The sequence below is a fragment of the Mytilus edulis genome, chromosome 3, assembly GCF_963676685.1.
Source record: "Mytilus edulis chromosome 3, xbMytEdul2.2, whole genome shotgun sequence".
Classification (NCBI taxonomy): Eukaryota; Metazoa; Mollusca; class Bivalvia; order Mytilida; family Mytilidae; genus Mytilus; species Mytilus edulis.
In genome coordinates this window covers 71,462,945-71,535,033 of record NC_092346.1, presented here as the reverse complement: position 1 = coordinate 71,535,033, position 72,089 = coordinate 71,462,945, and the positions used below count along the sequence as shown (strand labels likewise).

General features: G+C 33.0%; 3 protein-coding genes across 9 annotated transcripts; 2 read left to right on the top strand and 1 right to left on the bottom strand.

Annotated features, from left to right (window-relative positions):
* The first annotated feature begins 1,464 nt into the window (after positions 1 to 1,464).
* LOC139514940 (uncharacterized) lies at positions 1,465 to 18,164 on the top strand. 6 transcript variants are annotated; one of them, XM_071304526.1, is made up of 4 exons: positions 1,465 to 1,597; positions 13,659 to 13,974; positions 14,188 to 14,292; positions 17,990 to 18,164. In XM_071304526.1, the coding sequence occupies exons 2-4, from the start codon at positions 13,673 to 13,675 to the stop codon at positions 18,141 to 18,143; spliced, it is 561 nt and encodes a 186-aa protein (XP_071160627.1). In that variant the 5' UTR covers positions 1,465 to 1,597; positions 13,659 to 13,672; the 3' UTR covers positions 18,144 to 18,164. The 6 variants fall into 6 exon arrangements, with proteins under 6 accessions (XP_071160627.1, XP_071160626.1, XP_071160624.1 ...); XM_071304525.1 differs by having other exon boundaries at positions 1,466 to 1,597; positions 13,650 to 13,974; XM_071304523.1 differs by lacking the exon at positions 1,465 to 1,597 and adding an exon at positions 13,365 to 13,491.
* A 23,066-nt stretch (positions 18,165 to 41,230) lies between these two features.
* Positions 41,231 to 54,251, top strand: LOC139517327 (uncharacterized). Its single transcript, XM_071308260.1, has 4 exons — positions 41,231 to 41,410; positions 45,899 to 46,244; positions 49,818 to 49,922; positions 52,659 to 54,251. The coding sequence occupies exons 2-4, from the start codon at positions 45,928 to 45,930 to the stop codon at positions 52,810 to 52,812; spliced, it is 576 nt and encodes a 191-aa protein (XP_071164361.1). The 5' UTR covers positions 41,231 to 41,410; positions 45,899 to 45,927; the 3' UTR covers positions 52,813 to 54,251.
* Positions 54,252 to 54,253: 2 nt separating this feature from the next.
* On the bottom strand, positions 54,254 to 70,321 carry LOC139517326 (collagen alpha-6(VI) chain-like). Of its 2 annotated transcripts, XM_071308258.1 has the most exons (13): positions 70,190 to 70,321; positions 68,136 to 68,705; positions 66,006 to 66,572; positions 65,244 to 65,804; positions 64,303 to 64,320; positions 63,494 to 64,057; positions 62,777 to 62,806; positions 61,773 to 62,330; positions 59,941 to 60,504; positions 58,998 to 59,054; positions 57,982 to 58,215; positions 55,986 to 56,035; positions 54,254 to 54,308 (listed from the first exon to the last, which is right to left on the bottom strand). In XM_071308258.1, the coding sequence occupies exons 1-13, from the start codon at positions 70,263 to 70,265 to the stop codon at positions 54,270 to 54,272; spliced, it is 3,888 nt and encodes a 1,295-aa protein (XP_071164359.1). In that variant the 5' UTR covers positions 70,266 to 70,321; the 3' UTR covers positions 54,254 to 54,269. The 2 variants fall into 2 exon arrangements, with proteins under 2 accessions (XP_071164359.1, XP_071164360.1); XM_071308259.1 differs by lacking the exon at positions 55,986 to 56,035.
* Between the last annotated feature and the right edge of the window lie 1,768 nt (positions 70,322 to 72,089).

The window sequence follows — 72,089 nt, the reverse complement described above, 5'->3', positions numbered from 1 at the left end:
AACTCATCTGTAAGACTTTAGATGACTACTGCATATATGATACGATGTTAACTAAAACTTATCAACATAAACAAGCGATTTCTTATGTTTTAAATTCTGTGGGGAAAGCAGACTAATGAATCTATCGAGATTTCAAAGACTCCCATTTCTTCACTTCCTAACATCTCTACTTATTGTCTGATTTTTATTTTTTTTTGTCTTGAAAATATCTGTTGAGAAAAACGTTAACAAAGGTTATTATGTCTTTACAAGACTCGGTGACTTTTGTGTAAAGACAATCACTGCCTTGAGGGCCATAGTTGTCTCAGTACAACACAATTACAAGGTAATCAAATCGATTGTATTAAAACTGTTCCAAAAATGATAAGATTATTACTGTGTAATTTTATTGTACTTAAAAACCCATGAACATCGTATGCAATCAATTGACCAATTAAGACACAATGTCTGCAAGACTTTATTTTAAAAGAAACAGGAGGCGTATATGTGTACCGTTCGTTGAAATATATCAGGAATTGACAAACAGATTTATAGTGATCTGTTCCTTAGTACAATGACTTGGACAAGGAAAAAGCTGATGTATATGCACGAACAATTTTGTTTTAATCGGGTCTGAGGTATGAATCTGACGATCCTTATGCAGAGCCAACAATGATTACTATAGTAAAACAATATGTTTACCACTGGTCTTCACCCGTAGAACCCTCGCCTAAGTGGGGCGTCCATATGGCTTTGTGGGATGTATCAAGTACGCCACCACGTCCGGTCAGAATGTCTCGTGTAGAGTGGGTGATACGCTCTTTGGACGTTAAGAATCCTTGCAACAACTGTGTGAGGGGTGGGTAGGTGGCCTTTTTCAAAGGCTAACTTATGTCCCTTTCCAATATATCCCCATTTGCCCGTGGCAGTTTAAATTTTCCCTACCTTCATTCTGTATAGCGTCTATTGTAAGACCTTTCTTTTGTATTTGTTGTTAACTTGTTCTTGTCCTGGAAACACATAAACTATTTGCCACTGGACGTTAAGCAACCAACAATCAATCAATCGTATGTAAACATACATGTACATGTCACGCGCGTCAGATATATTAACTAAAGGCAATCATGGTATTTAATACAAGTTTTTACATATATTTGTCTAGCGATCCGAAAACAATTTAAGATATTTTCTCATACATTGTTAAAATGTATATGACGCAGTCATTTCAACTATAAATTGTCATGATTGGTCAATCGTTGCTAAAACAAACAAATCTGTTAGTACCCTGGGTCATCCTTTTTTACTGTCTTATTTCCGTGTTTACTACATGTGATACTTGAAATGTATTTAAATTTCATCATCGAAAGCTTTAATTTTAGATCAAGTAATTGTTACGAAAGTAAAGTTTTATGACCAAAATAAAAATAGTGATTATTGTAAATTATTTTTTTTGTAACTAATATTTACGATTTAAACAAAAAACCGGAAACTATAAAATCATATTTCATTAGGTTTATATATTCTCAGCGATGATCATTTGCCTTAGGACTTAAGATACGACTTATAAATACGTAGTGTTTTTGGTTATCAGATCATTATTTGTGATCAAGCAAAAGAGGTAAGATGTAAACACGAAGTATTGATGAATTTTAAATATTTTATTTTTATACATTCACATTAAATAAAATTTTATGTTTACCTTTATGATTTTTGTCCTTCATAAATGGTTCATTAAATACTTGATCTAATAATTTTATTTTATGAATGTATTTATTTTAGCATAACCATCTGATTAGACTTAAAATATATTTTAAGTGAGATGAATTTCAATATTTAAAAATATATTAGACCGTTGGTTTTCCCGTTTGAATGGTTTTATACTAGTAATTTTGGGGCCCTTTATAGCTTGTTGTTCGGTGTGAGCCAAGGCTCCGTGTTGAAGGCCGTACTTTAACCTATAATGGTTTACTTTTTTAAATTGTTATTTGGATGGAGAGTTGTCTCATTGGCACTCACACCACATCTGCCTTTATCTAATTATTCTTCATATGTGTTCGATATCAATCAACATTTGAATATAGTTATAGGAAGATGTGGGGTTCCTTTTTCTTACAAATAACATTTGATTTTTTATTTGTAATAGATCATGTGATTTTATTTTGTATTCACAATGACAGTTGACAGTACCTCTTATATCCGGAATGCTAACAGATTCGATCTCAGTGATTTGGAAAGATGTTTTAGAGCATTTGCCAGACTGACAAATACTATTAACGTAATTGCGATGATGAAGCAGTTTATTTTCCGCTTATGAGTTTTCTAGTCCCTTTGGTATCTTTTACCCTTCTTTTACGTTTGTATTATATGGGTATTGATGATAGTATTACAATTCTTCATATTTTCAAATATACATAGTAATAAGCTTCACAGTCAAATGGTAGGGCATAATGTCTTCACCACAGGGTTTCCATACGAAAACGATATTGGTATGATATTGTATGCTGTGACAACATATGTTTCATAGAGGTTGTTACAGTGTCTCACAACCTTCATATCTTAAAGGATAGATGCGACACGAGTGCACATACAACTCTGAATGTTTTCAGTACAAAATTGTACCGAATTGTTTTTCTTGAAATGTTCAAAACAATTTTAAAATTGAAATTTCTAATTAAAAAGGGAATAATATAGACATTGTCACATTTCTTTTTTTCAAATCGAAATCGGCTTGCATATACTGCTGGTGTAAACTGCTGGCAGATATAGCCCTTTTCCGTTCCTTATCAATTTCGTAAGAGTTGAAGAAAGAAACATAAGATAAAAACATCCCTTAAATTGAATTTCAGAATTTAATCATAATGTAGTAAAATTGACGGTACTAATTTTCTTGCACCAGATGCGCATTTCGACAATACATGTCTCTTCAGTGATGCTCGTGGCCAAAATATTTGAAATCCAAAGCTTATATAAAAGATGAAGAGCTATAATCCAAAAGGTCCAAAAAGTATAGCCAAATCCGTGAAAGGAATCAGAGCTTTGCATGAGGGAGATTCATTCCTTAATTTATAATAATTTCTAATATTTTGTAACGGGAAATTTTAATAACACAAAAAATCCGTATCTTCATGCCAGTACCGAAGTACTGGCTACTGGGCTGGTGATACCCTCGGGGACTTATAGTCCACCAGCAGAGGCATCGACCCAGTGGTAGTAATAAAATTGACGGTACTAATTTTCTTGCACCAGATGCGCATTTCGACAATACATGTCTCTTCAGTGATGCTCGTGGCCAAAATATTTGAAATCCAAAGCTTATATAAAAGATGAAGAGCTATAATCCAAAAGGTCCAAAAAGTATAGCCAAATCCGTGAAAGGAATCAGAGCTTTGCATGAGGGAGATTCATTCCTTAATTTATAATAATTTCTAATATTTTGTAACGGGAAATTTTAATAACACAAAAAATCCGTATCTTCATGCCAGTACCGAAGTACTGGCTACTGGGCTGGTGATACCCTCGGGGACTAATAGTCCACCAGCAGAGGCATCGACCCAGTGGTAGTAATAAAATTGACGGTACTAATTTTCTTGCACCAGATGCGCATTTCGACAATACATGTCTCTTCAGTGATGCTCGTGGCCAAAATATTTGAAATCCAAAGCTTATATAAAAGATGAAGAGCTATAATCCAAAAGGTCCAAAAAGTATAGCCAAATCCGTGAAAGGAATCAGAGCTTTGCATGAGGGAGATTCATTCCTTAATTTATAATAATTTCTAATATTTTGTAACGGGAAATTTTAATAACACAAAAAATCCGTATCTTCATGCCAGTACCGAAGTACTGGCTACTGGGCTGGTGATACCCTCGGGGACTAATAGTCCACCAGCAGAGGCATCGACCCAGTGGTAGTAATAAAATTGACGGTACTAATTTTCTTGCACCAGATGCGCATTTCGACAATACATGTCTCTTCAGTGATGCTCGTGGCCAAAATATTTGAAATCCAAAGCTTATATAAAAGATGAAGAGCTATAATCGATGTGCCTCTCTTTTCAAAGATGTTGATACTATATTTTACAGGTACACTGACATTGATAATTTTGTTATTATTCCTGATAAGTATAATCAGTTGATTTTCTTTTTAGTTGTTTTTAGTTATATAGCAGTTTATAAAAAAAATTAAAAAAAATAATTGCATCTTTCTATGGAGATAAATATATTGTGGTAACTGTAACATGCATATATTTGGAATTTGTCGCATTAAGTTACTGTCAACAGTAATGCATGTTCATTCAGTCATTTGAGGAATGTCGTTTAAGTTTACGTTTTCAAAAGATAGCATTTTCTTATGTTGAAATATTTTTATTTATGAACGCATACAGAGTGTACATTTTTGGACGTGAAACAAATTAAATATTTTTCAATTATCAAAAACGAATATTAGTAATCGAATTATGACTATTGAACAGCAGTATACTTCTGTTGCCTTTTTAAATAAGACGAAGAAAATTAAATGAGCCAATAAACCGCATTTCCTAAGACTTGTATCTTTCGTGTAATATGAAAGACCACCACTCCAATTAATGACGTTTTATTGACAACAAACATGGAGATTGTGTCTGCACAGTATTAAAACATTTGACCTTTCTACACTTTACACAAGTATTCCAAATTCCAATCTAAAAGACAAATTGCAAGATTTGGTTTTGCTTTGCTTGATAAAAAAGAACAGCCAACGTAGATACAAGTATCTTGTCTTAGAGAGGGATAAATCCTACTTTGTAAAGAATCACACTAATTCAAACAAAAAACTCTGAAACCGACATTATCAAGGTGCTTGATTTCTTGATTGACAACATATCTGTTACGTTTGGAGGTGACTTATTCAAAGGCATTCTCAAGGGAACCAATTGTGTTCCTCTTCTTTCCGACATCTTTCTTTATTCTTATGAGGCTGACTTCATAAAGGAATTTCTTAGGAAGAAAGACAAGAAGTTAGTAATATTCTTTAACTTTACTTTCCGCTATATAGATGATGTTCTATCACTAAATAGTTCAAAATTTGGTGACAATGTTGAACGCATCTATCGCATCGAACTAGAGATAAAGGATACAACAGATACTGTTAAGTCTGTCCCATATCTTGACTTACATCTTACAGACTAACCTGTATAGCAAGTTAACTTGATAACTAGTCATTTGGACTGGTCAAAGTTAACCTGTGACCGGATTTAGGACTGCTCTGACCAGTCCTAAGACCAAAATCTAGTTAACTTGAAAAGCGGACTTGGTCCTAGGACTGTTTTTATGTCTGCCAAAAAGTTAACTTGGCAACAGGTCCGCTATTGATATAAGGTAATTTCGAAACCAGCTCTGCCGTAAAGTTAAAATATGTTAACTTCGAAACCAGTCCTGCCACAAAGTTAACTTAAGTTAACTTTTGCTTTGACAAATCCGATCAAAACCTATGGAAGCTTATAATAGTCACGAGTTGATCAGTTCTCAGTTCAATTCGTTGACATAAATAAGTGGTAAAGTTGCATTATATCCAACCTTGTGAACTTGATAGTGTGTACTTGTTTAGTTTTTTTCTAAACTTTCCGACTTCCAGAAAGTATACTTTTTAACTTCTTCTGAACAAGTTTACTTTGACAAAGTGAACAAAAAGTATAGACTCGCCTTGTGTACATGGTCTTTGTTCACTTGTAACATACAATTAGTCTGATAGTAGCATTGAAACACATCTTGTATACTTCATTTTGTGTACTTGTTTAGTTGTTTTCTAAACTTTCCGACTTTCCGAAAGTGCACTTGTTAACTTCTTCTGAACAAGTTTATATCAACAAAGTGAACAAAATGTTTATTCTCATCTAGTGGTGTTGTTTTTGTTGACTTTTCTTGATAAGAAGGTTTACTTGTCGAGTTGTTTCTCACCTTTCTCCTTTACTGAAAGTATACTTGTATTGTTTGTATGTAACTAAGTGTGCTTTTCACAAATGCATGGCAAATAATTAAATTTTAAATTTCAGGCAATAACTTAATGCTTAGGCGTTAGCCTATAGCCTAGGATATGTAAACAAGTCTAAATTGAAGACAACGTTCAAATTTACGAGGGCGTTGTATAAAAACTCTCAGTTTTTATAAGTGTGCATGCAAAACATATTTCTTGGGAGAGGGTCTAAATACAAAACAAACAACATTTTCCAAAAGACTAAACAGTGAAAGAATATATTTTAACAAAACGCATTTGACTAGCAGTTCGAACAACTGATGTTCTTTAACACGGCCAACTGTCATGGTTATTGCAAAATAAACAGATCATCCAACGGAACAAAGACGATCTTAATAATTAATTTAATACCAAACAGAAAACAATAACGTGCGGAAAATATGGTATATTCCGCAAATATAATGTGCAAAAGTTTGGTACACCATATCCGGATATCGACAAATAATGTCTCTTCAGTGATGTTAGGAATCAAAACGGTTATTGGAAGGCAATTAATTCGGGGTCGAAATAGGATGAACATATATATATATATATGTATAGTATGTTTTTGGATAGAAATTTAAGTGACAGTATACTCATTTTAAAATAAGATGTGGCACATTGCCAATGAGACAACTCTCCATCCAAGACCCTCGATAGTACGAATGTAGGACAAAAAGTTAGACAAAAAGTCACAATTCAGTGTTGAGATATTTTTCTTTGAACAAGAAAACAAATAATGTTCTTGAACTATTATATATAAAGCAATTTAGTTATTGAAATGTATTCAATAAATATTATCAATTATCAAATAGTATGAAAACGAAATGTTAAAGTGGCTTGGTATTTAATTCTGTCGCACCTTTTATAACTTGCTTAAATGTATGGTTTTGCTTATTGTCGAAGGCTTTATGGTGACATCTACGTCGTTTGATCTCGGGTGGATAGTTGTCTCATTGGCAATCATTACAGTTGTCTGCATCTACTTATAACATATTGCTACATTGTAAGTGCGTTCATATGTCCTTTTGTGTTTCAAAAGAAACTACAGTGTGGGAACGGAACTGTACGGTTTTCTAATATTTTGGTCATTCGTGAGACTGTCAAGCGGGGCTCCGACATTTAAAAAATAACAAGTTGCTTGATGAAAACTTTGATGAACTCTAATGTTACTATTTAACGTTTCTGCTTGAAGTTTTTGGTAGCTAAAACATTCTATATGGAAATATGAACCAAATAAATAATACAAAAATATATATGCATCCAAACGTTTTCCGTAGAATGGAGGAGCTCTGAGTAAAATGATCAAAACTGTCACAGAGCAGCGATCAAAAATGTCAAATAACCATCGGCAAACCAATCATTGCTACCAGAATTTACACATGTACATTCTGATATATAGTTTTACCTGTCTGAAAGTTTCAAAGCCATTGTCTTAGTAGAAATTTAACAATTTAACGTTTTCTCAATGTCGAATATTTAAGTTGACTGAACAAACGCTTGCGCATTTACTGTACAATCACTTGGAGCTTTCCTGTGCAATTGATAGGCCCGTTTTTACTGTAACACCACTGTCCAAGGTTAGGAGAGGGTTTGGATCCCGTCCACATGTTTAACCCAGCCACATTCTGTATGTGTGTGCCTGTCTTAAGTCATGAGCCTGTAATTCAGTGGTTGTCGTTTAATGTTGTATTTGTTTTTCGTTATTTTTTTTACATGAAATAATCCGTTTATTTTCTTGTTTAAAATTTTTTACTAGTTTCATTTTGGGGCCTTTTACAGCTGACTATAAAATATGGGCTTTGCTTATTGTTGAAGGCCTACGGTGACCTATATTTGTTAAGTTCTGTGTCATTTGGTTTCTTGTGGAGAGTTGGCTCATGGGCAATCATAACATATCATCTTTTTTTATATTGATCATGCATTTCATTAGTTATTTCTTGACTGTTTTGTAATATTCATCTATGGTATTTGAAATCAAAATGAGCACAAACTCAGTCATTTTGCCAAATATGATTATATAAAGGTGTCTATATTAGATACAAAAACAAAATTCGTACAATAAGTATACAAGACAAAATAAAAGGACAGTGCAAATGTAAAACAATCATTAAATGGGTCATTTTCAAAAAATGTCGAATTTTGAAATTGAAAAATTTATTAAAAGTTACTTATTCAAATAACCCTCTACATAAGCAAATCAAAACAAACAGTACTTTTAGAACAACATATTAAAAGATGCAATCTTAATGATGTCATATATATCTTGAAACATTTTTTGATCGGTGGTACAATATCTTGTCTATCCTGTTACCATTTTCAAAAGAAACTTTGGGTTATTAAGAAAAGGTTTAGATAAAATGTTAAGCTTGTTTTACGTAGCCAATTAGATGGTTTGCAAGAGAATAAACTTCTATATATTTTCATTCTGTAAAATAATTGACTGTTTGCCAATTTTCTACGTTGTACTGAAAAATGCCTCTAAAAATTGGTTTTCAAAGGTTGTAAAAATTACCACCACTAATGCAAGTCTAAGATCGCAATTTATATTGTTCGGCATATTTTCACCCATTCAAATCAACCACAACATCAATTAAATCCCTCATAAGTTAGTTTACTTTTCTCTTTATTTCGTTGGTAACAGGAACGTACGTTTCTGATATATCACTATATAAAAGTCTATCCTGTTACCTTTTTGTCTATCCTGTTACCGATATCAGTATTGCACCTGCAAATGCTTAATCATGTTAATTGGGAAGATTAAACGTTATAACCTTAAGATGAGTTCAAACAATGAAATATTTCATTCGTATTGCACCTATATTTTAAGATAAAAATTGTAACGACGTTTTTGTTTACAATTGTCTATCCTGCTACTGTAACCATAGCAACCACAGTAACAGGATAGACATAACAGGATAGACAAATTTCTTCGTTTTTGATTGCTGTTGTGAAATAACTTCTCCCTTTGGTGAAGTGATTATGGTTTTCTATTGGGAATTTGGTTTCCAACACGTTATTGCACTTTTCACAAGCATACTGTTGGTGTAATTAATTAAAACTGTTAGTAACAACATAGACATGAAAAGTACGCTCTATTTTTTCACTAAATGTGTTGAGATTTCTTTTCTTTATACACTGTTGTTCAAGAAACGGGGCATTTTAAATGTAAAGATTACTTTGCACTTTTGAAATAATTTGACTGATTCAATATTCATAGGGAGAATAATTTAACGACTGATTTAAGTAGTGGTAACAGGATAGACATGAACCTCCCGTACGCTGATTGAATTTAGTTTGTAGATAACATGTTACATACAATGATAAAGAAGCTACGATTTTTCGTTAGAGTAATAATTAACGTTCTAAGAAAGTTCCTTTTGCAGATATCAAGGCGATCAGAAAATCAGAAAAAAATCATTTGAAATGTGTTTTTCTGACACTGTACGCACACATATACCCCAAAAATCGGACTTAAATGCACTTTAATCTTATCAAAAAGATGTAAGGTGTGTTTATTATTAATGTTCTGAATCACAAATCCGACAAGCTTTCATTTAAACCATTACAACTGAAATTTCCATTAGAAATAAAAAAAAAAAAAAAAATAGCATGGGTGTACTGAAAATTCGACATTTTTTTTTAAATGATCCAAATGAGAATAATCCTTGTACAAAATAAATATTTATATATACCGAAAAGGTGACTAGAGGTTCTGAAAGGTCAAGCATATTTGAAGTTAACATAAATTATAATTATTTACCAGCATTGTTTTTAATATATACGTATTTGATCAATACAACAAAGAATGTTTCAGAACGGGATCGGGATATTCTTTCTTGGTGAAGGAATTCGTGGAAGTTATTCACGGAACAAAAAAAAAGACACGTATAGATCAATACACATGATATTAAAATATAAAGATGTGGTATAATTGTAAATGAGATATCTGTTTATTACAAGCTATATCTACTGATGGAAAAAAGCTCCCGTAAAAATAATTGTTTTATGTACGCTCATTCCTCCCCGAAACTGGGACTGGTATAACAGCACAACACAACTCACAAGACCAAACTATAAAAATCAGTTGAATGATCGGGTCATCTTCTAAAACTATCATGGACAATATCAGAAGAGGTGTTTAACTGCCATTTTGACATATGTTGCATTGGATTGTAGTAGTATTATTAAATATTTATATGACAGAAGTCTCATTGAAAATATAAGATGATCATGAATGTGGTAAAAGAGAAAGCAGTAAGAATTTCCTACTTGAGTGTTATAATTATATATGAAACAAAAACACGAAAATAAAACGTAAACACTAGAAACTATAATACAAAATACATTGAGTGTGTAGGTAAAGGCAATATATTTGACTATCTTGCTTGTTAGTTCAACCATGTAGTCATTATAAGTAAAGATTATACTACCATCCTTTCGTAGTAGTCTACTTGGCCTACCGATTTTACAGGAAAGCTCCAGGTGATTGTACACGAAAGCTCCAAGTGATTGTACAGTAAATTAGCAAGCGATTGTACAGTCAAGAAAAATTTCCGGCATGGAGAAAATGAACATATTTTGATTTCTACTGGGACAATGGCTTTGAAACTTTCATACAAGCAAAACTAAATATCAAAAATGGTACATGTCAAAATTCTGGTAGCAATGGATGGGTTTTCAATGGTTATTTGACATTTTTGATCGCTGCTCTGTTACAGTTTTGATCGTTCTACTCGGAGCTCATCCATTCTACGGAAAACGTTTGATGCATATATATTTTTTATTATTTATTTGGTTCATATTTCCATATAGAATGTTTTAGCTACTTAAAACTTGAAGCAGAAACGTTATATAGTAACATTAGAGTTTATCAGAGTTTTCATAAAGCAACTTGTTATTTTTCAAATGTCGGAGCCCCGCTTGACAGTCTCACGAATGACCAAAAGTTCCGTTCCCACACTGTAGTTTCTTTTGAAACTCAAAAGGACATATGAACGCACATACAATGTACCAATATGTTGTAAGTAGATGCAGACAACTGTAATGATTGCCAATGAGACAACTATCCACCCGAGATCAAACGACGTAGAAGTCACAATAAAGCCTTCGACAATGAGCAAAACCATACATTTAAGCAAGTTATAAAAGGTGCGACAGAATTAAATACCAAGCCATTTTAATATTTTGTTTTCATAATATTTGATAATTTATAATATTTATTGAATACATTTTAATAACTAAATTGCTTTATACATTTGTTATATATAATAGTTCAAGAACATTATTTGCTTTCTTGTTCTAAGAAAAAAAATCTCAACACTGATTTGTGACTTTTTGTCTAACTTTTTGTCCTACATTCGTACTATCGAGGGTCTTGGATAGAAAGTTGTCTCATTGGCAATGTGCCACATCTTATTTTAAAATGGGTATACTGTCACTTAAATTTCTATCCAAAAAATTACTATACATATATATATATATGTTCATCCTATTTCGACCCCAAATTAAATTACATTGCCTTCCAATTACCGTTTTGATTCCTAACATCAATGAAGAGACATTATTTGTCGAAATCCGGATATGGTGTACCAAACTTTTGCACATTATATTTGCGGAATATACCATATTTTCCGCACGTTATTGTTTTCTGTTTGGTATTAAATTAATTATTATAAGATCGTCTTTGTTCTGTTGGACGATCTGTTTATTTTGCAATTTAGACTTGTTTACATATCCTAGGCAATAGGCTAACGCCTAAGCATTAAGTTATTGCCTGAAATTTAAAATTTAATTATTTGCCATGCTTCCAGAGAGGATAGAGTTGTACGCAAAATATCCACTGAGACCACGTGGTTAAAGTATCAAGCCCTACCGACAGATTTCAGACCAAGTTGACTTTCAACAAGTAAACTTGCAACCTTTCCAAAGCAAGTGCATTTGTGAAAAGCACACTTAGTTACATACAAACAATACAAGTATACTTTCAGTAAAGGAGAAAGGTGAGAAACAACTCGACAAGTAAACCTTCTTAGCAAGAAAAGTCAACAAAAACAACACCACAAGATGAGAATAAACATTTTGTTCACTTTGTTGATATAAACTTGTTCAGAAGAAGTTAACAAGTGCACTTTCGGAAAGTCGGAAAGTTTAGAAAACAACTAAACAAGTACACAAAATGAAGTATACAAGATGTGTTGTAATGCTACTGTCAGACTAGTTGTATGTTACAAGTGAAAAAAGACCATGTACACAAGGCGAGTCTACACTTTTTGTTCACTTTGTCAAAGTCAACTTGTTCAGAAGAAGTTAACAAGTACACTTTCTGGAAGTCGGAAAGTTTAGAAAATAACTAAACAAGTACACACTATCAAGTTCACAAGGTTGGATATAATGCAACTTTACCACTTATTTATGTCAACAAATTGAGCTGAGAACTGATCAACTCGTGACTATTATAAGCTTCCATAAAAATCAGACCTGTTCCCAAGTTAACTTTTGACTGGTCTGCTAAACACTAAGTTAACTTGTAATCAGGACCGCTCTACATCGATTTTTTTTAAATATTTTTTAATATCTTTGTTACATTGTATGAGGGTCGGTTGAAAACAACATTGTACGACATAAGAGATGATTTCAGCTTCCCAAATGTGAACTTTCCATTTCTATGTAGCAACATCCCAGCAGTGCCTACATACGGAGTATATATCTCCCAATTGATAAGATTATCCCCGGGCTTGTATTTCCTATCATAATTTTCTTGATAGAGGGTTGCTGTTCCCAAAGATGCTATTAAATCAAGAGTTCCAAATGGTGAAGTTGAGATCATCCCTTCGTAAATTTTACGGACGAAATCACAAATTGGTTGACCGTTACGGAATATCCGTTTCACAGAGGATAACGGATATTTCCTTATGTCGCAAACTACAAACCGTTTCCTTTAATCGAATGTGACCTATCGAATTATACTATTAACCAGTTTTGTAAAAACATGAGCAACACGACGGGTGCCACATGTGAAGCAAGATCTGCTTACCCGTCCGGAGTTTTTTGGTTGGGTTCGTGTTGCTTAGTCTTTAGTTTTCTATGTTGTGTCGACGTCTGATGTACTACTGTATTTTTCTTTTTTAGCTATGGCATTGTCAGTTTGTTTTCGATCGTCCCTATGGAATTTTTCACCCCTCTACTTAATTCATATCTCTTATGTGGGAGTTGTTTTTAAATACGAAAGATTTCCTCACAAAGCTATGGCTGTTTAATGAAACTGATAGATAAATAATTCACTGATATCAAATTTAATAATCGATGTTATATCCTTTGTGTTCACAACCTATTTGAACATGCGTGACTATATATACCACACCCACTTCGTATTATGTACAATTCACAAATATGAACATTGAACAAATATTCTTTCCTTTTAAATTTCAACATACAAGTGTATATGATGACTGGTCAAATAGCAACGATCATATATCGATACAGGTTGGATGAACATCGAATATTAGCCATTTAAGTAAGGTATAAAGACACCATTGTTCATATCATGTTACGAAATATTAATTTACATAATATTTTCCAATGAATATTTTTAAAAACATATTTCATTAATTTATTGGAATTATGTCTAATTTTCATTGCTTCTTTAATTTATTTATAATTTACATACGTGTTTTCAGCTACTTTAGGAACAAACAGAACCATGTTTAAAGTCAGAATAGTGCTGTGGTCAGCAATGTTACTTTGCACAAATAGTTTAAGCAACGAAACAAAGAGATGGTTATCTACAAACAAACGTGTGTTTCAAAAGATGGTATTTACCGAAAATCAAATAATGAATTTTAAAAATAGCGAAAATGATTATCCTACAGCACACATCAAGCCAGAAGCAGTAAAAGTATTCTGGACTAAATATACCAAACCAGCATCGTGTTTAAAGCGACCAAAACGTTGGTTTGACAACATTCATGTTAAAAGATCTGAATGTTCGGCATGTTGTTCAACGTGAGTAAAACTTAATCGAATGTTTAAGAAAATAAAATTTCAAGAAATTGTCAATTTCAACTAAGAAAGTTTACTTGGTGTTAATATATTTAATTTTTCTTGTAGTATTTTATTGACTATTATTTTCTTTTAATCAGTATGTATATCTCATTGCAATGGCCTATTCATGAGTAAATAATCCCGTGTTATGTTATATTCTTACTTTTACTACAGTGCGTTTTCTGCAGTTGCTCCATTAAAAGTGGATTACAACGGAAAGGAATACGAAGTATATCACCCACTGGGTGGATGGCAATTTTTGTTCGTTGGAGATTGTCCGTAAGTAAATATTCAAAACTAAGATCACATAAATGTTTTGTGTATTCAAGATTTGGTGTATTAATTTTTTATTATGCGTAAAACTTTTTGAAGTTTAAGTAAGATAATCCATCGTTTTGAAATTTGAACAAATAGCAACTAAATAAATATAATCGACTAATGCTCTGGTCCGTTACGTCATTTTGCTATTGTGCTCATACACTATGCCATCCCTATAGAGATTCATGTGGAGCAGGATCTGCTTACACTTCCGGAGCACCTGAGATCACCCCCAGTTTTTGGTTGGGTTCGTGTTGTTTGGCTTTAATTTTCTATGTTGTTTCTTGTGTACTATTAGTTATCTTGGTGTAACCGGGGGTGTACAGAATTTTACACCGTTGTTGAAAATTCATACACCCTGAGGTGACCCTGTATGAATTTTCAACAACGGTGTAAAATTCCGTACACCCCCGATAACACCAAGATAACGAATTTATTTCTTATGAACATTCTCATTCTGCAATCCTCGGTAGAATCCGCTACTCTCCTTGGAACCAGCCGAAGTGAGACGACTGAAGCAATTTCTTTATTCATTTCTAAACCGGGATCGGAAATTAAAAAATGCTGATGGAAATTTTTCAGCGTAGATGTTGCTGCATATTGTCAAATGCTTTTTTTTTTTTTTTTTTTTGGGGGGGGGGGGGATTCAGAAAAATTTTCAACCTCAAATTTTTATAGTTTTGATTTTTTATATTTGCTACATAAGAAATAATATTATTTGTCTTTTTTTCATTTTTAGCCTTGGCTTTGTCGGTTTATTTCGATTTATGAGTTTGTATGTCCCTTTGTTATCTTTCGCCCCTCTTTTTCAATTTGGAAATATATACTTAATTGGTAATGTTTCTTCTTTGGATGGTGATATTCCTTGGCACCATCTTACGGTGTTTACATATCACAACTCGTTCGCTATGCCCGTGTCTGTTGTGACGTTTTGGATTTTGATGAACGTAATCTATGCATAATTTACTGGAAAATAATTGAGCCAGGGATTTACTTAAAACCTTTACTAAATTCTATCATAAATATAAAAGAATTTGTTTTAAAGTTTGGTTGTATTGTAGAAATCTTTTTCAATCTGGCTAGCACATTCTCATTTTTACTATGAACAATACAATTATTTTTTTTTTTGTTAAAAAATATTTTCGTTCTTCATTACTGTATACCTTCAAACAAACAAAAATTTGTTTGCCTGTGTACATCATTTTATTCCGCGGTTATGGTTATCTTTCTAATATTGTTTTCACATCTCACCCGTTATTTTATTGATTTTTTTTTAACATTGTGTCATAGATAAAATTTAGTCGTCAAGTGTATGTTCACTTGTTTGTGTTCATCTTTTAAAGTTAAGCCATTTCAATTTATATTGTATAGTGTGTGTTTCTATGTTGTTATGTTACACTTTTGTTTCTGGTAAGGGTGAAGGTTGGTGCCTATTAAAACCTTTAAACCCGCTGAATTTGTTTTCACCTGTCTTAAGTCAGGAACCAGGTGTCCTTTGGTTGTCGTTTGTTGATGTGGTTCAGTTTAAATATTTATAGTTTCTCGTTTTTACCTTTGGTTTTAGTTTGGATGATTTTACACTAGTTATTTTTTGGGGTCCTTTATAGCTTGCTATTTGATTAGGGACTTTCCGTTTTGAATTTTTCTCGGAGTTCGGTATAAATGTGACTTTACTTTTTAGTTGATGTTACCACAAATTTGATATGAAATAAATACAAGGAGATGTGGCATGATAATCAATGAGACTATCAACTAAAAAGATCAATTTAAGTAAATGTAAGCAATTATAGGCAACCGTGTGGCTTTTTAACACTGAGAAAACCCCCATACTGTTTAGTCGACTATAAAGGGTCCGATATGAAACAATGTCATTAAGAAAACTAGATATAAGAAGGTGTAGTGTGAGTGCCAAAGAGACAACTCTCGAAGTCACAATATGTAAAAGTGAACCATTACAGGTCTAAGTACGGCCTTCAACACAGAGCCTGGACTCACACCGAACAGCAAGTAATAAAGGGCACCAAAAATTACTAGTGTAAAACCATTGAAACAGCAAACCCAAACGGTCTAATCTATATGCGATACGAGAAACACTGATGAATTACATCAACAAACGACAAATACTGAATATTACAAAGTATAAATATGTGTAAGTACTCACAGCTACTGACAGCTAGTTAAAAGGCAATATCAACTAACAAAAACAAGCATGTATCTACTAAGACTAGAAAAGAAATCAGTTTCCAAACAATATCCACCTGCTTTAGTGTTAAGACGTCATTAACAATCAGAAAAAACATGACCTTGTGCAATGCCTGGATAAAGGTATCAATGGTAGTACCGTGAATGTAAATGTACGCATAACAATAATATTAATTATGGTTTTAATTTACTGATAGCATATTGCGTGATTAAACATATAATTGAGATAACAACCCTCCCCTAATCGACATACCGGTGCTACAACACAATATAATAACAAAATGTAAAAATCAGTTGCAGATGGTCTGATATGAAAATAGAATAATAAAAATACCGAACTCCAAGAAAAATTCGAAACGGAAAGACCCTTCAATCACAATCATCATATCCGATAAAAAAAAAAAAGGAAAATCAAGAACTCGCACATAATAAACGAATGGAAAACAACTGTTATATACTTGACTTGGTACAAGCATATCTTGTTTAGCAAATTGTAGATTAAACTTTGTTTTATAGCTAGTTTAACCTCTCATTGGTGTAACAGTGTACCTCCGGACCGTTACAAGTATACAACAAATTGAAAGTAGAATAACACTTTAATCAAAAACCTGTACCTGATATACACGGAAGGAAAGATCAGCAAGCATAATGTATACAAATATGGAATGCAAATGCATTTGTCATCTATGACATTTTTACTTTTATAAATCATTTTTGAAGATAAATATATTTCAAACGGACTATTAAGATATTTCATTGGCTCTTAGAATACAGGGGAAAACATCTATAAAACCCTTAAAGAAGTCAAGTGTTGATTTACAAATTGAAATGAATAAACTGATACATTGTTACCCTACGCTAATTTACCCCGTTCATCCAAAAATTAGTTATTTATGGTTGTAACGCGTCTTCTGGGTGGCTGACAGTGTTTTGTCTATCAGCTTATAGACGTTATTTTTTCACGTCATCAACGCTTTTTCATGATTTACTCCATCTTTAAATAAAATTTAGAATTAAATTATAAGGTTTGACTGTAAAAGTTTTTCTCTCTATTCGAAATAACATGTTACTTCTTCATAGACAGAAAAAATATTACAGTCATTCCTTAAATTAAAAAAAATCACTTTAAGAATTACAAATTATGAATTGAACATAACAACACATTTTATAATTTAAGTTGTTCATTTGAAACAAAAGTTACCATAATTCCATATTTATTTTTTCCTTGTAGCAGACAAACCCTAGCTAAAACACAATATAAGCCAACCTTGACTGAAATAATTAACATAATAAATAAAGAAAGGCATTAACATTGGATGTCGTCTGATACGTGCTTTAGTAAAAAAATGGCTTTTTTCAAATACTATGAATATAGAAATTACTGAACACATTTGTCAAAAATAAGAAGGACAACCCTTGAAATTATGGTTTTCAGTGGGATCTGTTATATTTTCAGAGCAAGCGCCAGTTGTACCTCAGGAACCTGTCAGAGGGATGACGATTACCACACATGGATTCTTGTGGTTGATGAGGACATGGATTATGTTCCTCAACTTAGATTTATTCCCATAAGCTATCCACGATACTGTAAATGTGTGAACAGTTCTTAGAAGAAAATAAATATATCATATCATATATCATTTTTAGTTTTTTTTATTATTATTTTGGAATAGCTTCAAAGCCCCACACCTATAACACCCACCCCTCTGTATGTCCATCTGTTGGTCCATCTTTGCGTCCGTCCATCCGCCCGGCCTTCTTTCGTCTCTAAATTACTTTCACATATTATTTGCAAGCTTGACTGGGGTCCTCAATTTGTTTTCTAATGAGAAACCACTTCAGATTGTCAAACTCAATCAAATGAATTGTATAATTTGATTGCGTTCAAATAACTAAGTAAAAGACAATTATTGACAATACGGGTATCTACGTTAAAATAATAAATTCAGGCTAATCCGATCACATTACTCATCAACGATACAAGGCTAATAATTTGATATGCCAGACGCGTATTTCGTCTGTATAAGACTCATTAGTGGCGCTCTATGTAAACCAGTTGTCAGTCCAAATCCGATACAAAGTTTAAGGACAGTCAAAAACAAAACATTGGGCCTGATACGAAAAAGACTAATATTTCTCAACATTTCATAAACGATTTATAGCAAATGAACAATATCAATGATATTTCATGTGAACACAGGAGTGATTGTTGACAATCGGGAGCTGGTGGTGCTCTTTGAGATGAAACCTGGTATCCCAGACGTTTCGGTTTCATAAGACTCATCATGAACAGAAACATGAAATTGTACATATAACTGCTAGAATTAAAATCAACAGAAATCCTAATGTGTGGTTCTTTGGTTGTTTCTCTCAATTTTGTTAAAGAAGGAACTGAAACAATCAGAGCCTTTTCTTTAATTTCATATTTAATTTTTTTCAATTTTCTAGACATGTTTGTTTCCAGTTTGTAGTACCGTAAAAACTTATTCCTTCATAATTGGAATATTATTGCTAGCCGGGTAAATTGAATTACTCGAGGGCTTTATCTATTTTACTTTAAATAGTATATTGTTGTTTGTATTTGTGAAAATAAGTTTCGTATTGATTGTTAAAATTTCAAACTTTTCTTTTAAGAGTTATTCGGCTTTAACCAGCACATAATCTTTACGCCTATTCTAGTTTTTCTACATAACCATTTAAAAGACGTCTGGCATACTCTTACTATTCCATTCTTGCAACAACACAATGTTGCAGCAGTTTAATGCCACTTACTGTCCCATTATGCCTTGCATTTTTTCTATACATTAAAGACTCTTGAAAATTAAACATTCAATGGAGTTGAAAAAATATTGAGTAGATTTATTCATTAATTATCACATAAATAATATCTTCAATATAATTTAAGGTTAAAGAAAAATAAAAACCAGTATTCAATGAATATGTTAAAAAATATAATAAACAAATGATGAAAAGGTACATCTGTGAAGTGTGAATATCGGCGGTAAAATAAAATCTGAGGTCACTAAAAACTATCACCACTATCTATTTGCATATATTTTTTTTCGGTCAGTCTGCAAGATTATCTAGTGAGCATAAATATTCAACTTCCATTCTTCGTGTCTTGTTTTTTTTTCTAAGTTTTTAAGTAGTTGGATTCAAATGCTATTTTTTTTTGTCTCTACAGCACTCGGCTATTCCAGGAACACTGCAATAACACAGATCCGGGCAAATTGCAGAGCCAACATTATAGCGAAATATTTTACATGGTCCATTATCCGAGTAAATATAAAGAGCATAGTTCACAAGCATCATATCCGAATGCCTGGCATTTCCCCCGTAGATTGTCCGATCATGTAGCGTGCGATATAATAGGTAAACTTTTAACCTTTTTTAAGTAAATGTTTCTTATTGAATAAATGCAAGAACTTTTGATTTTGTAAAATTTGCCTTCCCATGTTTCAACTTAAAGAATACAAGTATTTATGCCTGGTTGTGTCATTGAACAATTACAAATTATTATTGTAAAACCATAGTACCTTGTGTCCATCAAAATATTGATATATCAAGAATTACCCGTTTACCATATGTTGTAAATACTGCACTTGTCATTTAATTTTTGAAATATGTTTTTACTACTAATTCAGAATAAAAACGATTTGATTTTATATATTTAAATATCGTTCATAGGTTTGTTTTTACATTTCTAAAACATGATTTTTGCTGGAGGTAATGGTACAAATATATGCATATGTCTGGAGACATATTTATCTATAGCGCAATATAGTATAAACAACAACTGTATAATATTAGAATACATTCAGGTCAACTCTACATTAGTATGATTACTGAGAACGGCTAAAATAAACTTAATATAAGTTTATCTACGGGTCAATGTTAAACCTGGTATAAGTTGATCTAGGATCAACATGTTTGCCGTTGGTGGTATTTATACTGTTACATATTGGTTTCTATGAAAAAACAATATATTTATATACGTTGCATTACGCCTATAGCTAAATGCAGGATATTAAAGCAACAATCGAAATGTCGTTCCAACAATTTGAAATGAAGCACCTTTATAGAAAACAACCTTGCTTTTTGTCTGAGCTATGACAGAAATTAAAATATTAAAAACCTGCCTTTTATTTCAATGTTTTTTCTCAAAATTTAAACATCTCTATAAATTTTGTGTATTTATTATTTTTTTCGAGGGAGGGGAGGTTGTACATATGGTATTCTTCTGAGTAAATGTGAGCAGTTATTACTCATTTTTTTTCATGAAATTAGTAAGGAATTATTTTTTTTTTTTAAATTAATCAAATGTATCAAATCAATGATTGATTCATTGTTGATTATCTTACGTCCAATGGTAAATACTTCATATTTTTAAAGGGGCACTGGCTACAAGATATATAAAAAATCAAAATTAGGATTTACTTGTTCAATCATTAAGGTTTATGTACCCTTCTGTAGCCATTTTTGTACGAATTTTTCAAACTTGATGCAAAGCATTATTTTTTACTGTTTCATTGCATTTGATAGAAAAAGAGGACTTTGTGGCAAATAAATCAAGATTTTTATAGAAAATCCACAGCCTTTAATACAGAGATTTTTGTTATAAAATTTGAAACATAAATTACTCACTTGATTTTCTATAATGTGCTAGTGTTTATTTTTTACAAAAAGTTCTAGGTAACCTGTGAATTCCAAAACACCTCGTGCTGAGTCACTAAAGTCGAGCGCACCCTAAAAGGTGTACTTGATTTTGGCCATATTTATATTGTCTTAACCAATAACTACATTTATAAACTTGTTTTAAGGAAATCAATGCTAGCACTGCATGCAATAATCCTATATCTATCAGTCATCAAATTGCCAAATATGAGAGTACAAGGATAAAGGCTGTGGATTTTCTATAAAAATCTTGATTTATTTGCCACAAAGTCCTCTTTTTCTATTAAATGCAATGGAACAGTAAAAAATAATGCTTTACATCAAGTTTCCCCTTGGAATATGTACAAAATGGCCTATCTCTATTATTCATTATATCTGTAGTTTTGATACAATTGAAGTTTGAAACGTTCGTACAAAAATGGCTACAGAAGGGTACATAAACCTTAATGAAAGTGAAATAGTGAAATAATAATTTGCTTTTATCAGCTAAAATGGTTCAATTTTGTCAAATTAAGCTCATAAACATTGCCTAACAGATTTCTCATTTTTTTATTATTCAATTTACTGTGTGCTGTTTCATATTCTGGACGCCAGTCTTTGCTCCTTTCTAATAAAATTCACATACCAAAAAACAATATGAAGCTTAAAAATGGAACAAATTAAATACTAAACTCGTTCAAAAGGTATCTACACGTCTCAATCTTCAAAATCGCTTATCTAAAAATACTACCATCGCTAACATTTTTAACAATAAAATCGTGGTTACCCTTCTATCGATAAGTGTCATGCCAAAAAATGACTTACATGTCTCCGTCTTTCCACCAACAATACGGTAAGGTTTAATGGTGGCACATTTTCTTTAAATTTTGAAACTGATATTACTTGAAAAACAAACAGTATTATTGATTTACTCACGTGAAACAAACTTGGGATGCGGTATTCAGTACGTAGGTGAAACTGGACGATATTTATCTAAACGCACGCAAGAACACCTGTATCGTTTTAAAAAGAAAATCACAAAAATACTGAACTCCAAGGAAAATTTAAAAAGGAAAGTCCCCTATCAAATGGCAAAATCAAAAGTTCAAACACATCAAACGAATGGACCAAATAAATTCAAAAGTATCATTTATCAACATATTAAGAAGCACAATCATCCTAATAAATATTTCACAGTTCAACCTTTAGAAGTAGTAAATACGCAGCCTGGTGAATCTCATTCAAAGTTTGTACGATCACGAAAAATAATTGAATTAAATTGGATTAAAGAATTACAGACAGTCTTCCCTCTTGGTCTTAATGATAATATCATGGGAATTGGTAATATATCAAGAACCGATTCTGTTAACATTTTGCATATATAGTTTCTAAAACTGTTCGCAAAAATCGTTCTCATGGACGTAGAAAAAATCGCAATCAAAGAAAATTTCGGACCAACCATACAAATATTTCGGACCTAATTTCTATTTCAAAAAACAACGGCAGACATTATCTGATAACCAAGCTCTGTTCTTTATCTATAGATAAATTAAATAAAATTTAAGATGATTGCAACACAATTTCATATTACAGTCCTAAGTATGAAATCGTTCAAATTATAATGGCATATTGTTATTCTAAACTGTTTCCCAAGATTGATCGCCCTGAAGATCATAAAAACATTTTATTAAAATAAAGTATGTCAATAAAGATTTTTATTTTGTAAATATTGTCGGTATTTTTAACGACCATTCTGTTAAAGACCAAATTTCTGGATATTTTGATAATACTAAACTCCCTCTTATTTGTTATATTTACAAGCAATCTACCCAGAAATATTTGTTTAATTATAGCCAATTGTGTAAAGATGTAAATATCAGTGAAAATGCATCTATGTCATGTAATTGCAGTAAATCCGAATACACATATGGCCCCATTTCGCATGTCATAACAGGAGACCTTAACATCGTTCACGACCGAAAGTTAAAATCATTCCTTAGTAAAGGACCTAAATATCGTCCCCCGTCAATTATTAATTTGAATGAGTGTCGTAATATCATCCACGACTCACTCCGTACTTGCTGTTTCAAATGGTAAAAACAGGAAACTCACAAAAAATCTTTGGACTTTTTTTTTAATTCTGTAATGAAGATAGTTGATATTCGAATACAACATTTTAAAGAAAAGGAGTAGGTCCGGTAAGACCCCTTTTTGGCCCCAAAATATAACAGTTTTACAAAATTGTTAAAATGTAAACTTTTATTTATTTATTGGACAGTTGAATGCTTCTGCTACATAAAAATGGGCTGTTTTTGACAATACAATGCACATATATCGGGTTGTAGCACCATTAAGTCATGCTAAATTACTGAAATCTTCAAAATTCTATCATTTTAGTTAAATTTTAGACGGTTTCCTTGTAAAACGAAAGTGGCCGCATTCGTGTTCATCCTTAATATTGAAATGTAAGTTGTATTTTATGATAATACATAACATATATAAAGGTTGTGGATGAACACGGATGCGGCCACTTTCATTTTTGACAAAAACCATCTGAAAAGTGACGTTTTTTTTTGGCATGTTTGAGAGATTTTTCATATTTGAGCTTGAATCGGATTGTTTTTAATGACTAAATCAGTTAAAATCTTTCACTTATACTAATTAAATCAAATGAAGTAGACACTTAAGTCTTTAAAAAGTGGTCAAAATCTTTCGTCAGATGAAACTGAAATTTGAGGCCAAAATGAGTCCTTACCGGACCTACTCCTTTTACTCTTAACAACAACCATAAAAACTCTATTTCGCATATCGAACATAAACTATAAGAAATAGCCAAGGAACTTGTTTTTGTCCCGGCTGATAGAGCTGCTAGTAATATCATTTGTTTGACGTAAATTTTATATTGAGGTTCTGCAAAAGGAAATCACGAATTCACCAACTTTCCAACTGACTTTATTTTCAGAAAACTACATCTGTAACAAACACAAACTTTTAGCTACTTCTTTACAAGCAGAACCAAATACAATGAAAGTCCCAACTATGTACTGGCTACCGAAGCTACACAAAAAACCTTACAAATATAGATTTATTTCATCTTCAAGCCATTGTTCCATTACTATATTGTCTATTCTACTTATTAGTACACTTGGTATAATAAATAACCTGATAATAAATTGTTCAAATAAGGCCTTTGAAAATAGTGGAATTTATTACTTTTAGAGTGTCAAAAACTCGTTGTAAGTATTTGATAAATTGCATGCATATATTGGTGATTTTGAATCTGTTCAAAGTTTTGATTTTTCTACCCTATATACCACTTTGCCTCATAATCTTATTAAGAAAAAGTTCACATCCCTAATTAACATTTAAAGGTCAGGGGCCGTATGCATAAAACATCTTAACTTAAGTATTCCTTAAACTTAGATTTCACTAAGAATTTCCTTAGTTAAGTCAAATTCTTAGATGGTATGCATAAACTGACTTAAATATTCACTTAACTTAGGAATACTTAAATCGGAACATTTCTCTAGTTACCGTATGATAAATATTAGCTCATCACATGTACTCATCCGTGTAAAAGTTTGTTATGATTATTTTAATTTATTGATCAATGCATGCTTTTATTTTAAAGAGCTGGGGTTAAATTGATATAGGCATGTAAAACAATTCAATAGAACGTAACATAGTTTAATGATGAACAATTGGCGCATATAAGACCACGCTTTTTATGGTTGATGCTTTGACGGATGAGCATTGGTAATCCAAAACTTTCCTCTACTTAATCTTTAATTATCTTTCATGGGTGTAATATTTTCTGGAGACAACAATATGTTTTAAAGGTCCGTGTATATCTGCGTTCATTCGTTTTTCGTTTTGAAATATCAAAAACAAAAAACAAAAAACGAAAGTGTTTTCATTTTTCGTTTTTGATTTCATAAAAACCAAAATGAAAAACGAAAGTGTTTTCATTTTTCGTTTTTGATTTCTTAAAAAACCAAAACGAAAAACGAAAGTGTTTTCATTTTTCGTTTTTGATTTCTTAAAAACCAAAATGAAAAACAAAAGTGTTTTCGTTTTTCGTTTTTGATTTCACAAACAAAAAACGAAAAACAAAAGTATTTTCATTTTTCAATTTTGATTTCTCAAAAACTAAAATCGAAAAATGAAAGTGTTTTCATTTTTCATTTTTGATTTCACAAAAACAAAAAACGAAAAACGAAAGTGTATTTATGTTATCTTTCCAACATAGTTTAATTGTCATTCAAAAAATGACAATGTTGTCATTTGTCATTCATTTAAAGGTCGTTAAAGTATACATGCACAGCGGTTGTCAGATCAATACTACTTTAATCGAAGATAATGTCGACGGATGCAAAAGTTTTTATCAATTTAAACAATAAGGGTGCGTGATCTTTACTTTTAAGTTTGGAGAGGTTAATCTAAGATGATAATATTGTAGCGTAACTAGCCTGTTTTACAAATAAAGCAAACTATATATTGTTGGCGAGGGAAGGGCTCAAGGACTCCAGAAGAACTGGAAAAAATGATACAAAATCTTTCACACCCTTTCTTAATCTAAAGCGCAAGTTTTAATTTATCTATTTTATTATGTTCTGGTCTCGGAGCAAAATATATAGATACAGTGTAAGACTTTTAGTATTTACATGTATGAACAATATCAAAAGACATATGTAGGATGATGAAAAAAATAATGTAATCCACAAAGTCAAGTGTGTGGCTATTGTTAGTTTAAACATATTTATTAATAGTGGATTGGAAATTTTCTCACCGGAACGGGGATCGAGCCAGGAACTTATGTTTTTGTATTATAGTCCGATGCACTAACCTATGTTACTTTTGTATAATGAGGATCAATGGTCTAGTTCCTCGTTGAAGACCCTCCAGCTCCTTTCAAGATGAAGAACAGGCATAAAAGCCCTGTTCATTAATAATTTGTATTTTTTTCTATATATTGTGTGCGATTTTGTCCCGTGTACATTGTTACGGCCAGAAATCGCCTTTAAATTGTAGCCAACAAAAGACACAAATCAATAATAAAATTTAACAATATTTATTATACAAAAGTTTAAAAGAAGTATTACACAAATATTACTGTCAACTTAACTGTCAAAATATGAGTCCAATCTTTTATCTTTATCTGTATTCGGATATCTTTCGGAATCCTATCTGAATATTACGGTCACAATCCAGTATGATGTTGTTTGTAGAATAAAAGTGTCAATCCAAAGGCTATGAATATTAATGTCTATCGATGTCTAAGTCCAAATCCAAGAGTAAGTCCAAGAGTGAGAGTTTAACTTTAGTGTCTGTATATATATAGTTGTCATGGAAGATTCTAGAACAGTCTATAATGGAACATCACAGAAAGTTACAACGGAAGTTTCTAGTAAAATGTAGAAGTTTATATAACTCATCTTTTATTAGGATCATTCTGGAAAGTTCCAATCATTCTGTAATTGTTCCAGTGATTTCTAAACTGCACAGTTAAGATTATTCTGTAAACAACTATCAGGCCACACAACACAAATCAGGCCAACATAAATAAATACAATAATTACAATATCATAACACCTCCCCCCTTAAAAGAAGTTTTAGTGTAACAAAAACTTATCATGAACAAAAATACATAGTATATACAAAGTGTTTTAATAAGCTCTAGATAAAGCATCAGCTATTACATTATCTTTACCCTTGATATGTTTTATAATTACATCATATTCCTGTAACAATAAACTCCACCTAGTCAACCTCTGATTCTTGTTTCTCATTTTATGTATGAAGGTGAGAGGATTATGATCAGTACAAACAAGAATAGGATATACAGTGGGATTCAAATATACATCAAAATGTTGAAGTGCTGACAACATTGCAAAACACTCTTTTTCAATAGTTGAATAATTTTTCTGATGTTTATCTAATTTCTTGGAAAAATATGATATAGGTTTCTCAACATTATCATCTGTCTCTTGATATAAAACAGCTCCAATTCCTACATCGCTTGCATCAACGGCAAGTATAAATTGTTTTTCAAAGTCTGGAGTAATCAGAACTGGACTATTAATTAAAAGTGATTTGCTATTTTCAAAAGCGTTTTGATAATTTTCACTCCAGATAAATTTAGAATCTTTTCGTAAAAGTTGAGTCAGTGGTTGAACCACAGTAGCAAAATTTGAACAAAATTTTCTGTAAAATCCAATCATGCCTAAATATCTCATAAGTTGTTTTCTATTTGTAGGAGGAGGAAATTTGGAAATAGCTTCCACTTTAGCCATAATAGGTTTCACTTGACCTTGGCCAACTGTATGCCCTAAATAATCAACAGTGGCCTGACAAAGTTCACTTTTACCAAGATTAACAGTCAAATTTGATTGTGACAATCTATCAAAAGTATCATACAAATGTGTTAAATGCTGTTCCCAGCTATCACTACATACAATTAGATCATCAATATAAGCATAACAACAGTTTAAATCTTTTATAACATTATTGATCATTCTTTGAAATGTAGCAGGTGCACTTTTCATGCCAAATGGCATTACAGTATATTGAAATAAGCCATCTGGTGTAACAAAAGCTGATATTTCACGAGCTCTCTGTGTCAGTGGAACTTGCCAATAACCTTTCAACAAATCAAATTTGCTCACAAATTTTGCTTGACCAATGTTGTCAATACAATCGTCTATCCTTGGAATCGGATAGGAATCAGATTTTGATACTGAATTTACTTTTCTGAAATCAGTCACGAAACGAAAGGTTTTATCTGGTTTTGGCACAAGGAGACAAGGAGAGCTCCATTCACTGTTACTCGGCTCAATAATATCATTGTCAAGCATATATTTAATTTCTTTTCTCATAGCTTCAAGTTTGAGTGGATTAAGCCGATAAGGATGTTGCTTAATTGGAGAAGCATCTCCTACATCAACATCATGACAAACAGCAGGGGTTTTGTTTGGCACATCTGGAAAAAGATTTTTAAAAGAAAATACCAAAGTTTTTATTTCTTCTCTACGATCAAAAGACATATGTGCAAGTTTTGAGTCTAAATTTGACAAAATTTCTGAATTTTTCAATCTAACCGTCTCTTCCATAGTTTTGGAACTAAAAGGTGGTTCAATTACATCTGGTTTGTCATGATTGTTCTCAAATTTAACCATGCCTAAAGTGGCAACTGGTTTACTCATACATTCATTAGTACGCTCAAAGTATGGTTTTAACATATTAATATGACACACTCTATTTTGTTTGCGCTGACCTGGAGTTTTTACAATATAATTCAAATCATTGATTTTACTCTCTATTGTATAAGGACCACAATATTTAGCCTGTAAAGGATGTCCAGGGACTGGCAAAAATACAAGTACCTTATCACCAGGCTCAAAAACTTTATCCCTGGCATCTTTATCATACCAAATTTTCATCTTGTTCTGTACATTTTTTAAGTTTTTCTGAGCAATTTGACAAGCAGTATACAATTTTTCTTTAAATCTAGATACATAGTCTAAAAGATTCAAGTCATTATGTTCAGTAAGCCACTTTTCCTTGATCAATTTTAACGGTCCTCTTACAGTATGGCCAAATACCAACTCAAAGGGACTAAATCCAAGGGATTCTTGAACAGCCTCTCGGACTGCAAAAAGTAGAAAGTGAACTCCATCATCCCAGTCTCTGTCAAATTGAAGACAAAAAGTTCTAATCATGTTCTTCAATGTTTGATGAAAACGTTATAAGGCACCTTGAGATTCTGGATGGTACGCACTTGATCTATACTGAGCAATCCCTAACTGGTACACGACTTGCTGAAATAAACCTGACATGAAATTTGATCCCTGGTCGGACTGTATAGACTTGGGAAGTCCTACTAATGTGAAAAATTTGATAAGAGCTTTGACAATAGTAGATGTCTTGATATTTCTAAGCGGAATAGCCTCAGGAAAGCGAGTGGATGTACACATGATTGTCAATAAATAGGCATTTCCAGTTTTGGTCTTTGGTAAAGGTCCAACGCAGTCAATTAGAACTCTGCTGAAAGGTTCGTCGAAGGCTGGAATAGGCAGAAGTGGTGCTGGTGGTATTTTCTGGTTAGGCTTACCAACAACCTGGCATATATGACAGGATTTGCAGTATTCTGCAACATCATTTCTAAGTCTTGGCCAGTAGAAATGCTGCAAGATCTTAAGGCAAGTCTTTCTTATACCTAAGTGTCCAGCCAAGGGGGTGTCATGGGAAAGACCAATAATTTCTTGCCTATAAACTTTAGGCACCACCACTTGGTATAACACTCTCCATTCTTCCTCTGGGGTAGCATCAGGAGGCCTCCACTTCCTCATTAAAATGCCGTCTTGATGGTAATAGCATTCGGCCACTTTGTCTGCTTCCTCCTGTGGTTGAGCCCTCTGGCTGAGCTGAAGAACCTCAGGGTCTTTATGTTGTTCTTCGAATAAATCTTTCGGTCTAATGAATGGCTGTTTACGTCTGGCCATGGCATCATAACATTCTTGTTAACACTAGGTGGTCTTATTATGGCCTTTTCTGAGCTACCAGGACCTTCAATGTCGGCTAGGAAAGTGTCAGAGAGGTCTATATAATCAAACTGGTTTTCTTGCAAATCTTCATCTTGTTGTTTTCTAGCCATCGCCTTAGTGACAGCACAAGCTGGATACAATTCAGCACCATCTTCAGGTAATTTAACATCCACCACCGGTTCACTGGTAACAATTGGTTCAGCAACCACTTTGATCCTAGCTAGATCATTTCCTAGCAATAACGTAACACCCTCAATGGGGAGATTAGGACGAACACCCACAATAACTGGTCCAGTTATCAAATCTGACTTCAGATAAATACGATGGAGAGGAACATCTATACAACCTAACTCTACACATTGTAACAAAACGGAGGCACCAACAGAAGTCTTCTCGGACAAAGGTAACACACCTTCTAACAATAAAGACTGAGAAGCTCCAGTGTCTCGTAAATTCTCATAGGCTGAAGAGTGGTATCATCAACAATAGAAATAAACCCATCAGACATAAAGGGTTTATATTCCTCCATGTAATCACAAAAACTGGACTTAAAAGCCTGACTCGCAGGACATTCCAATGTACTGGTTACAACGGGTGTCGTACAAGCACTTGACTTCGGCTTATTATCTCGTTCATTCTTCTTCTGGAGTCTAAAACAATCAGCCATCAGGTGACCATTTTTCTTACAATAAGCACAAATCAGTGACTTCTTCTCAAAAGTATCAAATTTTGGACTAGACATATTATAACTGGACTGACTCTTATTCTGTGCAATAGGCTTACTATCAGTACGCTCAGTGCTTTGATTTTTGTAATTTCCACTTGAAGTATTAACATTTTGACCCTTGAAACTTCTTTTATGTGAAAGGGTATAATTATCTGAAATTACAGCTGCATCATGTATTGTCCCAACAGTTTTGTCGTCTAAATGTGTTTTTAAGTCTAAATTAACACATTGTTTGAACTCTTCTAATAACATCAATTGTCTTAGGTTATCAAAATTGTTATCTGTTTTCTTTGAAGTAAGCCATTTATCAAATAGATCTTCTTTTTCACGAGCAAATTCCACATAGGTTTGCGAATCAAACTTTTTATAAGATCTAAATTTCTGTCTATATGCTTCTGGTACTAGCTCTAGCTCATAAGCTTTCAAAACTTCCTGTTTCACAGTGTCATAATCGGAACTTTTTTCTGATGGAAGTGCGGAGTATATTTCAGCGGCCTTATCCTCAAAAACACTTTGTAGCATTGTAGTCCAATATGGCTTTGGCCAATTCAAATTATGAGCAATTTTCTCAAACTGTGGAAAATATTTATCGACTGTTTTTTCACAAAATCTGGGAACCAAACGTATATTCTTTGCTGCATCAAAATATTCTGATTTCTGCTGGACTTTAGTGTTGCTTTCTTCCCTGACCATTTCAATTTTCAGTTTCTCCATCTCTAGCCTTTCCTTCATTTCAATAAAATTGAGAAAGGAAATGGTGAATATGTCAAAGCGACAACCACCCGACCATAGAGCAAACAACAGCCGAAGGCAACCAATGGGTCTTCAATGTAGCGAGAATTCCCGCACCCGTAGGTGTCCTTCAGCTGGCCCCTAAAATATGCATAATAGTACAGTGATAATGGACGTCATACTAAACTCCGAATTATACACAAGAAACTAAAATTTAAAATCATACAAGACTAACAAAGACCAGAGGCTCCTGACTTGGGACAGGCGCAAAATTGCGGCGGGGTTAAACATGTTTATGAGATCTCAACCCTCCCCCTATACCTCTAGCCAATGTAGAAAAGTAAAACAATAACAATACGCACATTAAAATTCAGTTCAAGAGAAGTCCGAGTCTGATGTCAAAAGATGTAACAAAAGAAAATAAATAAAATGACAATAATACATAAATAACAACAGACTACTAGCAGTTAACTGACATGCCAGCTCCAGACCTCAATTAAACTGATTGAAAGATTATGTCTTCATCATATGAATATCAGGTACAATCCCTCCCGTTAGGGGTTTAGTATCATACTATCATAAAATATATGAGAAGAACATAACCCGTGTCATGCCAACAACTGTTTCTTTAGAAATAAATGTGTTTAGTTCCGATGCAAAAACCCTATCAGTGAATCAATGTTAAAGCCAAAATATGCAAGTTCTTTTAATTTAAATTCATTTTCTTTTTCCTTTTTATCCATTTCCAATCTTTCCTTCATTTCAAGTTCTTTTACTTTTATTTTCTCCATCTCCTTCATTTCTAGTTCTTTTAATTTAAGTTCATGTTCTAATTCAAGCTGTTTTAATTTAAAGGCGTCAATATTTTCGACCTTCAGTTCAAGAGCCTCTTTACCTAAAATTTCTGCGTCAACTAATTTGTCTATAACCAAATTTTTTATAATTTGTTTTCTCATAGATACTTTAAAATCTAATTTCAGATGTTTAGCAAGCATCACTAATTCCTCTTTCTTTAAATTATCAAACCCCTCCAGGTCTGGCGTTTTCAAAAATTTACTGGCATCAAATGCCATTTTGTAGAATTTTGTTGGCTAGTTATAATAAAAATTACTAAACAAATTTTGAATAAGATATTTTCAGTATCCCGGACGAGCCCCCAATTTCTGTTACGGCCAGAAATCGCCTTTAAATTGTAGCCAACAAAAGACACAAATCAATAATAAAATTTAACAATATTTATTATACAAAAGTTTACAAGAAGTATTACACAAATATTACTGTCAACTTAACTGTCAAAATATGAGTCCAATCTTTTATCTTTATCTGTATCCGGATATCTTTCGGAATCCAATCTGAATATTACGGTCACAATCCAGTATGATGTTGTTTGTAGAATAAAAGTGTCAATCCAAAGGCTATGAATATTAATGTCTATCGATGTCTAAGTCCAAATCCAAGAGTAAGTCCAAGAGTGAGAGTTTAACTTTAGTGTCTGTATATATATAGTTGTCATGGAAGATTCTAGAACAGTCTATAATGGAACATCCCAGAAAGTTACAACGGAAGTTTCTAGTAAAATGTAGAAGTTTATATAACTCATCTTTTATTAGGATCATTCTAGAAAGTTCCAATCATTCTGTAATTGTTCCAGTGATTTCTAAACTGCACAGTTAAGATTATTCTGTAAACAAATATCAGGCCACACAACACAAATCAGGCCAACATAAATAAATACAATAACTACAATATCATAACAACATTCACTCCACATCTCTTTATTTTCTATTTCGGACCTGGACACGGCTCAATGCTAGTTTAGACCTCCAATGTTAAAGGTCATATATATTTTTTTAAATTATTTGATGCCGTGGGATTGGGATTTTTAGCTAAAATGTAAACCATGTCAGGTTTTTAACTTGTATTTACAGCAAAGATAGCCAGTTTTGTGTTCTGTAATATACTGTAACAGTTTAATTTTACTTGTCCGGTCGTATCGGAACTTCTCAAAACATCTTCCGAACAATATCTGGACGTCGATTTCGTGGGCATGTACAATTGCTAAACCACACATGAACGTTCTTTAGTCTTCGTAGATCTATTCCAACTTGAAGTCTTTTCGAGTCTACGACAGGCAAAATATGATATTATATACCATTAAATATTGAAGCCATAGTCATGAAGATCAATTACTTGATTGATGTTCCGTTAACGTAGCCGCAGAACAAAAACGCGAGAGCTACTTTCGAATATTTCTACAATTTTAAGTAGTTTTCCACTCACAAACACAATAATATTTTCAACATTTATTAAAATATTTTTTTTATTACACTTTTTAACTTTTATGTTGTTTTAAAATATCAATTTGACTTGAATTTGGGATCCCGCTAACATGTTTAACCCCGCCACATTCAAAATGTATGTGCCTGTCCCAAGTCAGGAGCCTGTAATTCAGTGGTTGTCGTTTGTTTATGTGTTACATTTTTGTTTTTCGTTCAATTTTTATGCATAAATAAGTTAGTTTTCTTGTTTGATTTGTTTTACATTGTCATTTCGGGGCCTTTTATATCGGACTATGCGGTATGGGCTTTGCTCATTGTTGAAGGCCGTACGATGATCTATAGTTGATAATTTCTGTGTTATGTTGGTCTCTTGTGGAGAGTTGTCTCATTGACAATCATACCACATCTTCTTTTTTATATTTATATGAGTATATTATATAAACATGTATATACCAAGCTAAGTCAGTTTATATCTTGTTTTTCGTCTGACTATACAAAAGGCGAGGAGAGCTACTTGATAGATCAGGTTGACTGATAAGCTGTCTATATAAAGTAATGGGACAATGCATGGCATGAAGACATCACCAAATCACCGTATGCAATACTTAAAAAGACATCCAGAGCTTACTATATAGTCATCCCCACCAACAGGCCATGAGCTTTGGTTGGCTCTTAACTCAAATCCAAGAGCACAGCAAAATGTCAAAATATTCTATTCAAACCGGGTGACCTGGGAGAAAAACATTGAAATTTTCCAAAGAAACACACACACCCCTCAACTTTTAATAAGGAGATTTGGTATTAATGCAAATGAGTCAACTATCCAACAAAGTTCAAATGTAGTGGATGTAAGCAATTATATAATAGGCAACCATATAATCTTCAACAATGAGAAAAAACATACGGTATTGTCGGCTACAATAGTCCATGAATTGAAAAATATGAAACAGTTCAATTGAGAAAAATAACAGCCTATTGTAAAACAACATGAATTACGAAAAACACATATAAAAGACATCAACAAACGAAAACCATTGAACTACATGCTCCTGAGTTGGAGCAGGCACATGCAATATATTGTGGCGTTTAACATGCTTGTAAACAGCCGGGACAGTTTTGTTACAGCACAGCATAAGAACAAACTATACAATTCAGTGGAAAAGGGCTTAACGTATGAGATCGATACAAAACAGAAGGGGAAAAAAAATCTAACAAAAACACATACCGAATGTGGCAGGGTATTTTTACCTCGTTTTCAAACAATCAAAGTACTGAAGTACTGAACATCGAATGACTGCAAGTTCTTTTGGATTGTCACAAGCACTTGTCTCAGAAAAAAAATCACATCTCTATACTTGAAAGTGAAGTTAATGTACAGATATATGTTTTTGGAAACTCAGTTCACATATTCTATATCATATGATCTTTTTAATTTCAATGCCAAATATAGAGTTCTGACCCTCAATGCCACGGTCCACTAGACATGGAAAATGATAGTGCGAGTGGGGCATTTATGTGGTATGGACACATTCTTATTCAAATCCTTTATTAAAGAAGTCAGTAAATTTACTACAGATAACACTACATTTGTAAATTAGACGAACTAATCTAATCAAAATGTATATCTCTAATTTCGTAATACTTATGTGTATGAGAAAATTAATATATATATTAATTCTAATAAGATTGTTGAACGAACGCGTTCAATCTTAGGATTTTATTCTTGTCAATTTTTCCGACCGAGCAGAGCGAGTCGAAAACAATTAAATAGACGTCTTTCAAGCCAAAGTTAATATGTTTGTTATACACACATATGATTTTATTAAACTTGGTTTAAGCCGCAGAATTTTTTTATTAACTGTCTGGTAAGGGTTTTTGTAGGGTATACGACCTCAACTTTAGACCTACTTTAGAAAAAAAACTAAGCAGAACAACACCCTGGATTTTTCTACTGTAGACCCCAGCTACCCAGCTTCCCTTTGCACCTAGTGATTACATTACATTTTCGGTAAGGATGGGGTTCGGTGTTCGACCCCAACTTTGGACCTATCTTTGAAAAAAAAATAAGCTAAACAGCAACCTTGATTTTTTTCTCCAGCAGACATCAGCTACCAAGCTCCCCTTTTCACATTGTTCGGACAGAAGTACTTCCGTAGATATTTGTTTATTAACTTTTATGTAATGATGGGGTATGGTGGGTAACTGGGGTCCACTTGAACAAAAATTACAGGGACTCCAATGTGGTGTGGTCTATGCAGAACAATTACCGGAAATCTATGGTAGTTTGCAAAATAATAGTCTTTTTTTATAATGTGATATGTAAAATGTTGGTAAATAATGAAAGCATGCTTCTGAATTAATAGACATAGAAATAAAGAGAAACCATATGATAACCAATAGCAATCTTCCAGAGACAAACTAACGTTCATTAAGGCAACTAGTATGATGGTCTGGATTCGGGGCTCTTAACTTCTGTATTCTGTGATATTTTATGCCATATTTCTCTATTCTTTATACTTTTTGACAATTATTCTCTTATCATTACATTTTAACACCATTATTCTAGCTATTTTATTTATTTTTTGGTCCATTGTCTCTATTGTTTATATTTTTTGTCCACTGACTATTCCCAATTCCATAATCCCCCATCAACGACCTCTAGTTAATGTCACCTTATAGTCTTCACAAATAAGAAAAATTAATACCTTATAGGCTCCTAATGACAAAACAATTTAATATCCCAGTTTGAATTGTGAAATTGCGGAAATTTTGAAAATTAAATCAAGCAAAATACATTATCGTCCTCGTAGTTCGTAAAATACTGGCAGATGGATCTTGGTCATCAATTCTAATAATCTTGGATCGACCTTTCTAAACATAAAAGTAATAAAGTTCACGCATCCATATTGTTCCGATTGCTAAAGACTTTTGCATCCGTCGACATTATCTTCGATTAAAGTAGTATTGATCTGACAACCGCTGTGCATGTATACTTTAACGACCTTTAAATGAATAACAAATGACAACATTGTCATTTTTTGAATGACAATTAAACTGTGTTGGAAAGATAACATAAATACACTTTCGTTTTTCGTTTTTTGTATTTGTGAAATGAAAAATGAAAACACTTTCATTTTTCCATTTTAGTTTTTGAGAAATCAAAATTGAAAAATGAAAATACTTTTGTTTTTCGTTTTTTGTTTGTGAAATCAAAAACGAAAAACGAAAACACTTTTGTTTTTCATTTTGGTTTTTAAGAAATCAAAAACGAAAAATGAAAACACTTTCGTTTTTTCGTTTTGGTTTTTAAGAAATCAAAAACGAAAAATGAGAACACTTTCGTTTTACATTTTGGTTTTTATGAAATCAAAAACGAAAAATGAAAACACTTTCGTTTTTTGTTTTTTGTTTTTGATATTTCAAAACGAAAAACGAATGGACGCAGATATACACGGACCTTTAAACTCTAACAAAACATGATCAAGGTTAAATCATTGGCGTAACACAAGACTGAGTACAGCATTGTAAGCATGCATGTGCTAACAAATAATTTTACAAAACACTTTTTTTTCAATTAAATGTTCACTTATCGTTGAGCTTATTATGCGCTGCCATCTCCCTGTCCAGAACCCTTGCCTACATTTGCTTATAGTTTAAAAAAAAATCTATTTTGATGTGAAATTAACATTTTTATCACTTCCCTTTTACAACAAAAAAAGGGCAGGGTAGATTGTTTTCCAGAAATCCATATACAAACTAGGGTATATTTCAAAAGTCCTACAATCTTTACTAAAACAAATTATTACCGTAAGTATATTCTCCACATCTTAACGAACTTAAAAATATTTTCTAACCGCAGTATATCTCTCAGAATATATAAGGTAATATGAAAAAATAATTTAAAACGAGTAAGGTATCACAAATACCTTATATAACCGACGAATTCCATGGGGACCTCTGACTGCCGTTACAGTGATTCCAAACAATCAACCTAATTGTTTCATATCCCTCCCTTTTATGAAAGAAATCCACCTCTGGGTAAGTCTTAAAACTTTTCGATTTTGTCCCGGTAAGTGAACAAAAAATTAGGGTATGCCCTACATCTTTAGAATAAAACTGAATTGAAAGTTCAAATGACGCACATTTTATAATGACTTATTCACTTGCGAATGAATAATTCGACCTCATTAAATCCGTATTCATGTGAACTACTATTTTACCCCGTAGAAAGAGATAGAATAACGCATGCATTGTCCGTGTACGGGTATTTAAAGGAAAAGAATGTCAACATTGAAAGTGAAACAAAGGTAAATAATTCGAATAGCTGATTCGATTCACACAAAAACATTCTCATAAAGGTAAAAACGACGATAAACATAAATTTTTAATTGATAATACAAAATTTAACAGACCTATAAAAATCCAATTGCACGAGTTGCTTAATCTATTTATATCCATGTTTATGTTTACATCGCTTTTATTGTCATATAAGGTCAACTCGATAGATTAGATGGCGTCTTGGCTAAAATTCACACGAAACGAAGCTACATATTATTGGGACCATGTCCTGTAAATTGTTTATTTTATACTTTTGATAGTTTGGAAAACTGCTTTACGTTGTCATTAATAAAATATGAGAATTTGAGTCAAATCGGTGACCATGAATTTGGCAGCTAGTGCCCCTTTAGGAACGAGAACGCATAAACTATAAATCTGATGCCACGTTTAAGTAACAAAATCAATTATTTAATAGTCTTTAGAATATAATCAATTATGTACTTAATAATCTCCACAACGATAAGAAAAAAAATGTCTTACAAAAAATGATAGAAAATTAGAACATTTTGCACTGATATAAACGAGACAGAAATTTCATCCACAGGTGTCTAATTCAATTTTAATGTGACATGTTCTGTTCATAATGTTAAACGATTATAAAGTGTAATTTAAAGTCACATGCAAAAATTTGAATATGTTTTATATACAATGTACTTAAATGGCTAAGTTTTTTTTTAAATAAAAAACAAATGTACATAGTCTTTCTTGGACCTAAAAGAAAATATTGTATTCTATCAAAATCTTCAGAAATGTACTGCTATTATATTATTGTACTCCCGAACTGTTATTCGATGATAGCTTTTCGGTATGCAGCAACCACATTACGAGACCTCTTGTAAGAACTGCAAACCGCAAGTGTGAGGGAAAACCGTGATTAGAAGAATGGAAGAAGTCCATTGAAAGGTTAATAGTGTATATTGATTCTGTTGAAAGATCAATTTAATACACCAAATCACTGTCAAAGATAAACTCGCAAATGGAAACACATGGCAAATATTCCGAAAAACATCGTTCTACCAACTCACTTATTTTTCACGTTCTCCATAATTCCAGTGTGTTAATTGTTTATCACAGTCCGGATTTTTGGCAACTAAACCGAAAACTAATAATTTTGCGATCAACAATACATAATGAAATATTTTTTGACAATTAAGAACTATGGGCTCGTAAAAAATGTATAAAAATGTGCTTACAGGACTTAGTTAAGTATATATGCATGCAATTCTTCAATAATGTGTTCAATAACATTGTAACTACCAGAAAAACCTATACCTTGATAATCACACGAGTTGACAAATGAGCATATCAAATATAAAGAAATTGCAGCTAATTTCTTCTGCTCAGACGTCCAATACCCTATTAATCTCATTGAGCATTTGTAAGAATGCGTTAAGCTGGGGTCACACGATTTTTACTGCCGTCTTCTAATCCGATTTTTATCTTTCGCCAGGTAAAATTCGACCGAGTCTGTCACGACTTCGTCCCGATTCTACCGAATGTAATCCGACAGAGATCAGATAGTGACAAGACAGTGAACCGACGCTGACGGAAGTTATCCGTTCGAACAAATTTCTCCAGATCATTCCCGTTCCACAAGACACCGTCCCGCATACACAGAACATTGTTAGGAATTCGATCCGATACAGCAGAATCTGTCACGACATAGGCACGATTGTAATACGACTAGACAAAATCGGCTGAGTTTCCCCGAATGTTACGGGACGCACCTAACTGTCGGGGTGCTTTGCCGAACTATTCGGACCCTTCCCGACCAGTAGGAATCTGTTACGAACTAAAACGACTGCGTTCAGACAATAATACGACATTCCAGATAATTGAGGATACTAATCCGACTTTTTCACTTTTCGTGTCGTATCGCTGTCTGATCTCAAACGGGAGTAATAATCGGCAATGTGTGAACCCCGCATTACTGTCGGGGTGCTTTGCCGAACTATTCGGACCCTTCCCGACCAGTAGGAATCTGTTACGAACTAAAACGACTGCGTTCAGACAATAATAGGACATTCCAGATAATTGAGGATACTAATCCGACTTTTTCACTTTTCGTGTCGTATCGCTGTCTGATCTCAAACGGGAGCAATAATCGGCAATGTGTGAACCCCGCATTAAGAAAAGTATGTAAATTCCCTCGTCTTGTCGGATGGGGACGTGACATATGACAAGTACATTGTAGGCTATCAAGTATACCATGTCGACGCGACTAGTTATGGTCCTTTTTGAGTTCCTGCGATTCGCACAATATTTGGGACTCCTTTATTTAAACATTGATAAACTACTGTCCAATATACTTTCGTTTTCCAGTGTAAATACAAAATATACGCCATTCATCCTGGAAATCCACTTTACCGAGCTTAACGTTGAGATTTATTGCTAATTTTGGTGTTGTCTTGATTATGTATTTTAAACAAACAAAATACGAGAGCTCACGTTGGCCAAGTGTTTATCATTTGTAACTTAATTAGTAGTGATGTTAGTGACTATTGGAATGACTTTTTTGATAGATATTCACAACCGACCTGGAGACCTAATAAATGACCTTCATTATGATAAGAGAAAAATCGTAAATTGGTATTTTTGAACTTATTTTCAGGATTTATAAAACAGATTTTTTTTAAAGTTTAACTTAATAGAATAATATTTTTTTAACATGCGAATAATTAATGTTTGAAATATGATTTACAATAAAAAATATATTGCATCAAATGCACATTTAAACAATTATTAATGTCTCTTGCGTGATGCTCGAGGCCAATACTTGAAAATCAAAAACCATATATATGCAAACGTTGATGAACTGATAAACATCAAAAGGGACCATTATTAAAGTATGGACAAATCCGTACTTACAATCAGAGATTTGCAAGAGGGGCATTAATTCCTAAATGAAAAATGATTTTCAAACTTTTATAACTGCAAATGTTTAATCAAGCATTATACCAAAGAACTGTATAGTGGGCTGGTGATACCTTAGGAGACTAACAGTCCACCAGCAGAGGTCTCGACAAAGGGGTAATAGTATTAATAATATTAACGGTTCCAATCGTATTGCACCAGTCCGATAATGAATGTCACTTCAGAAATACTCAAAGCTATTATTTGAAAATCAAAAACCATACAAAATTGCATATAAAAGGCAAATAACATTTTGTCATGTATTGATATTATTTTTTTTTAACTTTTAAGGAGACATTAACAGTATCTACGTATCTACCTTTCAAGTAAAGTTGAATAAGAACAGAAAACAGGACATTCACACCGACCACATGTTGATAAATAATAATAAAAGAAAACAAACACTACGAAACGGAACGAATCTGACTGATTTTATTGGACCCTGGCCATCACCACAAACGTCATTTATCATATGGTCAAACCTTATTTACACTTTTCGTCACTGGAAATTTGAAAAATTCCTACGTAAATCCAAATCGTTAACTCCGGTTTTAATAGATGTGACATAATAGTCGCTGTCAATAATGAATGAAATTTTCTGTTCATAGTAACCAAGGCCAAAATATTTCATATATAGAATAAACATTTAACCGTCATTTGGACCGTCTTACTAGACAGATTAAAGTTTAACGGTAAGATACTTTTACTACATTTGAATTATACAAGTTACATAACTACTTCTTATAATATGTTCCCATGTCCCGCTTTGACTGATCGGATTAGTTTATACCCGTTATGTCCGTCCAACCTTTAAATTTGCAACTTAAAACAAACAAATGACTGAATAACATCGACCCCTTCTATAGATCTCTTTAATATCTGATGGCATCTTTTTCATCGTTTTTTGATTTTTCATTCGAGAAATATTAGTTTCGATCTCCGAAGCAAACGATAGCCATACTTTCATGGGATTTCAGCATCTTTGATCGTCAGTTTATATTAGACAAATGACCTTATTCCAATGAATCTTTCGCAGGAAACGTTCGTTATACTAGTGTGAGAATATACTAGTACTATGTCAGACGCCAGACGCTCGTTTCGTCTACAAAAGACTCATCAGTGGAGCATACAGGAGTATCTATTTTACTAGAACACTAAGGGTTTACTTGGGTACAGATATATGATCATCCGTAGAATTCTTCCATCCAGTAGTAAACCCATGATAAAGGAGTGTCCGTTAGGCTTAACAGGGTATATAAACATCCTGTCGAAATAGGAAAGTGTACGTGTAGAGTAAGTGGAGCAGAATTTCCTTACCGCCTAAGAATCATTAGTTTTTCATGACATGTTTGTCTTTTCTTTGTTTTTATGCATTTTTTTTAATTTAAAAAAAAACACAAAATATAACAGAATTACCAACAATATTTGGCATTATCGCTATTTTTTGCATTTTTCCTTTGATCTTATTTGTGATAATCTTTCATATCATGCTACTCGCTTGAGATGGAAAATTATCGCTAGAACCTAAGGAGTCACGTTGCGTTGCTAAGGAACATGAAATTGACATCATCGTAATAGGTAAAATAGCGATAAACAGATTGTCATTGGTCATCTCAACTCGATTGTGTTTCTTGATTTACCCGTCACGGCTCAAGCGAGAAAATCAACCTCGTTGAGATGATCAACGATTATCTATAAGTACAACAAACCACACAAACCATTATCACCCGACCCAGATGTCCAACACCAAACACCTCAGTACAAACAAAGAACGCAGGATCAAGATATCCAAACTTGGTACTGTCAGAAAATGCTGTCTTCTACCTCAGTAATAGATTTCCTTAGCTTAATTTGGCAAAAGTTTTAGATTTTTTTGGTCTTCAGTGCTCTTCAACTTCGTACTTTTATTTCGCCTTTTTAACTTATTTTATTCGAGCGTCACTGGTGAGTCTTTTTCAGATTCAGATATAGGTTAACATATAGTGTAGTTTATTAATTCGGTGTCTTCTCTCTTTACGGTAGCGTTTACAGTTATCAACACCGCTGGATTTGTCATCCGCATTTTAAAAGTTCTTAATATGAGGGTGCAACAGGAGCCAAAGAGGTCCGTTTTAATTTCCAAATGTCATTGGGGTTGTTGTTTTTTTTTAATCAAAACCCAGTGTTCATGACTTGGAACGTGAACCTGTTGTATGCATAAATCAGGTTGAGCCCACCTTGATATGCTTCTCTTTTGATGTACTCTGGAAGAGAACCTCTGGTAGGCCGAATAGCACATAGCACTCATAAGGCATTGCTTCCTGACAAATGATTCAAATCGTGCCTTGTAAATGTTGATGTTGCCGTACATGATGCAAGCAAATGCTTCTATGATGTTCATGTCTGTATCTTCATTCAAAATTAAAGCGAGCAAAAACATCCGTTACATCTGGTAATACTTCCCCTGTCTGCTAAATTGACTTCTTCGCTTACCCACCAAATCCTGACACAGTGTCACATTCACAGAAAGCATGTAAGGAAAGAATAGCAGCTGCACATGCACGAGGAACAAACACATTTGATATGTCATAAACATGAAGCCATCGGAAGCCTTTTTTTCGTTCAAAAACCTAACCAGAATTTGTCCATGCCTAATACTGCGACAGCTGCAATCTCTAATACTACTAAATCTTTGTCAGTATTACTTAAATTTACTTTCATCAACCATTTTCAGCAGCAAGCTTATCATGGACAAACATACGTGTTTCTGCTTGTTCGTGGTTTACAGGGATGGCTAGGAAGTATCCGTACTGAAATTGCAAACAATATCTCACCTTCAGTAAGATAAGCATCTTTATTATAGTCTCTAAAGAAGCAATTCCATCGGCTAAAAATTTGGACCATTCGGTTTTGTTGTCGTTTTCATAGAGACTACTCCAAACCCTTGGCGTTCTACCAGAACCAACAACTATCCGTCTATCATCAGCACCTTGCCTTTTCTCGGTCCAGCCTTTAAATGATTAAGGTAACATCACTTACAATATCTACTCTGAAATACTTATCGGTGCCAAATTTTCTCTAAGGCAGTTTGACTTCATTTGCATAATCATCAAATAGTTTTGCAAGTGGTGGCCTGGAATTAACAATTGGTGGCCAACCAACAATAAATGCGTCAAAATTTGGATCGGTTGATGGCGAATCGCACAATGTTTCAAGCATACCAATTTGCTTCGATCTAATAACATTGTTTAAAGTGACATCCTTAGACAAAAACAGAGGAGCAATTTGGTTTTCGTTGATAAAGAAATCTTCCAAGTCAAATTGTCTACTTTGACAAGAAATGAAAGTCTAGAAAAGAGATCGCAATCACTTTTCATATTCTTCAGCTTTTTCCAATTCCATTTCACGTCTTTGATAGGTAATAGTTTTTTTAACTGGTTATAAAAACAGATTCCCTGCCGTTTTGTTTTTGCTTCAAAAGATCTTTGTATTGTTCGGACCCAATATCTTGGAGTTTATATACATATATATTATATCTAACCAGCTCCGAGACAAAACTTCCTTAAAAGAGTCAATTTTGTACAAATCTGAGGACTGTTCTAGAAATAAAAAAATGGATTTTCACATTCGTTCATCACTTTAGAAAGCCTTTGATACTTTTCTAAGTAATTCTTTCGTGTTTCGTGTCTTCATGATGTCGTTCATCTGTTTTAGAATGACTCAAACCACTAGATCCATCGTCTCAAAGGGATCTTCGGTGGTAAGAAAACAACTTGCTAGTCTTACGTACCGTGAAATTACCATTTGCAAATTCCATTGCCACCTTGTTGTGGGTGATGTTCGTGAAGGAAAGTCATATCTAGGAGATGGATCAGTAACCATTGAGAATAATTAATACGATCTGGACCAAAACAATACGGTATCATGCTTGATATGCACTGATTGTGAGGTACGATATCTGACTCATAAAATAAGCGTACGACCGAAAGCACAAGAAGTTCTTAGGATTCATAACTGAACGCCAAAATTCAAACTGTGGTTGAGATGACTCTTTTTCCCTACACCAGTCTATCAAATAATCGAACGAAATTCAAATCCTTGTCTGTTAGATGAACTACGATTTACATCATTGTGCCCTAGTAGTGGGTGCAAATCACTCTGTATGTCTAAAAATATTTTGCGCATGCGCAAAATTGATAAACGCACTTGTTTCAAAACCTTAAAAATGTTTTTAAACCAATTCATAATATCATTAAAAATCCAAAAGCAAAACATAAATAGTAAATAGTTCAATTATTTTGAGTAAATTTTTAAACATTTTCGCGCATGCGAAAACCCTGAAAAGTCAAATATTAATTTCTACTATATACGTCACATACAAGGAATGTAGCCAACAAACCTGATAATATTTTTCACTTAAAGAAGGTCAAAGAAAACGTTTTCCAGAAAAAAAAATATTTTCGAACTGAAAAAACAGCTATTTTTGAAAAAGGCCGAGGCCATCTTGAAAAAATGATTTTTTGTTCATGGCCAGCAGTTTTTTCTTAAAAAGTATATAATTATGATGCTTCGTGCTAATTTTCATGCTTGTATCATCATTTGCACAATTCACTCGATTTTGCTTGCTAATATCTTCCACTATGAGGCATGAAACATAAAGTTTAGGAAGCTTTGCAAATCAAGTAGCATAAACTAACTGAAATTATTTAGGTCCATATGGGGACAATGCACCAGTAAATAGAAAACTAGAACAGGTAAGGATAGTCAATTGTCTTTGAAAAAGTTTGTGTTTATAATCCGCTGAATCATAAAATCAAATGCTAAGGTAAACTAGTGCACCTCTGCATAATAATCTAACGTCCGGTTTTAGATGTATTGTGTATTATGACTTTTTAAGTCTTGGCGGTTTCATATTTTACAATTTAACATTTCAATAAAAGGAAAGTTGTGAGAGAACTTAAGTACAAATAAAGATACAGGATTTATTTGCTTACAATTTAATGTGTTTCATAGTTAAATATCCTCTTAAAATACTGCTTATCCCAAATTCAATGTAACTGGTCTACTTTTGTACGTGCTAATGCATGTAGTAAGGATTGTGTACATTTTTTGAACAACAAATATTCATTTTTACTACTCATCAGGGAATAAATATTTATTTTGCTGAATTTATTTTAATTCATTTCTGTTTTTATTCAAAGGTTTTACTTCGTCTCATAACTGATTCAAAATGTATTTGCTACAAGTGGCAGTCTGTTTCGTTGTTATCGGAAGCGTTAGCCTAGTTAATACCGCAACAGTAAGATGGTTTAACCAGAATAGACATGTATTTGAAAATATGATATACAGCGAGAGGCAAATAATGAAACTCAAGTATAGTACTGATAAGATGTATAGCTATAACTATTATTATCCACTTGGAAAAATAACGAAATCCAAAACTTTCTGGACAAAGATATCAAAAGCACCGTCGTGCTCCGTGGAATTGCCATGGTGGTTAAATAACACACGACCTAAACGAGCTCAGTGTTCAACTTGCTGTCCAACGTAAGTAATGTAACAATTTTCTTTTTAATGAGGAAATTTATATATGTTTGTTGCCAACAGTTGATGTTTAAAGCCGATTTGAAATGCTTATGTTCATGCATGAAATGTAATTGAAATGATATTAAAGCAAAATAGACGAACATGCATGTACAATACCATTTATCCAGCGCTGGGTCTCGAAGACGCGGTTTAGTTGATGCTAAAAAAAATATTCATTGTTATTTTTGCAAGTCGGATCCATGCGATACAGAAAACAAAAACATATTTAACAAACGTATTTGTTTCTATCAACACTAGAAATAATAACTGCTAGTAACTACTGCATCCTGATACTCACATGTACGTAGAGACACACGAATAGATTTAGTAGTGACAGACTTATTTTGTCATAAATATGACTTTGAAGTCTTCAACCTTGTCAATTTACACAATGTTAAAAACTGTGAAAAAAATATTCACAAACAAATATAAAAGGAAAATTAGACAGTACAACATATACTAGTCAACAAAAGTAACGATACACAAGTGTGGACTCCAATTTATATTTCAATGTAATAAATAGGAAAAACTATTAAATCATCCGATAAATACATGCATTTCAAAGAAAATTGGAAAGTTACAAAATACCGTGTTATTGAACACATGGGGAAATTTATTTTGCGGAAAAAGGTGACAAAAGTCGGCACTTGATTTTGAATAAGAGAATTAAATAATCAAATATCTGCAAAATCATTCGAAATTTTGAGCAGACCATGTTAAAGTTTATAGTTTGAAGTTCTAAAAACATTTCGTAACTTTGGGGTGGAAATACGATTTTCTAAATAATAAAAGTCCCCCCTAAAAACAAATGGCGTATTTGCCTCAAGTAATAATACGAAAAAGAGACATCCATACATTACATATACATTATGCATTTATCATCGTTAAAGGCACATGGTTCAAAGTGAATCATCTCCCGTTCAAAAGGGAGTTATTGATTGGTGTAGCGCTATTGTGCTATTTCTTAGAGGTCAGTTTTCTTTGAACGAAGAATTCAGAATGCAGAAGAGAACCACCGCAATGTTTACAGGCTAGTGATATAGTAGTAAGACAACTTTTAAACACTTGGCCACCGATGCCCTGTGTACAAGAGAATTCAAAATATTTATTTAAATAAACATTAAAAGGCAATGTCTATAATATAATAATAAATATGAAACGTGGTACTCGTCAACATAAAGACATAAATAAACAAAAGACACCGAAAGGCTAATCTACAGTATTAAAAATAGACGGGTATCAAGGTAGAGTCATGGTATCATGCCATCTTGGATTGTACAATCGTAATACAAAATCTGCAAATTTGAAGGCAGATTTGCAATTTAATAGTTAGACTGTTTTTTTATATAAAGAAAACTTAATGATTTATTGTATTATTCAAATTTTTAAACAATTATCAAATTTTGTGATTTTTAGAATATTTTTTTAAATAAGCAATTCAAGGGGAGATAACTCTTTTTGGAAAAATATGTACTGGATTGATAGGGATTTTTTTTTAATTTTTTACTTGTAGCAAGAAAACAAGTTCGGTGACACCATTTTTTTTTTTTTTTTTTTTCTTAAAACCTATTATAAAACCTATCTTCTAAAAATTTATTTCAAAATTCTATCTCAATTTTTATGCACACAAATCTGTTTTTTTCATGAACAATCTAACCAAATTTAGGCAATTTTCAACGACTTACAGCTTTTATTATATTTATGACAAAAGCATAGTAAAATCTTCATTTTGTCAAAATAACGAAAATGCTATCTCAAAAAATATTTTCTTATGATCTACATTAAACCCCAAAACACATCAAGTGCTTTTCGTGATTACTTCAGCATGAAACACAAAGCCTAAACTTTTAAAGAGAAGTATGTATAAGAACAGACGGACGAACGAACGAACGGACGCACAGACCAGACAACATAATGCCCATAAATGGGGCATAAAAAAAGATTTTGAAATCATTCAAAATACACAACAATGTTGGGATTTTTTGTTTAGTTTTTAGTTTGAGGACTATTTAAAAGAGGGACGAAAGATACCAAAGGGACAGTCAAACTCATAAATCTAAAACAAACTGACGACGCCATGGCTAAAAATGAAAAAGACAAACAGAAAAACAAAAGTACACATGACAAAACATAGAAAACTAAAGAATAAACAACACGAACCCCACCAAAAACTAGGGGTGATCTCAGGTGCTCCGGAAGGGTAAGCAGATCCTGCTTCACATGTGGCTACCGTCGTGTTGCTTATGTGATTACAAATCCGGTAAATAGTCTAATTCGGTAGGTCACATTCATGAAAGGGAAGGGGATTGTAGTTACGACGTAAGAAACACATCCGATATCATTTGTGAAACGGTTATTCCATAACGGTCAACCAACTCGTGATGGCGTCCGTAAAATTTACGAAGGGATGATTTCAACTTTACCATTTGGAGCAGTAACCCTCTATCAAGAAAATCATGATAGGAAATGCAAGCACGGGAATATTGTATCAATTGGGAGATATATACCCCGTAGGCAGGTGCTGCTGGAATGTTGCTACTTAGAAATGGAAAGTTCACAATTGGAAAGCTGAAATCATCTCTTTTGTCGTAAAGTTTTGTTTTCAACCGACCCTCATTGTCAATTTCTAGATGTAAGTCAAGATATGAAGCCGACTTAACTGTATCTGTAGTATCCTTTATCTCCAATTCGATGGGATAGATGCGTTCCACATAGTCACCAAATTTTGAATTGTTTAGTGAAAGAACGTCATCTACATAGCGGAAAGTAGAGTTAAAGGATATTGCTAACTTCTTATCTTTCTTCCTAAGAAGTTCCTGCATGAAGTCAGCCTCATAATAATAAAGAAACAAGTCGGCAAGTAGAGGGTCACAGTTTGTTCCCATTGGGATGCCGACAGTCTGTTGAAAAACACGTCCTCCGAACGTTACAAATATGTTGTCAATCAAGAAATCAAGCATCTTGATAATATCGGTTTCAGAGAATTTTTTGTTTGAATCAGAGTGATTCTTTACAAAGTATATGATTTATCCCTCCCTAAGACAAGATACTTGTATCTACGTTGGCCATTCTTTTTTATGAAGCAAAGTAATACCAACTCTTTCAATTTGTCTTTTAGTTTGGAATGTGGAATACTTGTGTAAAGAGTAGAAAAGTCAAATGTTTTAATACTGTTACAAGATGAAAGAGAGTTAGATTGTATGTACTCTATAAGATCTTTGGAATTTTTAAGTATCCACATCTGATTCACGCCACCTCTAGAATAGGCAGTTTCACAATAACTTTGAAGCCAGTCTTTGATTGCTGATAAAATAGATGTTAATAATTTAGAAAGAGGTTTCGTGGAGCACTTGGAAGACCAAGCAATATACCGTTGTTTGTAAGGACACTTATGTAGTTTAGGTATCCAATACAGTGATGGAAGATCCAGTTCTTCATCTTTGGTTGAAACTTTTGGATGTAGACAAATTGAATACTCGAGCTTTGATAGCCGAGATTTTCACTTACAATTGACATCAATTTATTATATTTCAGTAAATTTTCGGCAACAGCTCCGGTAAAAATAGAATACAAAGGTAAATCGTATGACGTTCATAAGCCAGCAGATGGATGGCAGATCTTGTTTCTAGGAAAATGCCCGTAAGTTGTTTTCTCTATTTTTACGAACACCTTTCTAAAAATGTATGTAGGTCAATTTTATAAGCATGTACGTTACTAGTGAATGGTATGTTCCCTAGCTAATAGACCAAAATTCGTGAAATCAATATTAAGTCTCGGTCACACCTTACCGGATAGCATGAACGGACGCCTAACGGATGAAAATAAAAGTTGTTATCCGTTGGGAGTCCGTTGATGTACTGACCGAATAAAACGGACGTGTAACGGATGCCTAACGGACACACACCGGATATGCAACGTACAAGAAACGGAAACGTTCCGGACAGAACGGAAGTCGAACGTACATCCAACAGACGAGCACCGCATAAAATGGACACCTAACGGAAGCGTACCGGATAAAACGGACGAACATGATATACGGAAAAATTAAAGTCAACAATAATAATACATGTACATCGCATAAATATTCAAAATGTTTAGGTGTAATTGGTTTTGGTTTATTCTTCAAAATGCCACAAAAGGTAAATGTCTGACCTGAATAAGAGCTGCTTGATTGTGAGGAATCGCCCTTACTCTAAGGTCGATTATGAATAATAAGAATTCATGAACCTTAAGAAATCTGACATACCAATAATTGGCATTTCTGACACGAAATAAATTTTTTAATTGGCGTTTATCCGTTTAGATCCGTTCATCATCCGTTTTATCCGTTATACGTCCGGTAGAAGTCCGTTTCTCATTCGTTCAACATCCGTTTTATCCGGTAAACGTCCGGTAAAAGTCCGTTGGTGAATTTATCTTCCAGACCTCAAACGGATGTATAACGGACACAAAACAGAAACGAAACGGACGAGTACCGTACAAAACGGACGCCTAACGGACGTTCAACGGACATTTTATCCGTTGGACGTCCGTTCAAAGTTTTGAACATGCTCACAATTTTCCACCAGACAGAACGGACGTCGACGTATAAAACGTACGCTTAACGGACATGCAACGGATATGGACGGACGTCTAACGGATAAAAACGGACGTCTAACGGACATGAACGGATTGAAAAAAAGTTATCCGTTAAGCCTCGGTCACACCTTACCGGATAGCTCGAACGGACGCCTAACGGATAACTTTTTTTTCAATCCGTTCATGTCCGTTAGACGTCCGTCCATGTCCGTTAAGCGTACGTTTTATCCGTCGACGTCCGTTCTGTCCGGTGGAAAATTTTGAGCATGTTTAAAACTTTGAACGGACGTCCAACGGATAAAATGTCCGTTGAACGTCCGTTAGGCGTCCGTTTTTTACGGTACTCGTCCGTTTCGTTTCCGTTTTGTATCCGTTACGTGTCCGTTATACATCCGTTGGAGGTCTGGAAGATAAATTCACCAACGGACTTCTACTGGACGTTTAACGGATAAAACGGATGAGAAACGGAATTCTACCGGACGTATAACGGATAAAACGGATGATGAACGGATCTGAAACGCATAAATGCCAACTGAAAATTTCGCGTCAGAAATGCCAATTATTGGTATGTCAGATTTCTTAAGGTTCATGAATTCTTATTTTTTATAATCGATCTTAGAGTATAGGCACGTCTTCACAATCAAGCAGTTCTTATTCAGGCCAGACACTGCCCTTTGGCGGAATTTTTGAAGAACAAACCAAAACCAGTTACACAGAAACATTTTGAATATTTATTCGATTTACATGTACTATTATTGTCGCCTATGATTTTTCCGTATATCTTGTTCATCCGTTTTATCCGGTACGCTTCCGTTAGGTGTCCGTTTTATGCGGTACTCGTCCGTTGGATGTACGTTCGACATCCGTTCTGTCCGGTACGTGTCCGTTTCTCGTACGTTGCATATCCGGTGTGTGTCCGTTATGCATCCGCTACACGTCCGTTTTATTCGGTCAGTACATCAACGTACTCCCAACGGATACCAATTTTGGCAACGTACAACTTTTATTTTCGTCCGTTAGGCGTCCGTTCGTGCTATCCGGTAAGGTGTGACCGAGGCTTAAGTCGTACGTTTTAGGTATCCGGTAAGGTGTGACCGAGGCTTACCTCTAAATTGCTTCTTTTCAAATGAACAAAACAACTTTAAGTTAGATTCTACTCTTGCATTTAAAATATATCTTTAAAGTGTTTTCTTGGATCTGAAGTGACAAACATGTTTAGATAACTTATTAGTGTTTTTTCAGTTTCAATCCTGGTATCTATGATGAGTATTTAAGCTTGAAAACTTTAGTATTAATGAGATTGATGAATAGATAGATATTATAGGTCTAGTACTGATATCCTTTCTCTTACCAGAGCAGGACTGTTATTGAATATGAAATTATGAAATGCAGATTCATTCATTTTCTAGTGTCTTTTATTTAAAACATTTACAAAATATGTGACAATACCATATGTTTATTGTAAGTATGACGTTAATTCTCATATGATGAATCACCTTTCTGTTATTAATTCTGTGAACGGAACAAGCACAGAACAAATTTGGCACCACCGTTTAATTGAAACATGTCACATACACATGATAATATAGGTCCATCTCAAATGCATAGGCATGTACTAGATTTATTAAGCAAAAGAAGAATTTGTTCACCTTGTACATTTGTATTTTGATAAATTTCCATATACGATTTTAGTTATTGATATAGACCACCATTCCTTTCTTTTATCTTCTTTATATACGCAGTTAAAGTTAAGTATAATGGTATATAAACAACCATATATTATATTCTACTTTTCAGAGCTAGGGCTACCTGTAACTTCGGCCAATGTCAACCAGAACATGATTACCATACGTGGATCCTTATACAAGATCCAGAAATAAACACTGAACCAAAGATAAGATTTGTTCCTGTGTCTTATCCTAGGTTTTGTAAATGTGTAAATAGTTCATGATAACATTTACAGAAAATCGTGAATATGGCTGATCGATTTTATTATGATTTTTGAGTTGTCTTTCGTAGTAGAATCAATGTGCTACATTGTACGTGTTTATGATATTTCTATCGTATTCTTATTGTGAACTTTTAGTAATGTTTTGTTGATTACTTTATATGTATTTATGTACGTGTCTGCAATAGCATGTACCCAACCACTTGTTCCATTATATAGCAGCAGACTTGTTTCTGTATTGGTATGAATCAGTGCTTATGGCAAATCTCAATAAAAATCCGTTTACATTCCATTCAATTCAATTTATATATGTGGGGAAATTCTTAGATTAATGTATTGTGGTTAAACTGATGTTTTTTACTGGTGATTTATTAAGTCAGGAATTTTAGTATAAATAACTTAATTTTTCAATAAATTCTAGTATATATTCGGATTTATTTTTGTAGTTTGGCTGTTCCTGTAAAATTCTGATAACAAACGCGATATTATAATCACCTCCTAAATATACGATATTGATGTTAATTCAATTTATTTTAACACCATAGTTACGTCTTTGAATATTGTTTTTGTAAGTACTTAAGCTAATTTTCTTTTTATAAGTTAGAACATTTTAACTAAATCAAACTTACTACATGCTGTCGATATTGTGTACTAATACTTTAGCTTTGCCCACTTTCTTGCTTGTCCATGCTGTTTATTCATCTTTACACTTTATCCATTGGAAGTGCACTGATTGATACTTTAGTATGGGGAACATGATTTGTTTATAAGTTGTTATTGGCTTTGAACAAGTTTTTAGTTACTGAAAGTACATTTGTATCGGTCTTTTGCCTTCATAGTATTTATTCTTGTCAATGTGATGAGTTGAGTTCTTTTCAATTGCTTTCACAATGGGGTTTTTTTATGTTGTGCTGTTACACCACTATCCCATATTAGGAGAGGGTATAACGCTTACAAACATATTTCACCCCTACACATTATATATATATATGTCTGTCCCAGTTCAGAAGTATGTAAAAGGTAAAATAACAAAAATACCGAACTCTGAGAAAAATTCAAAACCGACAGTCCCCCATCCAATGGCACAATCAATAGAAATTTGTGGATTAAACCTGGTTTTTTTTTTAGTTGTCGATGGTTGCTATCTATTACATGTTTTACATCGCAGAGTTGAATCCTTTTCCTATGCTGACTTTATTGTTCCTTCCTTCAGTATTGTTCTCCACGGATGGATATTAAAAAATGGAGGGTTCATATATCTTGATCATTATCGTATACAAAGAAGTTGGGGATTTTGCACTGCTTAAATATATAAAACATTTTTATTTTAAATATATCGATTAATGATTCTTCATGTAAACCTTTCGTTTCAAGAATATATGGTTTTGGATTTGATTGTCATTTTTAGTCTCAGTTTTTATAAAAAAAGAAAGCTAACAGACTCTTTTATTGTTGTCATTTTATTTTAAGAAACTAACACTGGAGTTTTCATTTCTTTGCTGAAAAAAATGAAAATATACATAAATTTCATAATTAGATAAATATATATATATATATATATATATACATGTATAATTGTTTTTATTCTATCAACTCTTACCATATTTAATTTGCTATTTATTTGAACCAAAAAACAAATCTAAATCTGCAATGTCTAGCGTTTGTGATTTGGTTTATAAATATTGGAATTGGAAAAAAATGACAAAAAGGTTATATATTTCAAATAAGAGATTAGAATAAAGAAATAAATGCGCAATTCTATACGATGTATCACAGCATATATTTTTTTTCTCTGAATAACAGAAATATAATATACTCCTGACAAAATCACAAAAATCCAACAGAAAGTATTAACATCACATGGAAAAATACTATTTCTTACTTAAAAACAAATACTGGCAAATTAGTTACTTTCAAGAGCTAAAAGACAAGTTTTAAATTTTGTATTTTTACTAAAAGTATAGTCCAAACGTTTATACGTATGCTTCACTAAAACTTGCAAACATATAACTGTTTTGCGAGTTATTCAAAGCTGCAGCAGATTTTTAAAAAAAAACATTAAAACTTATTTTACTTGCATCATTATAAATATAATAAACTTTACAAGAGTTTGAACAAAAATTCCAACCGTTTATGATCCAATACAAATCAAATCTTTAAACGAGACAGTTTAAAGTAAGTAAAATAAACTGTACATTTATTTTAATTTGTAGAACATGTACGAACTGGAACACAACATAGCAATTATTTTTCTGAAAAATGCAGAAAACAAATTGATTTTATGTTAGCGGATGCGTAACTCATTGTTCACTAGCATAAAAGGTCCTCGGCCTGAAATTGCACTTTTTTAATAAAATGTATCGTAAGCAAATGTCAACTGCACATTAACTCATTCCAGAAACCAGAATAAGAATTGCTTACACCAGACGCGAGGTCGTCTACAGAAGATCACCAGTAACGTTCCAATAAAAAAAAAACATGTATTAAGGGCATACGATACAGTTACAGTGGAGGTAATGACGTTGCTGACGTAAATTGTTATTTTCGCGACGTCAAACGGTGACTTATCGGGAAAAGATGCAGTTTTCGGCTGATTTTTATCATTCAAACTGATTTAACTTGAAAACGAGTTCATGGACCCCTCTTTTTTAAAATGGCATTTGGTTGGATTACGCAAGAAGATTATATGTACCAATTTTCATGAAAACGTAAATAGTGCATTTTAAAAAAAATTGAATAATATACAGCAAAAAATGACAATTTTTTCCTACATTCATGAATATTTGATAAATTTGAGTTATTTGTAAAAACAAAATGTACAAATTTATGCATTATTTATATAACAATAAATTACAAATAATTTAACAAAAAACAGATCGTGTTTTTCTTTTAAAACAAAAAAGTTATGTATTTCTATCGAAAGGAAAAATACGTCCAAAAATCCGTATTTTGGGGAAATATCTGAAAGTTGAACCTCAATTAACTCAAAAAGTAGCACATGAAGGTATATTTTTTATTACATATTTGATTTAATCAGGTAAAAAATAGCCTACATGCAAATTTTCATCCAAACTTAAATACGGGATCAAAACTGTATCGTATGCCCTTAAGGAACAAACTTAAGACCGATGCTGAGGAGCTTTGTGGACCCCCGAAAAGTTTTGCCAAATACCTACCCCTGAAATTGTTTGCCTTTCGTTAAAATCGCCTGTTACTGTGTTGGGATCTGTAAGAAAAGTAACTAATATAAGGATGCGGGACCGGACATACTTTTTTTTAAAATAGTCATTTATATCAAGGGCAATAAATATACATAATTTTTATTAAATTGTCGCAATACGCATATACAGAACGTATAAAATTCTGACGATCTATAATTGCTATCATTTAACAACTATCATAAACATGTCCGTCCGTCATTTGTTTTCTCTTTTAGCCATCGACATTTAAAAGGGGTCGTTTAGACAAAAGAAACAGAATTAAATGAAAAATTCCCGTAGAAGGCTAATAGCTGCCAAATTTTAGGAAGTAGGTATTTTTTAATCCCTGAAGAATCAAGGTTAAAACAACAACCAATGAGACCTCTCTCAGGAATACTAAACATTTTAGGCAACGACATTCAAAGAAATAATTCTGAAATACCCACTTGCGTCCGGACATTAAGGAGAAATACAGTCATCATCACATTAAAGATTTAATTGCAGACCAAAATCGTCATCTACAAATGCTACTTTCGTTACTAACAAAAACACAAAAACACTAATGACAAAAAGTATGTAAATACCCTTGAATATGACGGATAATTTTTGGTGTACTGGAGATGGGACATTTTGAAAATATCAAAAAATACCCTTGGAAATAATTAATCAGTTTTGGAGTAATTGATTATGACGCCAATTGCCATCAAAAGTGGCAAAATGCTTTACAAATTTAAAGCGTTGAAAAAATATCAAATAAACACGAGGCATTATATGTATATATTGCGTGACCTCAATTGAGCATTTAGTTTTTATATTAACTATCAAATTGCAGGGTTTACCTTATATTGCAACTTAATTTTTTACAGAAGGCTTATTATACTCCCTCAACATTATCTCACATATTCAACGATGACAGATATGCAATAATGTCTGCCTGGCGAACATTTATTGTTTCAAACCACAAATATGTTTGTTTAAGCATTGTACATCACCAAACCAAATAAGTCCATAATCTTGTTTGTTAATTAGGTCTTTCCACCTTTCCATGGAAAGACCTATTGATTTTGTTCTGATTATTATTATTATTATTTTTTATTTTTTTTCTTCCGCCTAAATTTTTTCTTACGTATTGTTGATGTTTCAAAAGATGTCGCTTAGATATTTGGAATATGATATCGTATAGTTTATACGCTTTAAAAATCGCACTGTTTTTCTTGTGGCCACTACTCCTTCGCAACCGTAAAAGATTACGACAAATTTATTTTACCAAATTGCTGGTTACATCTTCAGGATTAGGAAATTTATTTGGACCGAAGCTTTCCAGAGACTCTATATGAGAGTTATTTCCCCTTATGTAAATGATATAAGTATTATGCATTTCTAACTGGTAAACCATAAGTGATAGAGACCTAGGGTCTTCAGATTTGAGGTCCTTGGTCCAAAAAAAAAATGAAAATGAGGTCAAGGTCAAAGGTCAAGTTCATGTTCTAAATTTTGATTTTTGCTTATTTTCACTGATTTTCAAATACCGTATGCCATATCGACAATTAATTTTTCATAAATTGTTCGTTACGACATGTCCTTACTTGTATATTTTGGGTGAAAGGGTGCGCAGACAATAAATGGGAGTTTTTGCCCATCTTACATTTAGGTTTACCCGTAAAGTGATATTACTCTTTAACGAAACATACTAAAGACCTAGGGTTTTTTTATTTAAGATCCTTGGTTTGTGACCTTGAAATTGAGGTCAAGGTCATAGGTTAATAGGACGTTCTAGATTTTGACCTTTGCTTTAAATTGATATTAATACATCATAAAGCCATAGGAACTAACATTTTAAACTGATTTTTCATATTTCAATATCAAAATAGATCTTTACTAGTTGAAAGACCTTCAATTGTTCTCTGAACAATTGGTTTTTAATTCTATTTTAATATTGTGGTTCAACTAACTTAACCAATTCAATTTCTACCTGGTGATGGTGTTAATGCAAATGCTTGTGCAGGTGTTTCACGGTTAGACATCGTTGTTATAGGGTATTCCCGGTTAGGATCTGGGGTTTCAATATTTGGCTGTGTTGGGGCTGGTGTTTCGATGTTTGGCTGAGTTGGGGCTGGTGTTTCGATGTTTGGCTGAGTTGGGGCTGGTGTTTCGATGTTTGGCTGAGTTGGAGCTGGTGTTTCAATGAATGGTTCCGCCGTTGTCACTGAAAACGAATAAACAAAAAATTAAAGTGCAATTTTTATTTATACCAATAATGAAGATGATAGTACAAGAATTGTTATATGACATATTTTTTAACAGAACACGTTGAACTTCAGAGGACGTTTTGAAATGATTCACGTCTCATTCAAAGAATTCGAATTGTATTCTACAAATGTTTTGCCCAAATGTTTCAAGTAAAAGAAAATGTTATATTTAAAGTAGTATACCGCTGTTCGAACTTCATAAATCGATTGAGAAAAAAAACAAATCCGGGTTACAAACTAAAAATGGGGGAAACAAATCAAATAGAAGAGGAGAACTACGACACAACAGAAACACAACACTAACAAGAATGTGTCCTCAGTACACGAATGCCCCACTCGCACTATCATTTTCTATGTTCATTGGACCGTGAAATTGGAGTAATATCTCTAATTTGGCATTAAAATAAGAAAGATCATATCATAGGGAACATGTGTACCAAGTTTGAAGTCGATTGGACTTCAACTTCATCAAAAACTACCTTGACCAAAAACTTTAACCTGAAGCGGGACAGATGGACGAACGGACGGACGGACGGACGCACAGACGAAAGGACGCACAGACCAGAAAACATAATGCCCCTCTACTATCGTAGGTGGGGCATAAAAAGCATATGTCTGTTAGAATATAAGACTGCATTTAATGCAAAATCAAACTTATCAAGACAAAATTCAAACTTCCAATAACCGTCACCATTACTTCCTCAATGACTATTGCATTATTAATATAAAAAGATGTTACCTGTTGTGGCAACTGTAGTCGTAGGTAATGTGGTTGGCGGCAAAGTTGTTTTTAATGCTGAAAAAAAATGAAATTGTAGGTTTCAATAAGATGCTAAGTAAAAGTATATTTTTCAAGTATTTTTCGTAAAGATACATTTTGCTCCTTTTTTCATTATAGCCAGGTATATGCACCATAATGTGTAGTTTTTACCCTCTCTATCTCGGTATTATCCAAAACTTATTCTTTAAAACACTTCGTGGAGACGCATATGTGCACTTCATTAAATGCGTTTGTTTTTGCCAATGTCTTGATAGCAAAGACATGAAAATGTATTATATATTGAATTAGCCCGGATCTATATCTATTATATTCTGTAAAAATCAACCAGATATGTCATGGTCAGTAGAGCTACTTGCAAATAGTACCAGTGCTGAGAAGAATTTTCTACTATCGACTTGTATGTTTCACAAATACACCTCTTGAACACGACACACATGTATCTGCCCAACCTTTACATTTTCTACATATATTCGACCTTCGTACTGAATAACTATTTTCTTATATTTTTTTTAGAAAAAGTGAGAAAAATGGACTCTTTAGTCGATTGATTTAAGTTTTATGCAGTTTATGTTTTACTTTTGCGCATCTATCTATTTTTGTCTTATGCATCAAGTATCTACTGTCCCTAAGTAAAACAATACGGGAAAGCGATTCGTATTCCTCGAAGATAGACACAATGGGGTATAAAACTATAAGAATAGTTATTATCTCCACTTCAATATTCCCAGCTGTAATAAGGTTGCGAATGCATCTATTTCTTTTTATTTTCTGCATTTTGGTTGGGTTGTTGTCTCTTTGATACATTCACGTTTTTATTCTCAATTTGATAGTGCAACATTTCATCAACATCTTTTTTTAAATTATTTTATAATTTAACATAACACTAAATTCTCCGTCTTACCATCACATGTAGCACTTTTGACTTCTTGTTGAATCTGTTGTAGAGTGATAAAATCTTGAGTATTAAACACGTGTTTAGAGTCGGTGGCTATTACGTTTAATTCGTTCTTATCTATGCCGCTACCAACTCCAATGGCTATTACAATAGCGTTCTCCTGTTTAAGAAGTGCTGCCTGTGCTGCAGTCAGATTTTTGTTTGTTGATGCTCCATCTGTAAGGACTATTATAAAGTGTTTTGAAGAGTTTCGTGCTCCGTGCGAAGGGAGGAGATGTTGTTGTCTAATCATCTGTAATGCATCACCAGTCGCTGTAGTGCCTGTTACATATGTGGCCTTTTGAATAGCATCTAGGGTAGATTGTTTGTCCCCGTATTGATTAAGGAAGAACTCATTATGAGCAGTTGATCCGAATGTGACCAATCCGAACTGGACATTGTTTGGGCCGACCGGTAGATCATTTACAAAACGAGACATGAAATTCAGCTCATTTTGAAAGTCTACACTTGATTCACTGGATGAAGCATCCAGAGCAAATATAATATCAGCACGTTGTACAAATCCACATGCTGTAATAAATTAGATGTTTGTTTAGATAAATTGAAGAGGTTCCTGTGATAAATGTTAATCATAAGGATTATACATACTATGAATATCTCTTTAAGAAATTGTTGTAAATGATCAAAATATGGGTCCATTTCAATAAAGCCTTCCTTATGACTTACAACTTATCGATAAAATGATTCAATGTCAACAACAAAAATGGACAGACCAATGTATGAATGTATGCAGCAATTAGAAGTATACATTACATACTGGTTAAATTAAAACTATGAAGAGATGTGTACATTTTGGATTATTTCTGAGTCTATTACTCGATATAGAAATTATAACTAGTATCCTTATTTACTCTTTCCCTGCTGATATTTGAAGAAAAAAAATAGTTTTGCTGAACCCGTAGTATCCATCATTTAAATCAAGTTTCTAAATATTACTTGCAACTGAACAGGCAATTTGTTGATTGTTAGGTATTTGATATATCATCATGAATTGCTTAAACTTCAGGCATCTTACAAAATGCATAAGTTTGGAAATGCCTGTAACCATGAAGAATACCGTGCAAGGGCTGTATACCCAGCCAATGTCGTTAAAAACTTCCATTTGTTGTACATATATACGTTTTGTACACTTTGACCATTAAGAAATTGGAAGTATAATGCTGCACTATGTAACCTGATTTTATGTAAGAAGAGAGACAACTATCGTTTCGTTACATCGTTGGCTTTAAAATATGCGACTTTTAACGTTCAGGATGAAGGTAAATCCAGTAAAAACACTTCGGACGCATGAAAATTTTGCATTCTTCCGTACTTCATACTAGCATATGAATGCTTGTGCATCTGTCTTATAGTTTTACATTAAAGATTGAAAAAATCGTTCTAAGATGTCTCTAAATACTGTTTTTAATAGATTTATGAAAAAGCTACCAAAGAATCGTACTTTTTCGAAACGTAAACATAGAATCGAACAAATTAGATTTTTGTTTGTTTGGAAGGTGCAGATTTTTTTTATTGTCATCCCTCGTGTACACCTCTAATTCCTTGTCTGGAAGGAGGGCATTTAACTTCGGGGTATGGTTTTCTCCTTAAAAATATTCTGATCCCCTATTTGATTAAGAATATATTGTGGTCAAGTAGATGACCAAAACATCCCGACTCAGACAAAATAAGACATAGTCGACCCACCTTTGAAGTCAAATGGTTGCTTCCTTAATGATACTCAACAGAAAAATAGGATGACACTGATTTTCTTATAAATTCATCGATAATTTACTTACATTGACAGGCAGCAAATGCTATCTCTGACTTGATAGCTGTCAAAGAATTAAATCCAGCAACTGTAAACATATGCGAGGAGTCCGACGCAATATCGAGTAACTCATTTCGGTCCACGGAGGATCCGATTCCAATAGAAATAACTTTGACACCAGGCATTGTTTTCAGTTTATTTGCTTCTGTGACTGTATTTGTGTGTGAATAAGATTTGCCATCTGTGAGAACAACAACAATCTTCTGAACATTTGGTCGACCACCATGAGTGAAGGCTGTTGTACGAGCATACTTCAATGCATCGTCGGTATATGTCAGTCCACCATCATAATATACGCTGGTAATGGCAGCCACCAGTTGACTTGTACTTTTGTATTGGTCAAGTCGTATACGTTCATGGACAGAAGTTGAAAAGGTAGCTACTCCTATTTGTATATTAGCCGGTCCGATTACATACTGACTGGCAAAATCTTTTACAAACTGTAGTTGTTTTTTAAAGTTGGTTGGTGTAACACTTCCAGATGAATCCAGGAGAAAGTAAATATCTGCTGGTTGAGATCCACACTCTGTAATAAATTTTTAAAAAGTGATCAATCAAAACACAAACCTGAATAGCATATACTCAACTCATGTGACACGCCGAATTGGAACTGAACAGAAACGAGTTTTGTATTCGTGCTTATACACTTACAATGCAGAGCAGGAAATCAAATCATTTGTGGAAAAAAAATATATAGAAGTAATGAAAATCAAGTTACATCATAAAACATTAATTCATTTCAAACTAAAACACCGCGATATTCTAAGATATACAATTTGCAAGTTTATCAATGTAGTTTAATGTAAATATGGGAATCTTTTATAGAACTATAAAAGAACAAAAAAAAGTATAAAATACTGCGTAACTTTGTCTTTTTGTGGTATTTTCTCTTAAAGTAAATTGACGTGATTCCATTGTTAAATACACTTCCATGTCTTATCACAACTACTTTTATAAGTAATATAAACAAACCTGGATCGACGGTTGGTGGAGGTGTTGGCACTGTAAAAGAAAATTAAAATGTTTGTTAATTAATCAACACAAATACCTAATAATTATAAAATGTAAAAGAAACCTTGACAGCAATTGTCAAAAGTCATATTTTAATGCTTTATCTACTGTTTGAGAATGCATTTTTACCTGTAAATATCTGGGGGGGGGGGGGGGGTCATTACTCGGGACAAATTAGAGCTTGATATACTTATTATCACATAGAAAAACTTTTGTTGAAGACTATTTTGCCCTCAGCTTGTGTTTTACTTTTTGTATTGTTGGGCTGCTGTTTCATAGACGTTTACCTCACATCTCCTTGTATGTGACATTGCAAAATGCATTTTTTTATATGAATCACGATTTTTCTTAATTAGCAAACAATATGTGTTATAGAAAGAGGTCGAGCCAATTTCATTTGTAATTGTTTGTTTACTCCCAGGGTCAAAATGTAAAAGTTGTTAAGGTCTTTGTAATTTGATTATCAAAGATTGTATATCATTTACTTAAATAATTACAAATATTGATGCATGTCATATTTCATTAAATTAAAATTTAATTAAGGCGCTGTGATACTGTTAATTACGGTAAAGGTTGAAATACTTTACGAAACTGGCACTAATGTGAATAAAATGCAGGGGAAATTAGCCCTCCTCTTTGATAAACAACTTTTGCATAATCATTTCATTATAAACTTACTAGCACACGCTGCTTGATTTAGTTCGTACTGTATACCATTCAAAGCATCAAAGCCAGATACTTGGTACACGTGATGTGGACTGTCAGCGATGGTTTGAAGCTCATGGGTATTAACGTTGCTGCCAATACCTATAGCAAATACTGTTGCTCCTGTATCGTGCAGTTGTTTTGCTTGAGATGTAGTGGAACTTGGACTACTGGATTGTCCGTCAGTGAGCACAACCACGATTTGATTAGCTTTAGCTCTCTGTCCATGACTAGAACCATGTACATAGAAAAGTCTGGCATACTGTAATCCTTTGTCTGTATGGGTTGAGCCGCTGTTGTAGGGAATTGAATTCAGTTTGTTAAGTACCGACGCCTGGTCATGATAAGTGTTAAAATAAAACTGGTTAGATGCGTACGTACTGAAGGTTACTAATCCAATCTGAACGTTATTTGGTCCTATCTGGTATCGTTTCACAAAATCTTTAACGAAATCCACTTGTTTTTGGAAGTTGGCACTACCTTCACTGCTAGATGCGTCTAGGACGAATACCACATCTGCCGTTGCTGCACCACAAACTATCAATATACCACATGTTTATTCTTTATAGTAAGTAACCAATAATAAGTTAGTTATAAATAAATTATTCATCTCCCCTAATAAAAAATAATAACAAAAAGAAATATTGTAGTTTGCAAACAACCCTTTAGATCTATTTACTTTCATTTTATGCATTTTTTGTGAATATGTAATAAACTATTTTATGGAAATTCTTACAAGTGACTAGCACTGATAAAAACGAGTTATGTGTATCTATACTTACGGCCTAATGGAGTTTCATCTGTAATATAAAAAAACGGAGGTCATACAAAAGCTGTCTTGAGTATAATGTTTACCATGATAATAGAAACTGGCTGTATACACCTTATCGCTAATCCCGGCTGACCCGGTCGCTTGAAATTTTGACGCATACAACAATCACTTTTTCATTGTGGCGTCAGATATTTTGTTTTATGACGTCAAAATTTTACGGGAACCTGTGTGATGGCTATGGCGGACAAATAGCGATAAGGTGTATAAGGATACTTCCATTCCTGCTATATTATACGTTCTATTTGTTAGGTTGAAAATGTTCCTTACGTTTTCTATTCATTTATTTTCTGTTGAGGAACATTCAAACATCTAAAATATCTGTCATCCGTGCATCAAATTTTGTCGCATAAAATAATATAAAACTTGAATATGTTTAACATTATAAAACAAATATATTACAATCTCAGAAGAAAATTCATTTTGTGGAAATGAAAGGTCGTGATTTTGGAATATATATTCAAGATTTGTGCTATTAGTATACTCCATTTTATTTTCCTGCACTTTAAACCTAAAATATGAGCCCATTTTGACAGTTTTGAAGCTTGTTTCAAAATACGTTACATATGAAAAACTTACGGAAATTTTATACACTTAATGTGACTGATATGTTACAAAATATTGTCATTAAGTTGTGTCCTTAAAGTACATTCTTTCTGATTCTTTTAAGATTTTGGCATTGTAAACTCAAAGATAGAAGGTTCTTTCCGACTCTTGTACATCGTCTGCTTAATCTTGGTGTATGTTCAATTTAGATACAACTAGTCAACATACTATTTCAATAGACATTCGTGGGAAGTCTTAAACGTTAGGGATTGAGTATTTCAAATATTCAAAATAAACACAGAATAAATGCAAACTATCTACAAAAATATATAAAAAAATGAACATTACCTTTACATGTCTGTTTTTCAAGTTCTAATGCTATATCTTTCAAAGCGCTGAAGTTTGCAACAGTAAATGCGTGTCCTGGATCTGTGGCAATGGTTACGAGTTCGTCTTTATTGACTGAACTTCCGATTCCAATAGATATAACTTTAATATCAGTTTTGTGGAGATTTCTTGCCTGAATTGCGGTGTCTGGTGGAGACTGAGACTGACCATCGGTCAAAACTATAAGAACTTTTGGAATACCATCTCGTGCCCCATGTGCTTTCGTAAAGCTACTGTTTTTAGCAAAACTTAGGGCTTCTGCTGTATTCGTTCCACCCTGGGTGTATGGAACGTTTTGAAGAGCATTTAAAACATCACTTAGATTGGAATAAGTATTCAGCCAAAACTGGTTTTGTGGATTACTCGAAAAAGTAGCTAGTCCTATCTGCACCGCATCTGGACCAATGAAAAATCTGGAGCTAAAATTTGAAACAAATTGGAGCTGTGTTTCAAAGTTTGTTGATCCTTCACTCGAAGACGAATCCAGGAGAAAAACAATATCGGCCTTTGCTCCACGGCATTCTGAAAGTAATAAATTAACGAATAATACCATTATTTATATCAATATATTCTGTCTTATTATTCAACCTTTCTTATTTTTTGTATAGGAAATTCGTTATTAAGATCAAATTGACTTTTATTGCAGAATTACAAAAGATAACGAAATATGTAAAGATCCCTAACTTAAAAATAAATATTCATATACCATATGCATTAATTTACCATTTGTTTTACAAGCTGTCTTTTCTAAACTGGTCTGTAGAGTTGCTAAAGCATCAAAGTTGGCGACTTGAAATACATGGTTATTATCAGTAGCTATCTGCGTCAGTTCATTGGTATTTGCCCCGCTTCCGACTCCAATGGCAATTACTTCCGGTCCAGCCTTATGTAAATTCTTTGCCGCTTGTAACGTTTGGGGTGGGTATGTTGATTGCCCATCAGTCAAAAAGATCACAATATGAGCTGCATCTTGTCTTCCGCCATTGGCTATTGAAAAACTGTCGTTTGTTACTTGGTTTAAGGCTAGATGAGTATTTGTTGTTCCCGTATGAAATTTAATTTTAGATATCGCGGATATAACAGAAGTTTTTGTAGAATACTGGTTTAATTTGAATTCCTTGTAAACTTGGTCAGAAAATGAAAGGACGGAAAATTGTGTATTTGTTGGTCCAACAGTGAACTGTCTCACCGTATTTTTGACAAAGTCCAACTGCTTTTGAAAGTCGATTGTTCCAATACTACTGCTTGCATCGAGTACAAATACAATATCTGCCTTTTTCTTTGAACAAACTGGAAGAAATACAAGAATCAAACATCTAGCAAATTTCAATTTGAAACAAATTTATGTTATATTGGGTATATTAACTATTGTACATAATTTGTGGTTTAATGCGTGTCTGACTTTGTTATAAACGATTGGTATACACGAATTACACAATGTTTGTGAAATTTCTGTCTATATGATTTTTTTAAATTATAATTATGCCATAAATATGAAAGAATACTAGTACTTTACTGAGCGAGATTTGTTAATGATCCTTTTCATTATACATTATAGAAAAATGTTCATGGAACAAAACATGTTGATAAATGAACATTGTTGTAAGAAAATGGTATCACTTTTGGGTAAACGATTATAAAAAGGAAGTGTAAATGAGAGTTTACAAGGTGTAAGACCACCAATTACTTCCTCCAATTTAGAACGTATGTAAAAGTAGCTCTACTCTGACACAAAATAGTGCTTTTGATGTCCTTATTTACTTAAACTAACCAACAAATTTGCAGAAATGAAACTTTTGGTGAAAGAGAAATATATCTAGACCCTTTTGAGTCAAAATTTACTTGTCTATGAGTTTGCATTAAAAATTGAGGATTGATGCGTTCCATAGTATACTAATTTAAGATTTCCAGAAAACCAGTTTGTTTGGGTTTTTTTTGGAGTACCTCTGTTTCGAAGGTCAGTTATTTTGTTAGAAGGCTTTAAAGGTATTGTGAAAATTGGCATATAGAAAGCTGATACATGAAAAATTCAGGATATACCTGGTTTTTATGAAGTTAAACTTAGGGTAAAATATTTAGAAAGCTGTGAAAATTGCAAAATTTGGTTGAACAGATAGAGATTTTTAATTGGTGGTCTGACACCTACAAAGGAAGTCCGCACATGTGTTTTTGTCCTCAGTATGCTCAAAAGTTTGCCGTTAAGACGTTTTATTGCCAAAGACAAAATTTTAATATAACAAAAGCAAGCAACAGTCAATGTGTGGTAATTTTCTTATATCAAATTATAAACATCTACATGTAAACAATCAATTCCCATACTTACAATGTACTGTATATATTGGAAAGAAGCCAAATAATTTACTGCCAAAAGATAGCTTATCAATTTTACAATGACTAAAGACAATATCGACAGAGACAGTTGCAAACATAGGAAATGCGTGCCTTTTTTATGGACGAAACGAAATAAAGCGGGATAAGAAGATGTGGTATATAATTTCCTATAAGACAACTCTCCTGCAGAGATCAAATGAAATAAACAATTATAGGTTTTTATAATAAGGGTCAAATTATAATTCCGGCCGTTAGTTTTCACGTTTAAATTGATTTACATGTGTCAATTTGTACCTTTTATATATTTCTATGTGGTATGGTATTTGCTCTTCATTTGGCCGTATGGTTACCTATTATATAGTTGATAACTTTTACACCAATTTTATTTCTGGTGAGGGTAGTTGCCTTATTTGCAATCATTTATTCTTTTTTTTTTAATGATGATGACCAGAACTGTGTTAATTTGTCTTTCATCTTTTTGTAAATGAATAACAAAAAAGCTACACAAAATAAACATTCTACCTAATGATGGTGGTTGGCATGCAGCTTGTTGAATTTGTGTCTCTATAGTCCTTAGTGCATCGAAGCTTGCCACCTTAAAAGCATGTTGTTTGTCGCTAGCAATTGTTTCAAGTTCTTGTGACCCTATCCCGCTCCCAATTCCTATAGAAATCACTTGTGCTCCTGCTAAATGTAGATCTTCTGCTGCAGTTTTTGTTTTTGCTGGATCTGTCGACTGGCCATCTGTCAAAACTATGACGACTTTTTCAGCGTCTGGTCGTCCGCCATTTGAAGGAAGAAATGAGTTTTGTCGGACAAAATCTAACGCTAAGTGTGTGTTTGTTATTCCCTGTTGATATGTGATTTTGTTAATTGCATTTCTAAGGCTATAACTGCTAATATATTCATTTAACCAAATTTCATTTTTAACACTGGACGCAAAAGTTACGACACTAAATTGATTTCTACTGGAACCTACAGAAAACCTGCTGACAAAATCTCGAACAAAGTTTAGCTGTTTCTGGAAATTTGTGCTACCTTCACTACTAGATGCGTCAAGAACAAATACTATATCTGCCTTAGATGGACAATCTGGAAAATATAAACATAGACCACGACATCAAGAACTTCAGGGTTATCCAAAAGAAAGCAACTATTGATATTTGAACAAGTTATAAAAATAGTCATCAAAATAATTTAGACTGCTGCAGTCAAAAGAACTAAATTCTTTCTGAACAGTTGAAATACAAAAAACAACAAAATATTACTAGTCATCTTTATTTGAATGCATTAATGCGCGCAAATAGGATTGAATGATATATGCAACTATGTATTAAACTGAAACTTATTTATATCATATCTTGATAAGGACATAATAATGACTATTTCTTTCGGCTGAGTTGTTCTCCATTTTCTAATATCTCTAGTTGGTAGATTTTCTATCATGTATATAATCATATTTGTTTGAGGATAGCTTTTTGCGCGGTACTCGCCTACAGTGCTATTGGGTTTTTTTTCAAACACAAGGTCTACCGTTAAAACATAACTATTTTTGATAGGCTATACCATCGTTTACTTGTAACTAGATGTATATTGAAGAAACATTAAGTGTCAAAAGTGATACTAAAATATTTTTTTATTCTTTTTTTTTTATTCTTATTTATTTCATGTCCAAAGGAAATTGCATTTCACCGTTCTATCAATTTAAATGTTCAGTTAAAAAGGAGTAGGTTCAGTAAGACCCCATTTTGGCCCCAAAATATAGCAGTTTTGCAAAATTGTGAAAATGTTATCCTTTAGCTATTTTTTGGAAAGTAGAATGCTTCTGCTACACAAATATGGTTTGTTTTTGACAATACAATGCACATATATCGGGTACTAACATCATTAAGTCATGCTAAATTACTGAAATCTTCACAATTTTAGCATTTTGGTTAAATTTTAGACGGTTTCCGTCTCAAATGAAAGTGGCCGCATTCGTGTTCATTCATAATATTGGAATGTAAGTTGTATTTAATGATAATACATGACATATATAAAGGTTGAGGATGAACACGGATGCGGCCACTTTCATTTTTGACAAAAACCATCTGAAAAGTGACTATTTTTTGCATATTTGATAGATTTTTCATATTTTTGCTTGAATCGGAGGGTTTTTAATGACTTAATCAGCTAAAATCTTTCACATATACTAATTGAATCAATTGAAATAGACATTTAAGTGTTTAAAAAGTGTCCAAAATCTTTCGTTGGATGAACCTGAAATTTGAGGCCAAAATCGGCCCTTACGGACTCCTTTGAATAAATTGTTCTTAAATTCTGCATAAGATTTTTAATGTATGTTCAATATGCATGATATATGTTAATCAATAATAACATTAAAAAACGTGCAGTAGATGAAAACGAAAAAGAAAATACAATTAAATTCATCAGACATGACAGAAAGACAAAAAAACATGGCCCAATTACATTTCAAATGATTTCATTCTATTATACAAACAGAAAGATGTATTTTCTACTTTCTTGTTTACGCCAATGGTCAGCAATCTAAATGCATTGTTCCTCTAAACACTTACTTGACGTTGAGAATTGTCCATAGCCATTTATAACGAACAGAGAGAGAAAAATTACCAAAACTGGTGAGATATACATGACACCAATCCAATGTAAATTCCTTTTAGATAATGAGAAGTATACAGCCAGACCGACTACTGATAAGAACATTCATAACCTCTCAATAGTAGATTTAAAAAGTATACTCATTGGTTAATTCCTTGTTTGGATTTCCTTTTTTTCTATTCTTTGGGGGGGGGGGGGGGATGTGTGCAATTTATTCAATTCGGATCCAAACCAAAAATGTACATGTCTACAATCTCATTTTGTAAACAATTGAAGTTATATTGGGGATATGTGGACATTTTTTATGGAATGAAACGAAATATTTATGCATATAATTAAACTACCATAATTATTGTGCATTTGGGACATATTTGAAGGTATAAACCATAGAAGTTTACTCATCTATGAAGATTTGGGGTTTTAGGCAAGTGTCTACAATATAACACCATTTCTATGATATATATGCATTATCCATATTCATTCTCATGCACCAATGCTTTAAGATGTAAGCTTACAATGAAACCATTAGAATGTATTAGATTATACGTGTTCATATATATGCAGTACAGAGATACCAAGATGGTAATAAAATATTCATAATACGAGAGGTCTTGTTGTTAGCTTAACACCTGCCAACTCTGTATATGGAACATTTGATAAAAGAAATTGTCCAGAATAAGGGGTCTATAAGTAGGTCAGTCTATATATTGGCACGAATCTATCAGTCCGGATAAGAAATGTAAAGTCCCATATTACATCACAATATTAAGCATGATCAACAATTACTCGTCTACATGGCAAAGGTATATATAAAAGGTAATTTGAACTACATTTGTAATGCGTCTGAGGAATGCCAACCGTTGAACTTTTTTTAAAAGTCAATTAGATGGCTATCATACAACCCACTCCGTAATAAATAATATAATTATTTTTGTCAGAATTTTTCATGAAAATAGAAACCAGGATATTTTATGCTCAATAAAATATTTGGGAGATGTAAATGTAAGTGCAAGACTAATACAACAATAGTTTTGTTGCAGCACAAGATGTAACAGCTACATTAACCAAAACATATAAATATGGACTTATCAGAATTTGCCAGTTTTTTTTATGTTTTACTGACACTGAATAACATAAACTAGTAAATTGTCTTTCTGTTCTTAAAACATAATTTGGTACTTTTATTACCATTCTTAATTTAAATTAATTAATTAATTAATTAATTAATTAGGGCATACATCAACCGTAAATAATAATAACAGTTTCAGAAAGACAACTGCAATCTAAAATACATCTAGAGATCAACATACGAGCTTCAAAAATAGACAAGTTAAGAGGTTTCCATTGATATAATTCACTATTTGAATGGTATTGTGTATATCGTGAGTTTAAGATAAGTAATTTTAATAAAACAAAAAAGATCCTCATGATCGCCGATCAGTTAAATATATAGTTGGCTGTTTAATTTTTTTTCTTATTATAGTTTGATGTGGAGAGCACGCTGCAGATCTAAGTTCAATTCGAATCTACATGTATAATCATATTTATGACGTAATAAGTTCAAAACTAGAATAGCAGTTCAGAAAGTAGAAGACATGATCTTATAAATGAGCAGAACTACATTAAGTTTAACATCGCCAGATCTACAAGTGTCTGTCCCAAGTCTTGTACGCGTTCGTGGATAAATAACTAATTACTTTTTTTTCTTATAAGAGTTTGATGTGGAGAGAGCGATGCAGACCTAAAAGAGTTTCCGTTTCATTCATATTTTAAAGAAAAAGGATGATACGTAAGCAATCTAATTAAAAACCGATCTCTCATCGCTCCTGTTTCTGATATGTCGCGTGGGAGATCTAA

Bases quoted from the DNA above. Each gene is read 5' to 3' on its own strand.
- LOC139517326 (XM_071308258.1), bottom strand. From the start codon at position 70,265: ATGTATATCTCACCAGTTTTGGTAATTTTTCTCTCTCTGTTCGTTATA. The intron at 66,573-68,135 runs GTAGAATGTTTA...TATTTCTTCCAG, and splicing joins ATGCCAACCACCATCATTAG to TTTGTTCAAAGAAAAAGGCA. The intron at 60,505-61,772 runs GTAAGTAAATTA...AATTTATTACAG, and splicing joins AGCATTTGCTGCCTGTCAAT to CATGTGGATTTGTACAACGT.
- LOC139514940 (XM_071304526.1), top strand. From the start codon at position 13,673: ATGTTTAAAGTCAGAATAGTGCTGTGGTCAGCAATGTTACTTTGCACA. The intron at 13,975-14,187 runs GTGAGTAAAACT...CTTTTACTACAG, and splicing joins TGTTCGGCATGTTGTTCAAC to TGCGTTTTCTGCAGTTGCTC. The intron at 14,293-17,989 runs GTAAGTAAATAT...TTATATTTTCAG, and splicing joins TTGTTCGTTGGAGATTGTCC to AGCAAGCGCCAGTTGTACCT.
- LOC139517327 (XM_071308260.1), top strand. From the start codon at position 45,928: ATGTATTTGCTACAAGTGGCAGTCTGTTTCGTTGTTATCGGAAGCGTT. The intron at 46,245-49,817 runs GTAAGTAATGTA...ATTATATTTCAG, and splicing joins TGTTCAACTTGCTGTCCAAC to TAAATTTTCGGCAACAGCTC. The intron at 49,923-52,658 runs GTAAGTTGTTTT...TCTACTTTTCAG, and splicing joins TTGTTTCTAGGAAAATGCCC to AGCTAGGGCTACCTGTAACT.